General features: G+C 46.9%; 1 protein-coding gene, 4 non-coding genes and 1 pseudogene across 5 annotated transcripts; 1 reads left to right on the forward strand and 5 right to left on the reverse strand.

Annotated features, from left to right (window-relative positions):
• Positions 1 to 420: 420 nt before the first annotated feature.
• LOC131382602 (rootletin-like) lies at positions 421 to 7,993 on the reverse strand (the record flags this gene model as incomplete). The annotated part of the gene is made up of 5 exons (XM_058434975.1): positions 7,894 to 7,993; positions 2,673 to 2,889; positions 1,807 to 1,903; positions 1,062 to 1,145; positions 421 to 639 (listed from the first exon to the last, which is right to left on the reverse strand). Coding segments are annotated over exons 1-5 (717 nt in total), but the record flags the coding sequence as incomplete, so codon positions are not given.
• Positions 7,994 to 19,073: 11,080 nt separating this feature from the next.
• On the reverse strand, positions 19,074 to 19,237 carry LOC116464076 (U1 spliceosomal RNA). Its single transcript, XR_004246850.1, has one exon. It is a non-coding gene; the product is annotated as a U1 spliceosomal RNA (small nuclear RNA).
• Positions 19,238 to 25,521: 6,284 nt separating this feature from the next.
• Positions 25,522 to 25,595, reverse strand: TRNAN-GUU (transfer RNA asparagine (anticodon GUU)). The gene has a single exon. It is a non-coding gene; the product is annotated as a tRNA-Asn (tRNA).
• An 8,628-nt stretch (positions 25,596 to 34,223) lies between these two features.
• TRNAN-GUU (transfer RNA asparagine (anticodon GUU)) lies at positions 34,224 to 34,297 on the reverse strand. Its single transcript has one exon. It is a non-coding gene; the product is annotated as a tRNA-Asn (tRNA).
• A 2,826-nt stretch (positions 34,298 to 37,123) lies between these two features.
• On the reverse strand, positions 37,124 to 37,195 carry TRNAE-UUC (transfer RNA glutamic acid (anticodon UUC)). The gene has a single exon. It is a non-coding gene; the product is annotated as a tRNA-Glu (tRNA).
• A 3,690-nt stretch (positions 37,196 to 40,885) lies between these two features.
• On the forward strand, positions 40,886 to 41,502 carry LOC116464075 (FAM231A/C-like protein; annotated as a pseudogene).
• The last annotated feature ends 16,763 nt before the right edge of the window (positions 41,503 to 58,265 follow it).

Consider the following 58,265-nt stretch of genomic DNA (forward strand, 5'->3'; position numbering starts at 1 on the left):
GGTTCCACTCTCAGACTCCTCCCTACCCTGGCTCTGCCCCTAGCTCCCAAGCTCCTCTCATCCTAGGCTCTGATTCCCCTTGCTAGACTTTTTCCCAGGGTCTTGGCTTTGTATGACCAGGGACTTGTCTCTCTCTCTACCAGGACCCTAACACTGCCGCAGCCTCCTCCCTCCACCAGCTGCCCAAGCACCCGCCCCCAGCTGCCCAAGCACCCCCACTTCTGGGCTGACTTCACCGCAGAGCCCTCGGCCACCTCCTTGGGGGTTCTGACACCCTCAGACACTATTTCTCAGGGCTCTGGCAGCACCCCAGGGCGCCAGACACCCCCAGACACGCCCCCGCCCCCGCCCCACCTGGAGAGCGCGAGCCCCTCCCCCTGGGCCTCTGGCTGCGCCCAGAACGCTCAAGCCCCTTCCTACCTGGACCTTCAGCTGGCGCTTGTGCAGGGTGGAGAGAATCAGGGCAAGCGAGCGTGGAGGAGTCTGAGCAGGCCGGGGAGGGGCCCCGGCGGGGCGAACGGCCACTGCCCGGCGAGGAACGCTGCGGTGGAGACGGGGTCCGCTGGCCCGAGAGCCCCCGCAGGCTGCCCTCGGACGCTGTTGGACGCAGGCTGCCGCTCTCAGCGTCATACAGGCTGCCTGAGGGTAGGGGAGAGAGGCAGGAGGCCGCAGAGTTAGGAACCGCGGGGTTGGCTGGGCAAAGACGCCCAGGCGAGGCTGGGGGGCCACCTCATCCCAAATGCTGCCTCCTACAAGAAGCCTTCCTGATTTCACCTCCTCCACTAGCTCAGTCCTCAGCTCGCCGCTGAGGCCTCCCATTTATTGTGAAGAGATCATTTGGCATTGCTCACAGGTGGGCTCTGAAAGGGCCGTGCCTCCCCTCTGAGACTGGGAGCTCCCCAGGGCAGAGGCCGGTGAGCTAGCAGGGGTGCTGAGCAGCTACAGCCTGGGTCCCAGGCCCCCACCCATTTGCAGTTCAGTCCCAGGCCACCGAAAGGCGAGGTGGGGGAGCCCAGGACTGCCTGGCAAGGCCCTGTCTTCCCACCTCTCTGGGCTCACACCTGTGCCAGGTCCCTTAGGCTCAGCTGTAGGCCCTCTCCGTCCTCTGTCTGCAGGGCCGCCTGCTCCTGTAGCCGCAGGGATTCCTGGAGTGCGGTTAGGGAGACAAAGGGTGGTCGGGGCTCTGTCTTATCTGAAACCTCCCCTTTCCCTCCCTCCCTGGCCCACCACTGATCAGGTGGCCTCTGAAGCCATGTCCGTAGGCCAGCCACCTGGTAGACCCCACAGCAGGCCCGAGGCCCTCACTGAACAGACCAGGCCCAGGGAAGAGCTGTGTTCCGCCCCAGGTCACACAGTCGATTGGAGGAGAGCTGGACCTAGAACCCAGGCCAGGCCCCACACAGAGGGTGACCAAACCAGGCTGTACCGTGGGGGAGTGAGTGTCCCACTGGTGAGGGTGGGCAGCTGGGATTCCAGAGGCAGCATCTGGACCTGAAGAGCGTGGATGGGAGTTCAACTCCCAACTCTCCCGCTTACTGGCTCTGAGACTGGACAAGCATTTCCCCTCTTGGGCCTCAGTTTGCCCATCTGAGTCATGAGGATTACGCTACAGGGCTGCTGGGAGGATGAAATGGGATGGAGGAGGTGAGTGTGCTTCCCACGAAGCCTGCACACCTGTGAGGGCTGAACCTGAGTGTGAGTGGGACGCTGGGGGTGGCCCAGGCAGCCCAGCCCTAAGCCTGTGTCCATGGATCTGGCCGGTACCCCATCCCATCCTGCCCCATCTCAGGGGCAGCTGCAGCTCACCAGGGCCTGAATCTTCTCAGTGAGGTCCTTGTTGACCTGATCCTTCTCCAGATTCTGCTTCTGAAGATGCTCCACTGCCAGGCCCAGCTCTGTCACTCTGGAGTTGGGGGAGCAACAGAGATGAATAGGGGACCACCCCCGCCTCTCAAATCCACTAGCTCTGTGTCCACCACGCTTCTCCAAACCCGAGGCAGGGACCCTAACCTCCACCTCCCTGGCTGTGTGACCTTAAACAAGTCGCGGCTCCTCTCCAGGCCTCACACTTCCCATCTGTGAAATGGGAATGAGGTTCCCACCAGCTTTATCTCATGGGAAAGCACTTGAGGACTTGTCCAGGTGGCAGGAGTAAGGGGCACAAGTTCTTTTTTTGTTGTTTTCTTTTGAATCGGAGTTTCACTCTGTCATCCAGGCCAGAATACAGTGATGTGATCTTGGCTCACTGCAACCTCCACATCCTGGGTTCAAGTGATTCTCCTGTCTCGGCCTCCCTCATAGCTGGGATTACAGGCACACACCACCACACCCAGATAATTTTTGTATTTTTAGTAGAGACAGGGTTTCGCCTGTCGGACAGGCTGGTCTTGAGCTCCTGACCTCAGGTCATCCCCCACCTTGGCCTCCCAAAGTGCTGGGATTACAGGTGTGAGCCACCGCACCCGGCCACAAATTCTGTCACTGGACGCTAAGCTGTTTATGATATACACTGGGCAAGTGACTTCGGAACCTCAGTGGGGTGCCTGGGAAGACTGGCTGAGCTCACAGAGGAAGGCCCTCCTCCTAGTGAACAGATGCTCCCTTCTCCCCAGCTCTCCAGTTTTACCTTCTGCAGGGAAGCCTGCCTCGTGCAACACCCACCAGGTAACCACCTGGCACTGAGGTCAGTCTTGTCCAGGTCGCTTTGCATCTGCTGCTGGGCCAGGTCCTTCTCACGGAACACCTTGTCCTGCAGCTGCTCCTCCAGCTGGGCCTGCAGCAGGGCCTGCTTCTCCAGGGCTACCTCAGCCCAGCTCTCTGCCAGCCGCAGGCCGGTGCTCAGCCCCAGGCCGGCCTCCTGGACAGCTCCCCTCCCAGCTGCAGCAGGTCCTTTGGGAAGAGAGCACAGGATGGGGATGGGATGGGGCTCGCTCCCAACTACAAATTAAAACTACGCTGGGGCCGGGTGTGGAGGCTCACACCTATAATCCCAGCACTTTGGGAGGCCGAGGCGGGCAGATCACCTGAGGTCAGTAGTTCGAGACCAGCCTGGCCAACATGGTGAAACCCCATCTCTACTAAAAATACAAAAAATTAGCCAGGCGTGGTGGCGCACTCCTGTAGTCCCAGCTGCTTGGGAGGCTGAGGCAGGAGAATTGCTTGAACCTAGGAGGTGGAGGTTGCAGTAAGCTGAGATCATGCCACTGCACTCTAGTCTGGGCGGCACAGCCAGACTGCATCACAAAAAAATAAATAAATAAAATAAAAATAAAACTACACTGGGCTGGGTGCAGTGGTATGAACCTGCAGTCCCAGCTGTGCGGGAAGCTGAGGCAGGATTGCTTGAGGCCAGGAATTTGAGGCCAGCATGGGAAACATAGTGAGACTCCATCCAAAAACTAAAGAGGAAGAAAAAAAAAAAAAAACACTACACTGGGATGCCATTTGTCCACTATCAGATTGGGAAAAAAAAAAAAAGGGACACATAGTACACAAGGAGGGGCTCTGGGGTAACAGGCCCTCCCCTACACAGCTGGTGGGAGGGTGAGTACAACCACAACGGAGGGCACTGAGGGAGAGCTCCGAAAACTATGTATGCATAGGACCTTCCCCACTAGCTCCTCCTCTAAGAATGTATCCAAAGATATAACCCAGCACAGAGGAGATGGCCTGTGGAACAGCAGGTTCACTGCAGCATTGCTCATGTAAGAAATCCTGGTGACAACCTAAATGTCTATCAAAAGGGGACTGCTACTAAGTACATGATGGTACATCCCTTAAGTGGAAAACTGTGGCCAAGAAAAACCAGTGGAGAAGTTCTTCCTGGCCTGATCCAGAGCCATGTCCCAGTTATAACTAGTAGGTGAAGAAAGCATCTTCAAGAACTGTGAAGATGAAATTTTACCAGGCATATATACAAAAAAGTTGTGTGTGTGATCTGCTTTATTTGCTTATATAAAATAACCCTGGAAGGTCACTTAAGAAACTGATAGGCCAGGCACAGTGGCTCATGCCTGTAATCCCAGCACTTTGGTAGGCCGAGGTGGGAGGATCACCTGAGGTCAGGAGTTCAAGACCAGTCTGGCAAATATGGCGAAATCCCGCCTCTGTTAAAAATACAACACACCTCTATTAAAAATACAAAAATTAGCTGGGTGTGGTGGCTCACGTGTGTAATCCCAGCTACTTGGGAGGCGGAGGTGGGAGAATCGCTTGAACCCGGGGGGCAGAGGTTGCAGTGAGCCAAGATCGTGCCACTGCACTCCAGCCTGGGAGACAGAGCGAGATTCCATCTCAAAAAAAAAAAGAAAAAAGAAAAAGAAACTGACAATGCTTCTCATGGTAACTTGGTGGCCAACAAAAAAAAAAAAAGAAAGAAAGAAAAGAAAAAGAAAAAAGAAAGAAAGAAAGAAATTGTATATATAAAAAGAAAAAGAAGCTGATAATGCTGCTTGCCTCCAAGGAAGGAATAGGAATATCTGGGGTCAGAGGTGAGAGGGAGCCATTTTACTGTGTACCCTTTTGAAATGTGAGCATGTGACTTAATCAAAAGTAAAATATAAAAATTTTAAAGGTTACTTACAAAATTTGTTTTTGTTTTTGTTTTTGTTTTCAGACGGAGTCTTGCTCTGTTGCCCAGGCTGGAGTGCACTGGTGCGATCTCAGCTCACTGCAACCTCTGCCTCCCCGGTTCAAGTGATTCTCCTGCCTCAGCCTCCCGAGTAGCTTGAATTACAGATGTACGTCACAACACCCAGCTAATTTTTGTATTTTTAGAAGAGACGGGGTTTCACCATGCTGGCCATGTTGGTCTTGAACTCCTGACCTCAGGTGATCCACCCGCCTCAGCCTCCCAAAGTGCTGGGATTATAGGCGTGAGCCACCACGCCTGGCCTTAAAATACATTTTTAATGTATTTTAATGTATTTTTAATGTATTTTAAGGCCAGGTGTGGTGGCCCATTTCTGTAATTCCAGCACTTTAGGAGGCCAAGGCAGGTGGATTGCTTGAGCCCAGGAGTTCGAGACCAGCCTGGGCAACATAGCAAGACCCTATCTCAAAAAAAAAAGTTAGCTGGGTATAGTGGTGAACATTTATAGTCCCAGCTACTTGGAAGGCTGAGGTGGGAGGATCACTTGAGCCTGGGAGGTCAAGCCTAACATGAGTTGTGATTGTGCCACTGCACTCCAGCCTGGGTGACAGAGAGAGACTGTCTCAAAAAAAAAAAAAAAAAATGTATTTTAAGTCCATAATACAGGTTAAATCCTTTCCTTTCCTTTCCTTTCCTGAATGAACTGTACCACTGGTTATCCAATAGTAAGGAGGGAAAGTGCCTCATTATAGAATTCTAATTAATATACAAAGGAGTGACTAAATGAGAAACTCACAGTTTTGCAGCCTCTGATGAGTGGGTTGGATCTTGAAAAGAGAGACAGCAGGCATGGGGGCATCCTGCTGGAAGAATACATTCTACTTATGGAGTCTTGATCAAAAAAAAAAAAAAGCAAGCAGAAGAACCTGAATCTGACCTAGCTTTAGATCCGACATCCAATTTACAGGAACTACATGGGATAAAGAAACATGTTAATTGACACCATAAGGATGCAACCAGCAAAATCCAGACCATGAGAATCTCCAAGGACAATTGGCCCACCTTCCTGAACAAATATGTTAAAAGGGACTTAAAAGACAAAGCAGGAGCCAGGCACAGTGGCTTGGGCCTGTAATCCCAGCACTTTGGGACACCAAGGTAGGTGGGTCACCTGAGGTCAAGAACAGCCTGGCCAACATGGTGAAGCCCCCATCTCTACTAAAAATACAAAAGTTAGCTGGGCGTGGTGGTACATGCCTGTAATCCCAGCTACTCAGGAGGCTGAAGCCATAGAATTGCTGAACCCAGGAGGCAGAGGCTGTAGTGAGCCAAGATCCTGCCACTACACTCCAGCCTGAGCAACAAAGCGAGACTCCATCTCAAAAAACAAAAAAAAGACAAAGCAACCATTCACACTTTGTGAATGCCTATGGATCCGGATTCAAACAAATTGTAAAGAAAAAACTAAAGCAAGACTCTCTGTGACTTTTTATTTCCTTATTTATTTTGAGACAGAGTTTCACTCTGTCACCCAGGCTGGAGTGCAGTGGTGTGATCTCGACTCACTGAAACCTCTGCCTCCTGGGTTCAAGCGAGTCTGGTGCCTCAGCCTCCCCAATAGCTGGATTACAGGCATGTGTCACCACACCTGGATAATTTTTGTATTTTTAGTAGAGATGGGGTTTCACCATGTTGGCGAGGCTGCTCTCGAACTCCAGACCTCAGATGATCTGCCTGCCTTGGCCTCCCAGAGTACTGGGATTATAGGTGCACCTGGCCTATCTGTGACATTTATGAGACATACGGAAAATTTAGACACTGGCTATTTGATGATATTAAGAAAAGATTATTAAACCAGGTGTGGTTGCTCACGCCTGTAATCCCAGCACTTTGGGAGGCCAAGGCAGGAGGATCACGTGGGCTCAGGAGTTCAAGACCAGCCTGGGCAACAAAGTGAGACCTGGACTCTACAAGAAATAAAAAAATCAGCAAGCCTGGTGGCATGCATCTGTGGTCCCAACTGCACAGGACCTGAGATAGGAGGATTGCTTGAGACCAGGAGGCCGAGGCTGTAGTGAACCATAAAGAAAAAAAAAAAGATTACTAACTAAAATATTTTTAATGCACTAAATGAAACACCTTGGCCTCCTGCCTTGGGGCTCTCTCCACAGCCTCCCTGACACTACTGTTGAGCTGACTGCTCACACCCAGCAGACACCCCTGCTCAAAGATCAGGCAGGCCCAAGCTCCCCCGCTGAGGCAGGCTCTCCTTTCCCTGTACCAGCTCTTCCTTGCAACGCCCCTGGCTGTCATGGGCTCCCACCTCCATGCCTTTGCTCATGCCTTGCTCCTGCTTGAAGCGCCTGCTGCTGTGCTTCAACCCTCCCCATCCCTTAACGATCGGTGCAAATTCCATCTCCACAAAGTGGTTTTTCTGACCTCCCCACCCCTCCCATCCTTCTGAGCCTCCAGGACATTCCCTCTGTCCCACGTACATATCACTGACCACTCGCTTCCTCAGCCTAGAATTTTGGGGATCTACATCTTTTCATCACTGGAGGCTGTGAGGTCCTTGGTAGCAAAGCTGAATATTCTAGTGGATTAAAATCAGGAACTTCAGCCTGGCATGGTGGCTCATGCCTATGATCCCAGCACTTTGGGAGGCTAAGGCTCCGCCTCAGCTCAGGAGTTCGAGACCAGCCTGGGCAACATGGTGAAACCCTGTCTCTACTAAAATACAAAAAAAAAATTAGCCAGGCATGGCAGCATGAGCCTGTTATCCCAGCAACTTGGGAGGCTGAGCCAGGAGAATTGCTTGAACCCAGGAGGTGGAGGTTGCAGTGATCCAAGATTGTGTCACTGCATTCCAGCCTGGCAACAGAGCAAGACTCCGTCTCAAAAAAAAAAAAAAAAAGAAATCAGGAACTTCAAACTCTGACTCAACCACTTGTGTACTACTGTGTGACCTCAGGAAGATCACTCAACCTCTCTGCGCCTCAATGTCCTCATCTATAAAATGGGAATGAACACAGTTCCTACCTCACAGGGAAGCTATGAATATTAGTTGAAATATACAAAAAGCCTAGCCCAGAGTAAACATCTAATAAATGCTGACTGCCACGACTGTGGTAATGGTTATTACAAGTTGCCTCTGTGTCCTCACAGGCCCTTGTACACAGTAGGTGCATTGAGTTGAACTGAAATTCAACTGAGTTGAGCTGGATGTAAAGAGCAGGGCTGGCTCTCAGCTGCTGCCCCGCCCCCGGCCAGACTTCACCTCTCAGTGAACATCTTCACCTCACTGATCAGCCGCCGGAACCCCAACACCTGCCTCCAGAGCAGGAGCAGGCGACCGTGCTGGTTGCTGAAGTAGGCATTGAAGGACCGGAGGAGGGAAGACATGCCGAGGGAAGGGTTGGGGTGAGAGCGGCTTTACTCCCTCCCCTGCTTCCCGCATCTCCGACCATCCCGGGAGCACCGTCGTTCAGGGATTGGGTCTTCCTGTGGGCCTGTGCAGAGAGTTGTGTCCCAGCAGCCACACTCAGCCTCCCAAGCCTCATGGCTCCCTCCTGCACAGGGACCTGGGTTTCAAGTCCTCTTTTGGCTACAAGAGGCAGCAAGGAAGGGCAAAAATGCAAGGGACCTAGCTTTGCATCCCAGCTGCCAGTTGCATGACTGTGGGCAGGTTGCTTACCCTCTCTTTATTCATTTCTTCATTTCGAGAGAGTCTTGCTTTGTTGCCCACAATGGAGTGCAGTGGCATGATCTCTCAGCCTCTCGAATAGCTAGGATGACAGGTGTGTGCCACCACGCCTGGCTAGTTTTTGTATTTTTAGTAGAGATGGGGTTTCACCATGTTGGCCAGACTGGTCTCGAACTCCTGACCTCAGGTGATCCGCCTGCCTCAGCCCAAAGTGCTGGGATTACAGGCATGAGCCACCGCGACCGGCCTTAACCTCTCTTTAAAATGAGGAGGATGATAGCACCTACCACATGCAGTTATCACGAGGAATAAAGGTCAATTCACACGGTACACATGGTACATGCTACACATTGATAAAGACCAGCTATTGTGATGACGTCTATTTACTTCTGCTAACATGCTCCCTTGGACAGTGCTCCCTCTCCCTCTCCAGGCTTCTGAGTCCTCCCTCCTCTGCAGTGCCCCTTCCTCTTGAGTCAAGCTGGCCTCCCTGCACCCCCATGCCCACCTCCTCCTCGTGCCTCCATGCCGCCTCCCACTGCTCCAGCTCCATGTGGCTGCGAGTCCAGTCGCTGGTCACCTTTCGTATCTCCTCACTCAGAGCCTGGTTGGCCAAACCTGCCTGGTCCAGCTGTTCTCAGAGCATGGCATTTACCTGGGCCGGGCTGGCACTCCTGAATGGGGCACAGGGGATCAGTAGGCGCTCGCCCAGGGGGCCATCCTGCCAGCCCTGGCCCTCCCTGCTGCTCCTCCTCCAGCCAGATGAGGGCACTCTCCAGGTCTTGGCTGTGCTCTGTGTCCTGGGTGGGAGAGAGGTTAAAGCATCAGGCTGGGCAGGTGGAGGGCAAGGCCTGCCCCTGCTCCACCCTAGCACCCACCCTCAGCTGCTGCTGCTCCAGCTCTCCGGATCTCTCCAACAGTTGCTCCAGCTCTGAGAACCTTTTCTTGTACTGGAGAATCTGGGGATTGGGAGCTGATGGTGAGCCCCAGGGGTGGGGGCAGGGCAAAGTGAACACCTGGGAGGGCAAGAGCAGGAATGGGTGGCCCTGACCTTGCCCTGCAGCTGCTGCACAAGCTGGGCCTGCCGCTGCTGGCCCTCCTGGTAGGCCTGCAGCTTGCTCCGGTAGGAGGCCTGCTCCTCCTGCAGCTGCCTCCGCAACTCCACGCTCTACCATACCAGCCCCCTGGGCTCTTGTGTCTCCAGCTCACCAGATTCCAGCCACAGAGTCTGCTCCAGCTGCAGGGAAGGGCCATAGGTAAGAGTCCTGGGCCTCCTGGGAAGGCAGGCTCAGGCCTCTGTAGGGGGTGGCAGGCTGGGCCCAGACCCACAATGCCTTGTAGGCTGATAGCCTGGCACCCTGGGTAGCAGACATATGTGGGCAAGCCCGGGGGCAGTGCACGTGTGCATGAGGTGATGCAGCCATGCACGGACACGCAGATGGGGCAGGCATGGACACATGCAGGTGAGCCCACAAACCCAAACCATGCAGGCAAAGCTCAAAGCTGCACCTGGGGTCTACCTCAGGGGCCCCAGTACACCATGTGCCTCTCCTCCAGAACACTTAGCCCTGTCATGGTTTTTGTTTATTACATTGATGCCTGTGTCTTCCCACCATGCCCCCACCCCAATGTGAGCTCAGAAAGCCTCGATTTTTTCTTCCTCATTGTACCTTAGTACTAGAATGGTGGCTGTGGAATGGCATGGCTCACGCTCAGTAAATATTTCTTGCGATGGTGAATTAATGGCATGAGCTCATGGGAATACATTCAAACGGAGGTGCCAATCCGCCTATGCATATCTGAGCTTAAAGATACGCACACACATAACACATACAGGCAACCTCAAACATCCCCAGGGGGACACAAAGGAACCCCCTCAGATACACAGCATTAAGATTTGTAAGAGGTGCACACAGATGTTGCCCTATACAGAGCCTGCATATTAATGCCCCCTTCTGGCTGGGTGCAGTGGCTCATGCCTGTAATCCCAGCACTTTGGGAGATCAAGGCAGGTGGATCACTTGAAGTCAGGGGTTCGAGACCAGCCTGGCCAACATGATGAAATCCCATCTCTACTAAAAATCCAAAAATTAGCCAGGTGTGGTGGCATGCACCTGTAATCCCAGTTACTCAGGAGGCTGAGGCAGGAGAATCGCTTGAACCTGGGAGGCAGAGGTTGAAGTGAGCTGAGATTGCGCCACTGCACTCCACCGTGGGCGACAGAGCAAGACTCCATCTTTTATTTATTTATTTATTTATTTATCCATTTATTTGTCTCATGGGCTGAGCGAGGGGACCCCGGCCGGCGGAGGGACAGCTGTGCCCTGCAAGCCGCTGCGTCCGGGCAGGCCCCGGCCTCCTGTCGCACCCCCGGCCTGCGACAATCCGGGCAGGTTGGGTGGCAGGACGCAGCGGGGCATCCGCGGAGCCCGTCGGGAACGCTCTCTTGGCCTCCGGTGCCAGGCAGCGGTGGGTGCGGCACCCACAGTGCCCACAGCTCCCCCAGCCCCGGGACGTGGCTCCAGCCCGCCCCCAGGCAGGCGGCCTCCTTCGCCGGGAGCACGTCACCTGGGCAACATGGCAAAACTTCAACTCTTAAAAAAAAAAAACAACCACCACCACAACAAAAAGAAGAACAGAAATTAGCCGGCTGCGGTGACTCGTGCCTCTGCTACTCCAGAGGCTGAGGTGGGACGATCGCTTCAACCAAGATGCCACCAGATACAGTGAGACTGTCTCTCAGAGAAAAGGTCAAACAAACAAAAAAAGAGGCTGTGTAAGAGGTGACTCTGGGGACAGTGGAAAAACACTAAGGTTTTCAAGTGGTGTTAAAAGCCCGTAGGCCTTGGGGACTGTAGAGCAATCTACAAAGCAGGGAAGCCTAGATCCCTGAGCTCCGCCTGCCGAGTACCACCACAGCTGACATCAGAGACCTCCCCCACAGAGACTGAAATTTGCCTCCCGACGAAAGAAGTGACTACAGACATCCGTCCCAGGACAGCAAACAAAAAAAGAAGGTCTCACAGAAACAAAACCAGCTGACCACACCATACAATCACTGAGACTGAGCCTGCGAATATACCCAGAAAAAAAAAAAATGCTGTCTATTATTCATACCATGAAAGACCAGGGGAAAGTGCAAACGCAGTCCCCTACTACTGCTGTGGGAATCAGGAGAACAGAGAGACCAATGGGTGGAACAGGAGGATTTATTGACTGCACTCAGGCCCAGCGGATTAAAATCCAAAGTCTGAGCCCCGAACAAAGACAGGGCTTGACTTTATACACATTTCTGAAAGGGGGTTGGCTAGTTTCAATGGCACGGCGGGAATTTGATGGCGTGAAACTCATGGGGCAGGCAAGAGGGCTTACAGAAGCAGAACAAAGGCAGCTAATCAAACTGACGGGTCTTGCAATGCAAGTATAGCTGGTGACCTTGCAGCTGCACTGAAGGGAAATCAGGAACTTAACAAAACTTGAATAATTAGAAATGGAAAGGGGGAAAGAGAAGGTAGTAAAGGCATTTGTTGTTTTTTCCTCTTATCCTTGCTAGGGGCTGACTGTGTTGAGAGAGTCTCCGGAACTCATTCCTCGGGGCTCTGACTTTTCAGTTAGTGTTACCAAGGATCTGCTGGGGCTCTATCTATTGCAGGTCTTGGAGTCAGCCAAGTACGGGAAAACTTGTCTTTTCCTTTTAACTTCTGCCTTATTACTACAAGTTGTGCAGCACACCATGCCTGGTTTTCATCAGCAATGTTTCCTGAGGTTACAGAAAGATTTCTAATCCTGGGAGGAAACACTCCCTGGAAGCAAAAGTGTTCTCCCCCCAAAAATGCAAGGAACTATCTTCTTGATAGCCAGGAAGACAATTCTCAGGTTTTGCCCCACAGAATCTCTATCTAAAATAGAGCAGTGGTCATGCCTAGTGAAAAGTTTGAGGGAACTCGCCCAATGTTGGGTTTCTTCAGAGCCATATATATATATGTATGTAACCAAATATCCTAAAAGACACTGCCCTTCATCATTCCATGCTGTTAGACATATATAGGACCATGGATGGTGATCTCTTCCAGACAAAAATAAATGCTGGCGCAGAACAGGTAAGTGCATTATAATTTGAGTACATCAGCTTTTGGGCATTTTAAACCATGGGTCAGACATGTTAGAGCAAGAGTCCAGGTTGATAGCAAGAGGGAGTGTTTTTCTTTTAATTTTCCAATAGCAAAGTGATGTTTGCCACTGTCATTTCAGCGTGAGGTGACAATTTGTTGTTGTTTGGTTTTGTGGGGTTTTTTTGTTTGTTTGTTTTTGAGACAAGGTCTCACTCTCACCCAGGCTGGAGTGCAGTGGCGTGATCAAGGTTTACTTCTGCCTTGACCTCACGAATTCAAGCAAACCTCCTTACTAATCCTCCCCAGTAGCTGGGACTACAGGCGCGTGACCCCACACCCTGGGGGGTGAACTGGGATTTGATGTTTTCAGTTGGTTCCCTAATGGATTAGGCTCCCTTACTCTTCCAGAATACAGATTGTCTTCATGATTATCATCCTTGTGTGCATTATATTTCTACTACCCTGCTCAATTTTTTTCTTTTTTTCTTTTTGAGATGGAGTCTTGCTCTGTCTCCCAGGCTGTATTGCAGTGGCAGGATCTCAGCTCTCTGCAACCTCCGCCTCCCGGGTTCAAGCAATTCTTTTGCTTCAGCCTCTTGAGTAGCCACCTGGCTAATTTTTGTATTTTTAGTAGAGACAGGGTTTCACCATGTTGGCAGGCTGGTCTCGAACTCCTGACCTCAAGTGATCCACCCGCCTTGGCCTCCCAAATTGCTGGGATTACAGACATGAGCTACCACTCCTGGCTCTCAAACCATTTTAAGTAAGCAAAGACAGATTTGTCTGGCTTTTTAGTACACTGCTGAATTATCCTCCGATCTGTATTTTTAGGAAGGACCTGGGGAATGGCAACATGGAGATATCTGGCTAAAATGTGAACCTTTCATGTTCTGCTTCAGTCCCTTTTTGAAAATCCTTCCAATTTGCCTTTTGCAACCAGTTAGTGGCCTTGCCTTCTTCACCAGGATGTGAATTAATTCATAAAGATCAGAATATTTGGGCTCAAAGGTTTCAACAGTTAAGTCAAATTTTCTGCCAAAGCCTATAGGATCTTGGAGCCTGCTTTAGAAACAGAAGAGTGAAATGTATTTAAATTTAGATCGGGGAAGTCCTTTATAATTTTCTTAATTCACATTTTGTTGAAGTGGTATGCACAATGGTAGGCTCCCCTCTTCCTGTGGGTTTGGGTTTTACCTTGAAAAGCGCTGTCAGAACAGAAGTTTTGGGGAAGGGGCCAGAGCCCTGGGGACTTTCCCCAGGCAATGGTGATGGAAGAGGAGGCAAGGCAGGGCAGGAAGGCTCAGGTAAGAAAAACTATGCAGGTGCAGGGGCAGGAGGAGAAGGAGCAGCTGGAGGTGAAAGAGACAAAGCCTCCTCAGTATTTCTCAATTCAGAAAATGTGTCAGTTTACCTCCTTCAGCTTACTTCCTCAATGGAGGCAATTTTCTCAGTTCTTTTAGAAATTTTAGAAATTTAGACATTTCTAGTTCTCATTGGAAGTCTCCCATTTAATTTGTCTGGTTCTAAAACCAAATTTTTCTCTCTCTCTCTCTCTTTTTTTTTTTTTTTTTTGAGACAGGGTCACCCAGACTGGAGTGCAGTGGTGTGATCTCCGCTTACTGCACTCACCGCTTGCTGCATGACAGCCAGTAAGTCGAGGGTTGAGGTGTAGGGGCAGGGAAGGTGACTTTATTCCCGAAAGCCACCCAACTGAACAGATGGTGAACTAACGTCCTGAAGATCCATCTTAAATTAATACAATTTTCAGGCTCCTTGTACGTTAGGGAAGGGAGGAAGAAGGAGGTGGTTGAGGTGAAGAGGTCTGACAATGACAGACCTATGGGCTGCAGTGAGAGCCCAAGGGGATGGTGAAAATTCTTTGTCCTTTGTCAGGTCACACTGCTCTTATAAATCTTCAACATAACACTGTTACTTGTGTATAAACCTCTCTATCTTCTCAGGAGTTAGTTTGGGGAAGGGATTATTATCATCTGTGCTTTAAAGTTAAACTGTAAGCTAAATCCCTCCCATAGATAGCTTGGCCTATATGCAGAAATAAGAAAAAGCAGTTAGCCTGAAAGATATCACCACAGGGTAGGAAGGGTGAGGAGCAAAATGCAGTTAGTCATGCTAGGGCTCTTTTCATTGTTCTATATTTAATTTACTTGAGCACATAATTTTAATTGTTATACCTTTTTTTTTTTGAGACAGAGTCTGACTGTGTCCACCCAGGCTGGAGTGCAGTGGCACGATCTTGGCTCACTACAACCTCTGCCTCCAAGGTTCAAGCAATTCTCCTGCCTCAGCCTTCTGAGTAGCTGGGATTACAGGAGCCCACGACCATGCCTGGCTAATTTTTAGTAGAGACAGGGTTTCACCATGTTGGCCAGGCTGGTCTTGAACTCCTGCCCTTGGGCTTCCAAAATGCTGGGATTACAGGCATGAGCCACCGTGCCCAGCCTAACCAAGATTACTAAACCATTCTAATGTATCAAAAGAGTCACACTGATTTTTAAAAAATAACGTAATGGGCCGGGTGAGGTGGCTCACGCCTGTAATCCCAGCACTTTGGGAAGCCGTAGTGGGAGGATCATGAGGTCAGAAGTTCAAGACCAGCCTGACCAACATGGTGAAACCCCGTGTCTACTAAAAACACAAAAATTAGCTGGGCATGGTGATGTGCGCCTGTAATCCCAGCTACTCAGGAGGCTGAGGCAAGAGAATAGCTTGAACGCGGGAGGCAGAGGTTGCAGTGAGCTGAGATTGCACCAGTGCACTCCCGGCTAGGAGATAGAGTGAGACTCCATCTCAAAATAAATAAATAAATAAATAAATAAAAATGTAATGATTTTTTTCATGTCTTTATATATTAAATATTTACATTATTTAAATTGCTCAAAAGCATCAAAGATTCCTCTCTGCTATCAACTTTATTAATTTGTTTTCTTGTACCGGACTATCAAGACCATTACTTTAATCTACAGCTAAATCTATTATTCTTTCATGTACCAGACTATCAAGACCATTACTTTAATCTACAGCTAAATCTATTATTTTTTCATGTTAGAAATTCAACAAGAAAATTTTTCCCTAATGAAACTTCACATTTCAAGCATAAGTAGGCTGGGCGAGGTGGCTCACACCTGTAATCCCAGCACTTTGGGAGGCCGAGACAGGTGCATCACTTGAGGTCAGGAGTTTGAGACTAGCCTGGCAAACATGATGAAACCCTGTCTCTACTAAAAATATAAAAATTAGCTGGGAGTGGTGGCGTGTGCCTATAATCCCAGCTACTCTGGAGGCTGAGGAAGGGAAATAGCTTCAACCTGGGAGGCAGAGCTTACAGTGAGCGAGATGGCACCACTGCACTCTAGCCTGGGCTACAGAGCAAGACTTTGTCTCAAAAATAAATAAATAAATAAGCATAAGTAGTAAAAAAAAAATTATAAAATAAATAATAAGGCACAGGGTCTTGCTCTGTTATCCAGGCTAGAGTGCAGTGGGGCAATCATAGCTGAGCAACTTGGAACTTCTGGGCTCAGGCAATCCTCCTGGCTTAGCTTGCCTGGTATTTTTTTAGAGATGAGGTCTTGCCCTGTTGCCCAGGCTGGTCTCCAACTGCTGGCCTAAAGCAATCCTTCCGCCTCAGCCTGTTGAATTGCTGGGAGTACAGGTGCAAGACATGCAGCCTAGCAAATTCTTAAATTTCTTTTTTTTTCTTTCTTTTTTTTTGAGTTGGGAGTCTCACTCTGTCACCCAGGCTGGAGGGCAGTGGCACAGTGATAGTTCACTGGAGCCTGCCTCAGTATCCCTAGTAGCTAAGATTACAGTCATGCATTATCATGCTCTGCCAACTTTAAAAAATTAGCTAATACTTAAAAATTTGTAGAGACAGGGGTTTCGCTATGTTGCCCAGGCTGGTCTCCAACTCCTAACCTCAATTGATCCTCCCTCCTCAGCCTCCTAAAGTACTGGGATTGCAGATATGAGCCACCATACCTGGCTTAATTTTCTTATTTTAATTTTATATAAGTGATTATTATTGTTCCTAAGATAATTAGGGCGGTGACTCCATTACAATTTTACAGACCTAACTTGTCTATTCACTTCACTGAAAGAGTATGCCAATTTGTTTCATGAGAAAATATCCTATATTTATAAAGCAGGAATATTCCTTCCACCAAACTAGAGGGCATTCTAAAGAAATGAATTGTGATAAGTAACATCACTTAAGGTGAAAACAGAGGCAATGGTATCTATTAACAATGTTTATCAGTGAAGGAAATAAACTGAAAATATGAACATCATTAGATCCTTGGAGGGCCTTCCTTGCTGAAAATCTGAGTACTATTGTGATACCCTTTTGAGTCCGGCAGGACATTCTCTTTCCAGGGCATGTAACAGTGGGTGAATAATTTCTTTTCATTCATTTTCATTAAGGGCTGAACTTCCTTACCGTTCTGGAGATTATTAAATTTGATTTGTATAGTTGTGAAAAGTGCTCATATTGCTGATTCCATTGCTTATATGTGATCATATAAATCTTTTCTCTCCTTTCTGTAGTGTGGTTTAAACTTAATCCTTAAAGGACACGTATTTGAATTTTTCAGCTGGTTAGAAATCTGAATATATCAATCAAAGACAACTGCTCCTTACATGCTACAGATTTAGTTTTCTTCCTGTACTAAGATGTCTTTTAGATATAGTAAATTTGTTAAAGCCAAGAGCTCCTATGGAATGAAGTTTGGTGGGAGGGGGGACATTGAGTAGTAAGATCACTCTTGTAATAGAGATGCCACTCTTGCAGATATTGACAACTACTGGGCCAATAATATTTTTACCAAACATCTGAAAGGCAAGCTCTGAACAACTTATCATTGCTGCAGTCTCAAATATCAGGAAATACCATTATTCTCAGGACAATAAATAGACAATAAAAAAGACTCACAGACCAGGTTAGCTGTCATGTATCACCAAACAGGGACTGGATCCTTGTCAACACAACCCAACAGAGATTGTCCCCAGAAATTCACTTTATAAGATCAAAACCAAAAACCCACACTGATGGCAAAAAATAATGATGCAATAATGGGAGAGACAGAGAGAGAGAGAGAGAGAGAGAGAGAGAGAGACCTGTCCTATAGCCATACTTAGTGGGTAAAAGCCAAAGAGCTCAATTTCTGCTCGTGATACTTAATAGAACATAGGGAACATGAGCCAATAGCTCAATGGGTTCAGATCTGCACCAAGTGCCTGTTGGATGCAGGATTCTACCGTCTCCAATAATATGTCTGAGATGGACTACGTTTTTTGTTTGTTTGTTTTTGAGACAGAGTCTTGCTCTGTCACCCAGGCTGGGGTGGAATGGCGCAATCTTGGCTCACTGCAACCTCCACCTCCTGGGTTCAAGCGATTCTCCTGCCTCAGCCTCCGAGTAGTTGGGATTACAGACACACACCACCTGGCCCGGCTATTCTTTTTTTTTTTTTTTTTTTTGGTGTTTTCAGTAGAGATGGAGTTTCACCATGTTGGTCAGGCTGGTCTCGAACTCCTGACCTCAGCTGATCAGAAGTAGGTGAGGTCAGAAAACATACTGGGGAGAGGCTGGCACAATGCCCAGAACCGCCATCGCTAGGCCTGGGGTTTTCCTCTGTAGTGGAATACTAGTATTCATGTAGTTCAGGGACTAAACCAATTAGATACTTCTGGGAGTTAAAAAGAGATGCATTTACAGTGCCATTTGAGAAGGGGTATTAAGGAATTTGCCAGGGTACTGATGCGTGTCAGGTGTAAACCGCAGGTTGAAAGAGAGCTAAGTATTTTCTGTCCATGAAGGTGACAAGTGAGGGCCTGAAGAAAGAGGGACAGGGGAGGACACTGGCACCAGAAATAGGAAAGGGCTGCTTGGGGGGTGGGAAGGATGGGTCGGGGTGCTATCTAGAAAGTTGCCTGGCAATGGATGTAGGATGTGGAAGTGAGACATCAAACAAGAAGCTGTTGCTTAAATAAAGTCTGAAGAGACTAGATAAGTAAACAGCAGGAGATAGTAGGGAAACTGGACCGGCTCCTCATAAAACTTCCTGCCTTTTATCTCAGGGAGGATCGCAGCGCATTTCGGCCAACACAGGAGAGACTGCGGTTCTGACCTGCGGGCCTCGATGAATATGCCCTAGGGTACCTGGGCGCCGGCAGAGCCGTTCCCCTACGCAAAGTAAGCTTATTATGTCTACAACCCAACGGGGACACTGAAAGCCCCAAAGGCCCTACTTTCTTCTCAAAGAACAGCGCCCATCTGCGTAGTTTCTACCTGGCTCTAGAAGGTGAGAACACAGAAATCCCAGGGACTGTGGTTAGAAGCAGAGGCTGTGTAAAAGGTGACTGGGGGCTGGGAAAAACACGAAGACTTTGCACAGAGTGTGAGAACCCAAGAGACTGAAGACCACGGACCAATTCCTACAAAAAGCAGCCCTTTCTACAAAGGAAAGAGTTGCACGGCATCTGCGCTAGTTAGCTTATATTGCAACTGCCGCTTCTTGGAGAGACAACACGTTACTTACTACTATCAATCTTTTGACTTAAAATAACACCTACAACTGGGTGTCACCCAAAATGGAACCCAACAAACGTAACTCTTACTGCACAGCCTATTCTTTAAACCACAAAAAATCAGGGGAAAGCGCGAACGCAGTCCCCCACTACCACAAATTATGCAGTCGAGTTTCCCACATTTGGGGAAATCGCAGGGGTCAGCACATCCGGAGTGCAATGGATAAGCCTCGCCCTGGGAAAACCACCTTCGTGATCATGGTATCTCCCCTGCCAGGTAAGTATGAGATTTTATGTCTCTGCCCCGCCACAGCCTCACACGTCTCACTCTTTACACACACGGTCACTTGCCCCGGGCACTCCCGAGCCCTTTCCAGCCCTGACACACAGCTGGGACTCTCCGTTCCGATCAGCGGTCCTGAACCCGCTCCCACGGCACGGGAACTCCTTCGTGGCAAAGCATCAAGTGGCGAAGCAGCAGCCCTTGCGCTGCCTCATCTACATAGAAGTCGCCCTATCCGTGATGTCACCGACAGTGCCTTGCCCAGTCCTCGTCTCCCTTTTTGCCACTCAACCGACCAATCCGCTGCCAGGGCCGGCAAGGGGAAGTGACGTCTGTCTTTCGCTTTTTCTCTCCCACCCTTGCATCTGTTCTTTTCGAAAGAAGCTAGTCCTTATCCTGTGTTAAGGAGCAACCTTTCGGAGGCCAGATGGAGCCGGGGCACCGTTCTTCAAATAGTGGCTTTTAATTCTCAAACTAGAATGTTTCGGATTACAGAAGAAACCGGTTCTCTTCACATTTCTTATCCTTGTGATGCAGCATTCTGCTTGAAATTGGAAGCCATTTAATATCAGAGAAACCATATTTATGAAAGTAAAGAGGCTGCTCAGATGACTGCAAAGCAGCCTTCCTTACTGGTTTTATCACTGGTAATGTTATAAAGACAGTTATCCAGATTCATGAATCTTGTAGGGTTTTTTTTTTGATGTTGTTTTTTTTTTCCCAAATCAGTATTGTAGAAAAATATGCTGCCCCAGAAGAGATGATTGGACACTCTCAAGCGTGGTGCTGGACTTTGTCACCTCTTGCACAGCCATCTCCAGACCTTAGTGCTTACCTCATGTTAGTTTTTTATATTCTGCAAAGACAAAACCAAAATAATCCAAATTTGACACAAATACCTGGGATACATCTTATTTGAGATGTTTAACAAATGTCTGGATCATCTTTTCTTATATATTATGCAGGAAATACTGTGAAGTAAGCAAAGTTGGAATGCCCAAGTCAAAGACCATTTGAATATTTACAAGTAGATTTGAGACAGGAATACTACAGGGTGGTCACAGGATAACAAATTCTAGGCAGCAGATTTACATGACTTGAGGCTATGGGCTGTTAAGAGGCTGAAAAACCAGGGTGTGGACCAAGCTGGCTAAGACTGAGTGGATCCAATGTAGTGCTGGATTTGACGGAGGTTTTACCTAGGCCCTCATTATATGCTCATTAACATACTAAATGACACACCCGCCAGTGCCATGACAGTTCTGAGACCAATATTTGATGTAAAAATGGATGGCACCACAGTTCCAAGAAATCTCCAACTTTACCCAGGAATTTTCGTGAATATTCCACTCCTTGGTTAAAGGAACCCATCAAGATGAAACCCCAGAACCCATTGTTCTCTCCCAGGTATGCCCGAGCTCCCCTTTCTTGAATGTGTACTTTTTGCTTTGCAATAAATCTCTTCTTTCACTATTTGCTGACTCATCTTTGACTTTGTTCTTGAGATGGTGTCAAGAGCCTGGACACCACGGCTGGAGTCGAGATCCCACCAGTGTCCGAGGGCCTCCCCCAGCCCACCAGTATCAGATTCTATTCCATTGCTCAAATCACAAAACATCAAGTGGAGAGTTCTCCTTGGAGACCATAAAGTAGAGATTCTGTGGCATGGTGGCCAGTTAGGCCACTGGAAGGCATGGCAAAATATTGAAAATGAGGGATTAGGTGACAGTGTAGTAACTGCTGAATACTAAATACTTAATCCAGGCCCCATTCCCTGGAGATTGACAGGGAGACACATTGTCCAGGTGGTAGTGGAGAAATACTCTCTGGGTATCTGACCAGCCTTTGTGGAAAGAACTGGCACCATCCTGCAGATGTAACCACCTGATGGGTCCTTCCTGCCCAATGTACACAAAAAATCAATTCATGGAGACCATGGCACTGCAGGAAAGAGTTTCATTGACACAGGCCAGCCACGACATGTGGGAGACAGAGTTATTACTCAAATCAATCTCACTGAAAGCTTGGAGGTAAGGGGTTTTTCAAAGACAGTTTGGTGGGGAAGGGGCTAGGGCTTGGGCGGTACCGATTGTTGGGGACAGGGGTGTGGAAAATGGCCCTCCTGCATGGAGTCAGCTTCTGGGTGGGGGCTAAGGGACTGGTTGATTTTCGGGCCAGATGGTGCCATCCAGTAGTCAGAAATGCAAAAGCCTGAAAAGACATCTCAAGAGGCCAATCTTAGGTTCTACAATAGTGATGTTCTTCACAGCAGTAATTGGGGAAGCTGCCAATCTTGTGACTTCTGGAATAATGGCTGGTCATTATTTAACGAGGCATACATCTTAGTAGAATTCAGGCCCCTTTCATCCTTCTAACTTGGTGGCCTTTTATTCATTTTACAGGAGTAATTTAGTTTTGGGGAAGGTTATCATTTAAACCAACGTTTTTGGCTGTCCCCAACCTTTTTGGCACCAGGGACTGGTTTCATGGAAGATAATTTTTCCATGGAAGGGGGTGGTGGATGGTTTCCGGATGAAACTGTCCCACCTCAGCTCATCAGGCATTAGTTACAGTCTCATAAGGAGTGCACAATCTGGATCACTCACATGAGCAGTTCCCAATAGGGTCCGTGCTCCGATGAGAATCTAATGCCGATGCTGATCTGACAAGAGGCGGAGCTCAGGTGGTAATGCTTGAAAGCCTGCAGCTCACCTCCTTCTGTTCGGCTGGGTTCCTAACAGGCCATGGACCAGTACCTGTCTTGTGGCCCTGGAGGTTGGGGACCCCTGATTTAAACTATAAACTCAAATTTTCCCAAAAATAGCTTGGAAGAAATTGCACAGGAATGAGCAAAGACAGCTAGCCTGTGAGGCTAGAACCAAGATGGAGTCAGCCATGTCAGCTTTCTCTGATTGTCATAATTTTGCAAAGGTAGTTTCTGAAGGACTACACTGGACACATGTTAAAAACATGAGACAGATTTTATTGTATGTACTACAGTAGGCAAGAGAACTGGGCTCAAACTCAAATACAGCAGGAGGAGTTGAAGATTATAGCCAATTGGCAAGATAAGAAAGTCAGTGGATGGAAAATTACTAAGAGGAACTTGATTAGCTATCAAAGGTGGTTGCGAGGACTCTTGCTAAACTAGACTCAACAGGATTCTTTCCTAAAACTGGACTTGGCAGGCCAAGAAGTAACAGAGAAAAGGGCCCAGAGGAAACTACTAAGGTTTGGTCAAAGATTGGAGTCCTTGTCAACTCTACACTGAAGCTTCTGCAAGTAAACAAAGACCAACCAAATGAAAAAAAGCAAAGGCTTTTTACTGTGAGCTTGCTATAGCAGGGAGTCAGTCACTGTTACTTGTGTTTTGGCAGAGATTTGAAGGCAGTCATAAGGGTAGGGAAGCTTTTTAAAAAGAAAGGCTTCAGGGGCCGGGCATGGTGGCTCACACCTGTAATCTCAGCACTTTGGGAGGCCTCGGTGTGTGGTCACAAGGTCAGGAGATCAAGACCATCCTGACTAACATGGTGAAACCCCATCTCTACTAAAAAATTTACAAACAATTAGCTAGACGCGGTGGCAGGCACCTGTAGTCCCAGCTACTCCGGAGGCTGAGGCAGGAGAATGGCGTGAACCTGGGAGGCGAAGCTTGCAGTGAGCTGAGATCACGCCAGTGCACTCCAGCCTGGGTGACAGAGCGAGACTCTGTCTCAAACCAAAAAAAAAAAAAAAATAACAAAAAAAAAAAAAAGAGAAAGGTTTCAGGTATGCTTGGATTGGAGGCTGCCAGCATGGTGAAGCTGTAGACAGATGAAGAAAATCAAAATATTTTACCCCAGAATATATTTCTTCAGCATATTTTAAGATGGCTGTCAGAGAACCAGCAAACAGAAGTAACTCTGCAAAATTGGCTTCTGTAGGGGAAATTTACACCTGTAGAGAATCTGCATCAATCCAGCCTTACCTTGTCAGGATTGAGAAATAAAAATAAGCCCTAGGCCCTACAGTCAACTGAACGGACTCCCTCTTGGCTGACAGGACCGCAGAGAAACCTTGAAAGCTGTTTCTGGATGTGGTAGGCTAGGAGGTTGGACATGCCACCTTAAACACCACCCCCCTCACTAACTGCCATTATGAGGCAGGAGAACAGCAGAGGGAATTGGAAGTTGGATAAAATGCAGAAAGAGTAAAAGCAGAAACAGAAGCAAGGTGATGGGGTGGGAGAGCAAGAAGCAAGATAGAAGGCAGAAGTTGAGCAGCTAAAACAAAAAGTAAGATTTAAAAAAGCAAGCAAGGCTTGGCACGGTGGCTCACACCTGTAATCCCAGCACTTTGGGAGGCCAAGGTGGGCAGATCACCTGAGGTCAGGAGTTTAAGACCAGCCTGGCCAACATGGCGAAACCCCATCTCTACTAAAAATACAAAAAGTTAGCTGGGCGTGGTGGTGCACTCCTGTACTCCCAGCTACTTGGGAGGCTGAGACAAGAGCATCGCTTGAACCCGGGAGATGGAGGTTGCAGTGAGCCGAGATTGCACCGCTGCACTCCAGACTGGGCAACAGAACTAGACTCTGTCTCCAAAAAAAAAAAAAAAAGAAAAGAAAAGCAAGCAAGGACCCCATGGCCAGCGAGATCCAAACCAATAAAGGGGCAGCTCCTCAGAGATAGGCATGTGCATTAGAGAAAAAAAGTATCCTTAACATGACTCCAAATGATAATCAGCTCATTAAAACTCATGCATATGGACTGCATATCATGCATGTACTTAAAATTATGGGATGGAGCCAATGTGCAAGCACACAAGGGCCAAAGTAACTAAGCAACCCACCTATCAATCAAAAGGCAAACACTGGCTAACGATTAGACAGCCTTGTGAAGAGAAGAAAAAAAAACACACACACATAAAAAGACCCAAAGTACACCAAACTAATACTGATCTTACATCCCAGAGGTCAGCCCACTCTCCCCACTCCGAGAGTGTTCCTGTGCTTAATGAACTTTTGCTTTGCTTTGCTGCTTTGTGTGTGTCATGTACTTTGTTTGGGACACCAAGAGCCTGGAAATGCATGGCACCATCTGGCAAGAATTAGGATTTTTTTCTAAGGGTTAACAAACCAAGCCTTTGGAGAGACTTGCTTCACTACTGTTATCAGCCAACAGCCTGTTGCTTTCCCTCCCTTTTGTGGTTTTGACAAAACAAGCAAGCAGCATTCCCTCCTGATAAGAGACCACAGACCTAGGAATGATTCTGGCCAGACTACAGAGGATGTACAGTGAGGGTTTTCATGTCCTCTGCTTCAGCTTTTGACATCAGAGGGCCACAAACTCCACTCTCAGATGATTGCTAATGCCACCATTTTATGCACATGGGCCCCATGGAGAGGCACGAAGCTCATCTGTACATTTTTCCTCTTGTAAATATTCATATTGGAATATTATTTGGGACTGCTCCCACGAAAGATACATTTGCAGAATGGACTCAAATTGGAAGCATTATATAAGCACGATAAGGGAGCAATGGCGCATCCAGCTCTCTACACTATAGAAATGTCTGCAGTGTAGACGTTTCCACAATGACCAAAGATATGTGTACAAGAATGGTGACTGCAGCATTCTTTGTAATCCTAAAACCATGAAACCAACATCATCTCAAAAACATCTTGTTTTTTAGATGGTGTCTCACTCTGATGCCCAGCCTGGAGTGTAGTGGTGCGATCTCAGCTCACTGCAGCCTCCACCTCCCAAGTTCAAATGATTCTCCTGCCTCAGCCTCCCGAGTAGCTGCAATTACAGGTGCGTGCCACCACGCCTGGCTAACAAAAACATTTTGAAAAGGGTTAAATAAATCATGCACAGACTGAGGAAAAATACTGTTTTCAAAAATGATGGAGAGGATCACTATCACGATGAATGGTTCCACTGGTCACATTATTGACAGAGCAATCAGGAAACCCAGGCACATCCTGGAGGTAATACTGGACTCCTATTACTAAAATATGAAAAAATGGAGGCACGTCAATTACTCGTTTAAGCGTATAAGGGACTGAATTAGAATTTTATCACAACAGAAGTGGGTTCCTAGGTCTCTGTTTCAGGATTACTGAGTTACACAGGTGTAAACCCGGCATTTCCGGAGATACCCTGTTAAGAATCTGGTAGGGGAAGTGGGCTGGCCCTTGACATGGATCAGTCATAAATTAGCGGCTTGGGACTCCGGAAAGATAAAATCTTCTCCGTTTATCCAGCGATTGACAATGCGTGAATGCTTTAAAATTTCCAATAAACGCCCCCGGGTGGGCTCGAACCACCAACCTTTCGGTTAACAGCCGAACGCGCTAACCGATTGCGCCACAGAGACGTGCACTTTTAACTCTACTAGGCAGTATAGGAAGGGCGCACTCACTGAACTTCCTCCGTTCCGAATATTCTCAGGGCCCGCCCGGTAGGATGACGGAGCGAGGCCTTGGAAAACCAGAGAGATTAGACCGGTGAGTCGCGCTGGTCAGCCGAGACAAAAGTATGTTCAAATTGGCAAAAATGTTTCCAAACCTGCAAAATCTCTTCAGCCTATCCCTTAAACTCCAGACTTGGGATTTACTACGTTCTGCTGTGTACAATACCCACCTTAATATCCATTCTTACACGAGTTCAATTAGGTATAAGCCAAGATCACATGGGATTTTTTTTTTAACCCTCTCATGCCTGTGTTTGCTTTTGCTTCCAAAGACCCTTCTGAGTAAGGACTGTCCTCAGACTACTGGAGTCACTTAGTCACAAGCTTGCCTGAGGCTCAGAGCTGGCAATACCTGGGAGTTTATGTCAATCCCACAGCACCCAGCAACCCTGCCTGCAAAATATTTATCCATGATTGACAGGTGCAGGTGTATGAAAGCCCAGCTCCTTGACTTGAGGGGCGCCTTTGTGGTGAATTAGCTTTGGGAAAAGGGAATCCAGAGGCCAACTTTGTAAAAATGCAGATAGATAAATGGAAAGAAATCTTTGCCTCGGAAGTCCAGCTGAGAAAGAGAGTGATTTACTTGAGACTGTGAAAAGAGAGACTAAAATCTTTACTTTCTCATGGGAAAGAAGCCTATGGTGAAAGAGAAACAAAGAGAATGGTGGGAAATGGGGTGGGTCTACTCAGTAGCTTTAAACTGTTCTGTCATATTATAAAGCCTGGTGAGGTTTTAACTAACACAAGTGCCTGGACTCTACTCATAGAGATTCTGATTTAAATGCTTCCAGGTGGGTGGGAGCCACTAGTAGTCTTAAAAAGCTCCCAAGTCATTTTACCATGTGGCTAGCGATGAAAAGGACAACCTATCTACTAGAATCTCAAGTCCCCAGCATAGAAGAGTCCCAAATGTGCAGCTACCTCATAGAAAAGGCTTAACACCACCCATCGATGGAATTTGCCTTCCTCTCTCTGTGGTCTTGTTTGCATAGCATGGAAAAAAGAGAAGAGATAAAGAGATAGATGGAGAGATTGAACCTATAATTCACCTATGTAGAGCAGTTTCTCAAACTTTTCTGACCACAAGATGCAGTGAGAAATATACAATTCTTTGTGATCAGTTTCTTTTTCTTTTTTTTTTTTGAGATGGAGTCTCACTCTGTCGCCCAGGCTGGAGTGCATTGGCATGATCTCGGCTTACTGCAAGCTCCACCCTCCCAGGTTCACACCATTCTCCTGCCTTAGCCTCCTGAGTAGCTGGGACTACAGGTGCCCAACACCATGCCCGGCTAATTTTTTTTTTTTTTTTGTATTCTTAGTAGAGACAGGGTTTCACCGTGTTAGCCAGGATGGTCTCTATCTCCTGACCTCATGATCTGCCCACCTCAGCCTCCCAAAGTGCTGGGATTAGAGGCATGAGCCACCGCACCTGGCCTGTGATCAGTTTTTTAAAAATCTTTTACTACGTGTAATCCACCCTACCTAGTATTTAAATAAAGCCTATAGTAGTAAGCCGTCCACTATATTGATTTCACAACCCCTAAGTGGTTCAGAATTGCAATTAGAAAATTTTTACTTTTGGCCAGGTGTGGTGGCTGATGCCTGTAATCCCAGCACTTTGGGAGGATCACCTGAGGTCGGGAGTTTGACAGCAGCCTGACCAACACGGAGGAACCCCGTCTCTACTAAAAAAAAAAAAAAAAAAAATTAGCTGGGCGTGGTGGTGCATGCCTGTAATCACAGCTACTTGGGAGGCTGAGGCAGGAGAATTGCTTGAACCCAAGGGATGGAGGTTGTGGTGAGCCGAGATTGCACCATTGCACTCCAGCCTGGGAAACAAGAGTGAAACTGCCTAAAAAATAAAAAATAAAATAAACAAAAAATAAATAGATTTTTACTTTTGTTCAGCCTTTCTGTCAAGCAAAATCCCAAAACGACATATACTGTAAGAGAACATTTACTATAAACATCTTTCTGTGAATCCTTATTTCTGTCCCAGCCACCATGACCCAATAATCTCTAGAGCCTGTTAGTGTTCTCCAGATTGAAGCCTTCCCTCTAACTGGTCGTAAACTCTGCGATGTGGTGGAGAAGGTTTGAGGCCTCGATTCTCATCCCAGGTTTTTCACCTACAGATCATATGGCCTTAGCCTCTTGACACCATTGTCTCCTTACGGCCAAAGATGGAACTGTGCTTGGGTGGTATCTGAGCACCCTGTTGGCTTTGACGTTCTAGGGCTCTTCCCTTGGCACCACTCTCTTATTTAAAAGGAATAGGAAGTGGACTTAGGAGGGTTATTTCTCTGGAAACTATCCTCTCTTTCTTATGACAAGCTTTCTAAATGTGCACATTTGAGGCTAAGCAAATCCCTTCCTGGGAGGTGTGAAAGACTCTTATTTCTCTCCAGAGGAGTATTATGGAGAGTCAATTGATGCTGAGGAGGTGGTAGAGACCTAGCTAACTCATCGGCAGTGCCTTTGAGCAAGGCTTTTAGTAATCATAAGGTGGGTGGGGTCCTGTGTCCTCCACCACAGGCCAGCTAGTTCATTTCAGGAGACTTACTTTTCAATCTATTATTACTGTCCTCTTCTAGACTGTAGTTCACTACTGGAGATTATCCACTTGGCTGCATTCAGTTTGCCCCTGGCCTGTATCACCAGTCAGCTCTCACTCCAGCCTCAGGTATCAGCAAGACCTCACCAAAGATTATTGTTTAGTTGTATGTGTCTGTGTTTTTGTTTGTTTCAGGTAACAACTAATGTTGGAACTATGAAAAGCTCTTCTCTACTTTTAACAAAGCTTAGTCACAAACAGTTCCCCAGTTGACCAGAAAAACTAAAACAACAGAACAATTGAAAGTCCAAATGTGAAATCTCAACTCTGAGAACCAAATTTTACAGCCACTCCAGATTTCTACTCCCAACGGATAGTTTGATTGTAGAAATCACATCCCTTCAGCCTGCAAATGTAACTGCCCAAGAGACAGTGATGCCTAGATTCATAGATAATCCCCTTTCCCCCATCCTATATATAACTGGAGTCAACAGCAGCTGGAGGAAAATGGCAAGGACTTGGAATCAAGATTAAGTTAGAATAACACTGCTGTAGACAGATTATCAGCTCTTCAGCATATGTCCATTTTCCTTGAAGGATGAGCGTTTAGAAACCTCTGACAATAAAGTTTATTTTACACCCATTCCCTTGCCTATGATTTTTTCATACATATCACCATTATAAAACTTTCTTGCTCCAGCTAAAAGAAGGAAACTCAATAATGAATGTGTTCACTACATGTATACCAGAGAATGATAGCAACCAGTCTGAATGCATCGCTTGATTCCAAAATTAAATGTTAGCACTCAGGAGTGCAACTACATGTATCTCCAACTCTGGAAGCCACAGGCAAGATATTCCTGTTTCCTTGCAGGGAAACAGGTCTATAAGCAGGGCAGCAGTCTCACACATGTACATTCCCGGGAAACCCAAGGAAACAGTGATAGTGACACAGGGCAGGCAAGCCCCAAAGCTGGTTCATAGCCTGGGAAACTTCTCCCAGACTGTAGTTTCCTTGGCTTTGCCAATGAAAGAATTCAAAGGCAAGCCACTGATGGGGGAAAGCAACTTTTATTGAACTGGTGTTGCTTCTTGCAGAGCAGGGCTAACCCGTAGGCAGTGTGCACAGAGTTGGTGTCTGTGGGCTGCTAGCTAGTTGTATTTAGGCCCACTTTTAATTACGTGCCAGTTAAGAGGTAGGTTATTCAGAACTTTCTGGAAAAGGGGCAGGGAGTTTCCAGAACCATATAAAGTAACTTCCAGGCCATTGCCAAGGTGTGTGGCCATGACATTTGTAAACTGGCCATGGTCCCAGTGGTTGTGCCTTTATGCTCATAAGCAGTGAGGACACCATCATCTGCTGGTCTCAGCAGGCTTTTCACTGCACCCTGTTTTGACCAGACCCTGCTCTGCTCAGTGGGGTTGTGACTGGAAAATAAGTCCTGCTGTTCTCGCACCTCATTTCCCCATCAGAGATTATATACTCCTTCTTAATCTTAACGGGCTTGCAGAAAGGTGGAGGTTCATCTTCTGTAACTGCTTCCTGCTATTATGGGCATAGACCCTGCCTAGCTTTGGAGAAGTAAAATCTCTGGATACCTGTTCTAAAAAGCCCAAAGGCCAGATGTCTTTATTTTCTGGGGCAGAAGAGGGGATGGGTTGGAAGTCTTGTGGGCCAGCATCATCTTTACATGGAATTATTGTAATCTAGAAGACACAAACTTTACAAGGAGGTTAAACAAGCACGGACCAAAGATTAGTAATAACAAGATATCTGTTAAAGGTCCCAGGAAGAGTGAAAACCAAGTGTCTGCTGGTAGAGATTCCTTTATTGAATTCCATCAGCAGGCCAAAGCGGTAAGGTAGAAAACATTATAATTAGGAGTAAGAGAAACACTTTCGTGCTCATCCACAGCATCATGTTATTAATACTTATCTGTGCATTTGCAAAACAATAGTTTTAAGTCTTCTGGTAGTTTGCAAGTGTAGGTCAGTAGGTCAGGCATCTTCCTCTGGCATCTGTGAGGACTCATAGGAGACTTTGAGGCTGGGTACGGTGGCTCATGCCTGTAATCCCAGCACTTTGGGAGGCCGAGGCGGGCAGATCACAAGGTTAGGAGTTTGAGACCAGCCTGGCCAACATGATGAAACCTCGTCTCTACTAAAAATACAAAAAAAATTTAGCCAGGCATGGTGGCACATGCCTGTAATCCCAGCTACTCAGGAGGCTGAGGCAGGAGGATTGCTTGAACCCAGAAGGTGGAGGTTGCAGTGAGCCAAGATCGAGCCATTGCACTCCAGCCTGGGTGACAGAGCAAGACTCCATCTCCAAAAAAAAAAAAAAAATTAACTTTGAAGTTTAACAGCAGTGGGGGTACTTAATAATGCCTGATAGGGGCCCTTTCCATTTGGGTTGTAATTGATTCTTGGGGGATCCTTCTTTCTAAGTTCTTAGTAAGACTAAGTCTCCTGGTTGAATGGGGGAGTTAATCCTTTTCCTTGTGGGAGGAGGTTACATTTCATTTCCATATGCTTGAAGGGCCTTTTGAACCTGGCCTAAGTTGATAATCTATGTGTCTCTTCATCAAACAGAAGGTCTAAAGTTAAAAAGGGCCTTCCATAAGTCATTTCAAATGGACTAAGCTTTAAAGTTCCTTTTGGAGCCATCCTCACATGCAAAAGAGCTATGAGTAGGAGAAAAACTCAGGCCTCTGAGGTTCCCTGAAAGAATTTTGCTAATGTCACGATTGGCTTTCTGTGTTATCCAAAGACTGAGATCTCCATGAGGAGTGAAGATAGGTAATGCCTAAGGCTGAGGCACGACCTCACTGGGTCACCTTAGCTGTGAAGGGAGGTCAGTTGTCACCTTGCAAACCTTTTGGTAATCCAAATCTTGGAATGATTTCATTAAGAATTTGGACATTTCCAACACTTCTCCTGTCCTTGTGGGAAAAGCTTCTATCCACCTGGTGAAAGTGTCTCTAAATACTAGCAAATATTGTAGTCCCCTGTAAGGTGGCATCCGGGTTAAGTCTGTCTGCCAGTCTTCGCCATGGTATGTTCCTTGGTGTTGTACAGATTTAAGCAGGGATCGGGATATGGGGTGGCTTCCTGAGTGGTGGCCCTTTTTGTAGTTTGGAACAGTCCCTATCGCAAGAATATTTAGGAAACTAATTTGAATGGAAAATCCTGTCCCAAATGTGAGGAATCATGAAAATGTTTAATTATTTCCCATTTGTCAGCCTCAAGAATAGAGTTTGTTATTTTCTAGCAACCATCCAGAGGGGTCTCACTGGAAACCTTTTACTCTGTCCCTTTAATTTCCTTAGGGGTATAGTATGGTGTCACTGACACGGATGGAGTACCTGGTAGTAGCGCAGCAGCTTGAAATACCAGAGTTTCCTCCGCTGCGGCCTTAGCTGCTCTTTCCACCAGGGAATTTCCTCTAATAATCAAAGTGTGTCCCTTCTGGTGTACCCTGCGGTGAATAATTGTTATTTCTTTGGGAGTTGGACAGCATCGAAAAGTTCCAAGATCTGAGTAAAGTTGAATGGGGGATCCCTTGGCTCTTGAGAGTCCCCTTTCCTTCCCTATGGCTGCATGAGCGTGGAGCACCAGGAACCCGTATTTAGAGTCAGTCAACACATTGACTCTTGAGGTTTTTGTTTTTTTGCTTCTTTTTTTGAAATGGAGTCTTGCTCTGTCGCCCAGGCTGGAGTGCAGTGGCATGATCTCGGCTCACTGCAAACTCTGCCTCGCAGGTTCAAGCAATTCTCATGCCCCAGCCTCCTGAGTAGCTGGGATTACAGGCGCCCACCACCACACCCAGCTAATTTTTGTATTTTTAGTAGAGACGGGGTTTCACCATGTTGGCCAGGCCACTCTCGAACTCCCAACCTCAGGCGATCCACCCACCTCAGCCTCCCAAAGTGCTGGGATTACAGGCATGAGTCACCGCTCCCAGCCTTAAGACATTTCATAGTTGGAAGGCCCTAATTAGAGCAGCTAATTCTGCTTTTTGAGGAGAAGTCTGAGAAGGTAAACCCTTGGCCTCAATGACTTCTTGTTGGCTAAACTTCCTTTCTTCCTCCCTCATGAATAAAGCTATTTCCATCTCTAAACCACTCAACATTGGGGTTAGACAAGGGCTTGTCTTCAAGTTTGGGCCTTCTAGAGTAGAGCTCTTCCGTGGTTTCCACACAGGAGTCAATGAGTTAGGGATCTGTTTCCTGAGACGTGAGGTCCAGCAACAGAGTAGCAGGGTTTAAAAATCAACATGCTTTCAGGGTAACATCTGGGGTATCAAGCAGAAGGGTCTGATATTTAAGTAACTGGCCCCCTGTTAGCCATTGGTGTACTTTTGCCTCTAGGATCCTCTGTACTGTTCTTCATGGGGTGGCAAGGGGTGGGGGTGGGGTGGTATGGCATCTAATTGTTGTCCCAAGGTAAACTTACTGGTTTCTTCTAACAATAGAGTGATGGTAGCCACAGATCTCAAGCTTCCTGGTCAGCCAGCTGCCACCTGATCTAGCTGTTTAGAGAAATAAGCCACTGGTCCAAAGTAATTCCTCAGCCTTTGAGTTAGAATATCCAAAGCTGTCCCTTGTTATTCATCCACAAAGAGGGCGAAAGGTTTTTCTAAGTTCGAGAATCCTGAGGCAAGGGATATCCCTGGCTTTTCTTTTAAGGCTAAGAATGACTTTTGACAGGTTCCAAGCTCTGCCTCCTGGGTTCACACCATTCTCCTGCCTAAGCCTCCTGAGTAGCTGGGACTACAGGCGCCTGCCGCCACAGCCGGCTAATTTTTTGTATTTTTAGTAGAGACGGGGTTTCACCGTGTTAGCCAGGATGGTCTCGATCTCCTGACCTTATGATCCGCCTGCCTTGGCCTCCCAAAGTGCTGGGATTACAGGCGTGAGCCACCGTGTCCGGCCAACAATTTTTTTTCTTCTTTTTTAATGAACAGAGCATCAGTGAATGATACTGCAAGTTTAAGACACCTAATAGTCAAGTTAAAGGAGTCCTCCAGGCAGAAGGAAACTGACACCAGATGAAAATCTGGATAAAAAAAAAAAGACACTAGAAATGACATCTACATAGGCAAATATATAATTTTAACATCTGACTGTTTAGCCAGGCACGATGGCTCACGCCTGTAATCCCAGCACTTTGGGAGGCCGAGAAAAAAGGGTCACTTGAGGGTCAGGAGTTCGAGGCCAGCCTGGCCAATATGGTGACCCTTCCTCTCTACTAAAAATTCAAAAAGTAGTCAGATGTGGTGGCCCATGCCTGTAATCTCTGCTACTCAGGAGTCTGAGTGAGGAGAATCGCCCAAACCCGGAAAGCAGACGTTGCAGTTAGCCAAGACTGTGCCACTGCACTCCGGCCTGTCCGATAGAGTGAGACTCGTCTTAAAAATACCACCACCACCACCACCAACAAAAAAACAAAAACAAACAAACAAGCAAAAACACATCTGACTCTTGAAACAAAAGTAATAGAGATGGATTGTAAGGTTTATAACACTTGTAAAGTAAAATGCATGACAATAGCATAAAGGCAGGGAGAGGAGTTATGTGAAGAGGTAGATACCACTTGAAGGCAGACTGATGTGTTGATTTTTGTGGAAAGCAAGGCAGAATTTTTGAAGTTTGTTTCTTCAAATACTTAGTTTCCCGTACATACAACCTAGTTTGTTCTGCAGAGATCTTATTTTCTAGGAGGCTCGGAGGGGGGCCTTCTGCTGTATGTCCTCATGGGATGCACAAGACACAAGGGAACAGTTTTCCACTTTTAAATACAGTGATAGGCCTGAGGGGAAACAACTGCAATTTTTTTTTTTTTAATGAGATGGGAATCTCACTGATCTTGAGCTTCTGAGCTCAGTGGTGGCTTCCCCTAACGTCAGCCTCTCAAAGTGTTGGGATTAATACGCCTGAGGCACTGCGCCTGGCCACAACTACCAACATTTAAAATCACGTCCCTGGGTGGGCTCGAACCACCAACCTTCCGGTTAACAGCCGAACGCGCTAACCGATTGCGCCACAGAGACAACTTCGGTTGGTTGCTTTCATCTCAATATAGATTAAGCAATCGCTAAACTCTAGGGGTTGCCATTGGCTTTCTGCGGGACAACTGTGCAGACTACAAAGCTTCGGAAAACTAGAGAGGCTGAGTCGACTAATGGTGTTGTTGCAAGTTAGAAACGCGTGCATTGCGTGACTTTGAAGCCAGAAGGGCGGCCGAATGGCCTTCACCCTGCGTTGGCCCTCGCCTGCTTCAGAAGCCAGTGCCTCTGGAAATGCCTGGATCTGCGACCCCAGCATGAGCCCAGTAGGGCCCAAGGGAAGCTGAACGCCCCGACGGCTCTCATGGTAGCTCTTTCTGTTTTTTCGCGCTGCCTTCAGGCAATCATCTGCTCCGCTTGCTCTCCTCTCACTCAACTCAGCTTCAGTAGATGGGGTCGGTGGGGCGGGAGCAGGAAAGAGGCAGGGGAGTCAAAAGGGAAAAATGTGAAAAGGAGGAGGGAGAAGCAGGGGAGACCGGGACGAGACAATGGGACAACCCAGGATGCCCGTGCAGAGGGCACCGCCTGGATGCAGAGAAGATAGGACATGTACCAGAATGGAGAAGGGGGAAACGGGGAGAAGATGTGAGAGAAAATCACAAGAACCTGTAGCTGCCCAAGAATAAAGAAGTAAAAATCGCATAATGTTTTTCCATTAATAAAAAACAATCGGGGTACCAGGCGCGGTGGCTCACGCCTGTAATCCCAGCACTTTGCGAGGCCGAGGTGGGTGGATCACTCACTTGAAGTCAGGAGTTCGAGACCAGCTGGGCCAACATGGTGAAAGCCCTTCTCTACTAAAAATACAAAAATTAGCTGGGCGTGGTGGCGCACACTTGTAGTCTCAGCTACTCAGGAGGCTGAGGCAGGAGAATAGCTTGAACCTGAGAGGCGAAGGTAGCAGTGAGCCGAGATCGTGCCACTGCCCTCCAGCCTGGGCGACAAAGCGAAATTCTGTCTCTCAAAAAAATATATAAAAAATAAAAGAGGGGTGGGGAAGCAAAACGTTGGGATTTTATAGTGGTTAGTAGTCTGCGTTGTGCCTGCAGCAACCTCTGTTCTAATCCGAATCCTGGTACAGTCAGATTCTATCTTGGACCCACGGGGGCTAACCCACGTGTCTTTTGGTTTGCTTTTCACTCCTGCACCAGCTGCAGCCTTTATCTGCAGCCAGAAAGCCGGAAAGAATGGTTTACCTGGTTTACCGCTGGCCCCACAGCGCCATACTGTCTGGAGAAAAGAAGGAAACCCAAGAGTACACAGACAACGGCCCAAAGAGAAACCTTCGAAGTGCTCTATGCCTCACCGCTTAGCAGAAAATATCAAGCAACTCTCAACCTAGCTGGTCTGTAGCTTCCACGAAAGAAATAATGTATTTATTGCAGTCTTTCTGGTTGAGACACTTCAAATATTTGGTGGAGCTTTTAATGAGAGAGAGAGACACTCTCGAGTGTGGAAGAAAAAATGGGGATGCGAAGATGAGGCGACTTTAGGACAGAAAAAAAGAAGAGACAAGGAAGCCATGTAAACGTTTTCGGGTGGGCGTGAGGCGATGTCAGTCTTGAACCCCGTTATGTTAGGTAAAGAGCGCAGCCCTCTTCCAGCACAAACACCGTTTCCCACATTCAGGAAATCACAGGGATCAGCCACTCTAGAGTGCCATGAAGAAGCTTCACTCTGGGAGAACCCCCTTCGTGACCAAGGTCTCTCCCCTGCCAGGTAAGCGGAAATGTGCACATGCCCTGCAGGGACAGCACAGCCTCCTCGCCCTGGCCGGTCGCTCAGGGTCACCACCCTCCCAACTGCCCCCCTCGCCATTCTTCCAAACCACTCTCCGCCAAAGATTCCACCGACAGTCACCCCACAAGACAACCCAGGCCACCTCTCAGAAGCGGCTCCTGCCCCGCAGCCACCGCGCCCTCTCACCCCCGCGGTTCTGCCCGCCGCCTCTGCCCAGTCTGCACTTCACCTCCCTGGCTCACGCTGTTCCCTGAGCTTACAGTGCACGCGGGGTTCTTCCGAACCCCTCCTGGGAGTACTGAATGGAAAAGGGGAAGCGTGCGCAAGTGCGTGGTAGAGTGTAGACATCGTGGGATTTGACTGTGGTACCATCGCTTCCACGTCCCAGTGCTGATTTTCACACCTGCCTTCTGCTTAGGGTACCGGCAGCAGTTTTCCATCTGTGCCTACTCCACCTGCTGTCCTTGTTGGGTCAGCGAACATCGCCTCCCTCTACCGCTCAATCAGCAAACGGGACCGCTCTCCAGGACCTCACCCACCGCTCAGCCCCCTAGCAAATTCGCCGGCATCGCCTCCAGTCGCCTCTTCCGAAGGCCTAACGAGAGCGTTAGCTGCCAACGGAGGTGAGGAGGCTCCGCTGACTGGCTGGTGCCCGTGTCCGGGGCTGGCACAAAGGCCACGACTTGGCTTGGCCTCTCTCTTAGTTATTCGCAGCTGAGTTATTATTCTGAATAACTGAGAATAGCCTATAGTTATTCGATAGGCGCCTCTGGAGCGGCGACGGCAAAGAGGGTGGGCCTATTGGGTGCAGCTCTACGGGGCTGGCATCTCTCCACAGCTGTGTACACCTGAGCGAGACGCTCAGTCACTCTCTAAAGCCGCTTCCACGGATGACGGACACGGAGATAAATAGGACTGGTGTGTCCTGAGAGGTGGTCCACCAGGACTTGCCCTCCTTCGCCCGGGTTTGCCCCTCGCTGCGGAGACTGTTGTGCCTCTGGCCCTTGGAGCAGGCCGGCTGACAGCGTAGTGAAGGAAGATTCCTGCGGGAGGGCGGCCAGTGCAAAACAATTCCCCGACCGGGAATCGAACCCGGGCCGCGGCGGTGAAAGCGCCGAATCCTAGCCACTAGACCACCAGGGACACAGGGGGGGGGATCCTTCTCTTCCTTCTTCAGTCTGAAGCGACAGTTTCCCTGTGCTCTGGGAGGACTTGGGCTTTGTGAGGGTCGCTCTTTGCTCCTGGAGTCTCTCACAAGGCCATTCCCTCCCTGCTTTCTTCAAAAAAAGAGCCTGCAGGCAACACGCCGAGGGCTCCGCGAGGGACACCGAGGCCACCAGTCCTGAGTCCTGGAGCGAGTTGCAGCGACCCGGCCGCAGCTCACCACTGAACTACAGATGCGCCTTTGCCAGGCGGCAGCAAGTGACCAGCCGGTCGTGGGTCGCCAGGACCGGAGCCGCGCACCAGGTTGCCAGGAGGAGGCGGGAGCGGAGAGGCGGCCGGGGTGAGACGGGGGCACCCTCTGCATCACAAAGGACCCAGACGCCGGCACCCTCAACATCATAAGGAATCAGACGGATGCGGAAACCGAGACAGGCTGGATGCGAAACTCCTTCCAGGAAGTCTCCGGGGCCCTCAACTGGTCTCCGACCTTCCCCTGCAACCTGTGACACCTGCCATTTTCCCATCTTAGGCGATGGCAATGCCACCCTTCCGTTTGCTCCGGGCAAAACTTCGAGAGTTCCTTCTGACGCTGGTGTTCTTTCCTCAGATCCAAGAGCCAACTGGTCATCAATTGGTGATTTCCCATCGGCTAAGTGCGTGGTTATTGAGCTACACGCGAGTTTCTCCACCTCTGCGGAATGGCTACTTCGGGGTAGGGGAGGGGCCCTCCGGTGGATTGTAAGGTGTTTAGCAGCCTCCGTCGCCTCCGCTGACTAGATAGATGCCAGGGGGTTAACATTCTCCCTCCCCGCTTCCCCCAGTCGTGACCTAGTGTCCTAGCGGGGATAGGAGAGGCGTGTAAGGGCGAAGTTGCCCCCTCTTGAGAACCACTGATGCTCGTTGTCCTGCTCTGAGCTTGTGCAGTGGACTCTCCACATGAAGGCTCAGGGGTCGATCCAGCTTGAGACCCCCTCGCTCCCCCGCACAGTCGGACCTTACGATTGGAGGCTTTTAACATCTCCACATCAAGAGATTCGAAACCTTTAGGTCTTTTCTTCCGTTCTGTCCTCCAAATCGGCCTCTTCCGAGCCTGTTGACCAGCGCCAGCCAGGCAGAGGGCTGGGTTCGCTCACGAGGCTCCTCTCGGCCCTCCTGGAGCTTCAGGCATCTTTCGGTTGCAGAGAAGCTTTATGGGCCACTTCCTTCCGCATCCCCGGGGGTAGGTGCGTGGTGCCCGGGGAAGAAGAGGGTGTGACTGCGGTTCTCGACCCCGGCGCCCAACCTCCACCCCGGTGCGCGCGCTCTTCCAGGCTCCTGCTGGTCCCACTCGCCGGGAGTTAGGTCTCGGGTCAGCCTGAGCTCCCGAGACGCCCAGTCCCGGAAGGACACGTAGGGGAAACCAGCTGCTCACTTTGGTCCTTTCCGCAGCGGACCCCTTTCTGCCGGGAAAGAAAGGCGGCGAGTCCTGTCCGGTTGGGTAGGCGGAAGAGAGATCAAAGGGAAGACAAGAAAAAGCCTGGGAGGTTTCAGGATCTAAAGTTACCACGAAGTCGACCTCACCTCCTCTGAAGGTCCTCTCAGTCCTCCCGTGGCTGGCGATGGTGAATCGAGTTTCCGTCTCTAGTTTGCCAAGGCGGACAAAGCCGCCACAATGGGCCTGTCCACTGTCTTCTTTCACATACACAAAATGTCAGCTTTTCCTGTTTCTAACTTGCAACATGCCGCCTGATGACCAGCTTAGCAAATTACAGCCCCTCCATGGGACTCCATCTCTGTCTTAGTCCGGGCTTCTATAACAATGTACCATAAACTGGGTGGCTGATTCACAACAGAAATTGATTTCTCACAGTTCTGGAGGCTGGAAGTCCGAGATCAAGGTGCCGACATGGTAGGGTTATGGTGAGGGCCTTTTGTTCTGATCGCAGACTGCCACCTTCTCATTGTATCCTCAGGGGGCAGAAAGAGGGCGAGAGCTGCCCGGGGTCCTTTTTGAGGGCATTAGTCCCATTCGGACTAAAGGGACTAAATCCAGACTCTGTGCTGAGTGTTGTGGATTTTTTGCATGTTCATCCTCCCCGCAGACAACTGGAGATGTATCGTCCCCAGAGGGTACAATAGAGAATCTTCCATCACAAGTCAGCAACCAGCATATGTGAGTGAGAGCATGTGTCCCACTCAGAAATGAGTGTATTAGTCCATTTTCACGCTGCTGGCATAACAGAATCCGGGATGAAAAAGAGGTTTAATTGGACTTACATTTCCATATGACTGGGGAGGCCTCAGAATCATGGCAGGAGGCAAAAGGCACTTCTTACATGGCAGCAGCAAGAGAAAATGAGGAAGAAGCAAAAGCAGAAACCCCTGATAAACCCATCAGATAGTGAGACTTATTCACTATCAGGAGAATAGCACAGGAAAGACCCACCCCCATGATTCAATTACCTCCTCCTAGGTCCCTCCCACAACACATGGGAATTCTGGGAGATACAATTCAAGTTGAGATTTGGGTGAGGGCACGGCCAAACCATATCAGAAAGGAATGAAGTGACAGCATATCCTGATGTGTGTGATGGTTTTATGAGTTATTACCTATTTCAAAACTTATTGCAATGTGTAAAAAAGAACAAGGACTTGTACTATCTGACTTTAAGGCTTACTATAAGCTATTATGGACAAGGCATCAGGAGTGACAAATAGATAAACAGACTGAGTTAAGAGGCTTGAAACTGATCCACAGCTATGCAGTCAATAAATGGGTTTTCAATAAAAGCAGTTCAATAAGAGAAAATAAATCATTTCAATTAATGGGCTTTTATATGGATGTGGGGAGACCAACAATGTTATTCTCCCTCACACTACACACAAAAGCAATTTCAGGTGCATTATACACCAAAACTTAAAAGTTAAAGATATAAAGCATTTCAAGGATACTTTGTGACTTGTTGGTAGGCAAAGATTAACCTACCAACAAGCAGGACACAGAAAAAATATATATATAAGAAAGACATGATTAGACTTCAACAACATTATCCACACTCTCTCATCAAAAGATACCACTAAGAAAGTGAAAAGGCAAGCAAGCCACAGACAGAGAGAAAATAGTCATGAAACGTATCTGACCTCCACACCCTGCAATTATAATTATAGTGGTCTGGTACACTGCACCCAGTTTCTGCTGGAGTATTTTCTGGGTGTCTCTAATGAGTAAGAGAGGGCCCCATGGGATGTTCCTTCAGTTCCCAGATGAACAGTGTGAAAGACTCCACGTCGACCAACCTCGGGGGCCTAAAAATCCAGGTCCTATAGGATGGTAGAGGATACCTGGACCCTGACCCAGACCGCTGGATGGGCTGTGCCAAGAGACCCAGCGAGGGAAAGGATTTCCTCCTGCCTCAGGTTCTCTGTTCTTCTGTGGTTAGATGACCTGAACCCAACTCCCTCCCCAAGCACTGGAGATGGGGCTTTTCCAAGGGCTGGGGATCTTGCTGTCCTGAGGACAGCCGAGCAAGGGGGTCAAGGAGGAGCTTGGGTGGTGGAGGAGAAGGAACTGGGTAAGATGCATGAAGCAGTCGGCTACACCAGGCACAGAGAGGATCCTCTGGGACCCAAGAGCCTGTGTGTGAAGCCAGGCCTTGGGCCACCTTGTTCCTCAAAGCGGTGCCTACTTCCATGGGGTCTTCAAAGGGACTGTGGAAAGAGAGGCCTTCAGCCCACGCCTCTGAATGCTTTTCCACCAGAGCATGCCCTGTGGCCTTTATCCTGCTGGTGTGGAACAGTCAGACCCCTGCAGGGCTGCAGAGCCTCTGTACTGGGCGGCATCCCAGCCTGAGTGTCAGAGCTCAGAGGGCAGGCCCCCGAGCAAGCAGACAGGAGGGCACCTTTTGGACAGAACATGTGGGACAAGAGCAATGGCTCATCTGTTCAGGTTCCTCACAAAATGAGAGTCAGGAAGATCAGGGCGCAGACCTGATTTCCCATGCAGGGCTGAAAGCAGACAACCGGAGGGAGAGCAGCACCTGGGCCAGTTAGGTAGAAGACCACAGTGTACTCCTGCCCTCAACCTCGCCCCCTCCCACCCACATCCTCCACACCCCCTGATCACCTTCCTCAGAAGTGTAATAGGAATCCAGATTCCCCCTGGCCTGGTTGCTGCGGGAGACACAGTGGCCCGATGGAACCTGAGGCAGGTGTGGGAAGATGTGGATTGTCTAACTGGAGGTTGGGAGTTCAGGGTGCAGAAGGAGAAGCTTGGAGTGCAGGATTTGGTGGTATGTGTGTGGCAGTAGGCAAAAGAAAGAGACAACTAAGCCACTTGAAATACCATGAGAATTCAAATTTAGAAAATTCCCGGGGAAGTATGCATGCAGGCACTGACCAGATCCAAAAACAGCTGCTGCATAACTGCATGTTGCAAGCAAGCCCTACATTGCTGGTTTTGAAACAGCCTGATGGGTTCACAAAGACAATTTCTGAATAGTCGTAAGAGCAGAGGTGCACTAAAGGCACTGTGCCCTGCAGCTGAGGATTCCAGTAAGTTCTTTAAGGAGTAAGTCTTACTTCCATTTATGGAAGATTTTTGGAGTTGTCCTTGGTCACCCCCAAGAATGTTTTTGTTAGCAGTAGAATTTTAGATGTCATCAATTTAAAAATTAAAACTGAAACTCTGGAACTCATGGAGAGATAAAATTAAGAGAAAACATTCACTATCCTGAGTAGAAAGATTTTTATAGAACATAACCGGCTTTAAAAATAAAGAAAAAATATGGCAAAATTTCATCAAATTAAATGCTTTGAGAACTAAAATTAAAATCTGAAGCCACCCAACTAGCTGGACAGACGGCTTCTTGGCCAAGGAGACCCCAGAGAAGTCTTAAATACTGAGTTCCTGCCCAGTATTTGGAAGCTCAGACACCTCTCCTTATACTCTCTCCCTTTTGTGGTATAGACACAACTGACCAGCATTATTGTTAAAACAGAGATCACAAGACTGACAGAACAGACTCCTTACAGTAGTAAGATACCATATTATAAACAAGACCTAAGGCCATGCCAGGTGAGGTTAAGTCATGCACCCCTCAACTTAAAGAATAAACTATGTTCTAACTGCCACAGGATTTTTTCTTCTTCCTTTTTTTTCTCTAGCTAAACAAGCACTGGCCTTGAGAGAAGCAATGCTGAAGCACTTGCAGCTCACCCATTACCATAAACTGACTGAGCCCTCCCTACACAAGCCATAACTACAGCTTTGATTGGACAAGAGACTGATTGCAGTAACTTTCTCTTGATAAGAGATCACTGGCTGTGGACTGGTTCTGGATAGTTTACAGAGGCTGTGCACTTGATTGCCTTTGTGTCCCTGCTTCACCTTTTGAGGCATAGGACCTAATTATAATGTATTTAAATGTTGTCTGCACCCCAAAGTGAACATGGGTTGCATGTAACAGGCATGTTTACTCAGCATGCATGCAGCGGGATCCCTTCACGAATATTCAGAGCTCCCGCTATTCCCTGTTGAATATGTATATGTGGCCCCACCAGATCAACATAAATCCTTGTTCCCCCCTCCCCTCCCTGGAAACCTACTTTTCGGGTTTCAGCAGGAGGGTGTGCCTCCCAGTCTGTCGGAATGGCCACCTTGCAGGCTGTAACCATTTATAAAAAATAAAATCTCCTTTCTAAATTTATAAATTGTGTGATTTTTCAGTTGACAGCTTTCAGTTGTCAGTCGAGTCACTGACGGGGAAAAGTCATTTCCAATATATTTATTTAGAAAATGACTTAATTCCTGAATATATAAGAGAAATTTTGTAAATCAGTAATATAGAGCTAAGCCAAATAGAATCGGGCAAAATACTCGAATAGGCCTTTTCAAAGGAGAATTTCTTATACGCCGGAAACCATAAGAAAATATGCTTCATAGGATTGCTCATGAGGCAAGTACAAATTCATTCCACACTTAGATAGCACTAACCACTCACCAGTGTATGGCTTTTTTTTTTTTTTTTTCTGAGACAGGGTCTCATTCTGTCACCCAAGCTGGAGAGCAATGGTGCGACCTTGACTCACTGCAACCTCCCCCTCCTGAGTAGCTGGGACTACAGGTGCATGCCACCATGCCAGGCTAATTTTTGTATTTTGAGTAGACACAGGGTTTTGCCATGTTGGCCAGACTGGTCTGAGAGCATAGCTACATTTATCAAAGTTAGTACACCAAATGCTTACAAGAATTTGGTGCTACTTCAGCTGTCATCACTGGTGAAAAAAGCATTCTAGAAGACTTGCAATTTATACTAATGTTAAACTTATACTCAGGTCATGACCTAGCAATTGAAGGACTTCCATGAATCTCAAGTGCACACAAAGACTGTTATAAGAATATTCAGCACAAGAATTCGATAACCCCAAAATTGAGAATTGATCTATGAAACTACATGGATATATCTCATGAGTATAATGAACATAACTGCAGAAAAAAGGCCAGATACAAAAGATATGTACATTCACTCACGTGAACTTTAAGAACAGGCAATTGTAACCTATGGGAATAGACATCAGAATAGTGATTAACTAAGAGGACACAGGGTGGGAATCGCTTGGACGGGGTCTCTAACAGGCCTTTCTCAGATGATGGCAATTTTCTATAACTTAAGCTGGGTGGTGATTACATTGATCAAAATTAAACAAATTGCACTAAAGATTTGTGCACTTTATGTGAACTGTAGTTTATTTACTGTTCTCATTGCTTGAACCTGGGAGATGGAGGTTGCAGTGAGCTGAGATTGAGCCATGGCATTCCAGCCTAGGTGACAGAACAAGACTGCATCTCAAAAATAATAATAATAATAATAGTAATAATTCACTGTTCTCATAAATATTAGCGGATGGGGAATGGAGGTAAGCCGGTGCAGACCATGACAACTAGTTTAGATTTTATTGTAAACTCATTAAAAGCTAGTTCTCGCTTTGCGCTTTTAAAAAATCCCACTGCTACAGCCGTTTTGTCTACCAGAAAAGACTATAACCGCATTATTTCATCAGTGGAAGCTACAGACAAAGGGCCCTTGAGAGGCGGCATCTTCACCTATGGGAATTTTTTCTGCTTAATTGTGAGACAAAGAGCATGTTCAAGTTTTCCTTTTGGCCAGGCCGCCCCCTAGTTTCTGCACTGTGGGCTAAACTCCAGAAGCTGGCGCTCTTCCGGGCCGGAGGTTTACTCTGCTCTCTGGAGGCTGCTAGGTTTCAAGGCAAAGCAAAGGACAGATCTATTAGCCACAATCGCAGGATAGAAAACACTACTGTGACTCAGATTAGAACCGAGGTTGCGGCGAGCACAACTACAAGTATTAACCACTACACGACCACAAAGCCTGCTGACAACCATTGCACTTCCTATATTTTTTTAATGTAAAAACACTCACACTAACTATTTTATCTGCTTTATTCTTGGACATCTGCAGATGTTCGTGCTTTTCTCTCTTTCATGCGCTTCTCCGTTTCTCTCCCCATTCTGCTACATAATTAAAAAAAAATCTCATCTCTCAGGATCCAGCCACTGCCTCTACAGCAAGCCTCCTGGGAGGTCTAGTTGTCCCATTGACATCTCTGCCTTCTTTCGCTCCTGTTTTTTTTTTTTTTCTTTTCTTTTTGGCTGAATCTCCCTCTATCGCCCAGGCTGGAGTGCAGTAGTGCGATCTTGGCTTACTGCAACCTCCGCCTCCTGGGTTCAAGCGATTCTCCTGCCTCAGCCTCCCAAGTAGCTGGAACAGCAGGTGCATACCACCACATTCGGCTGATTTTTGTATTTTTAGTACAGACGGGATTTCTCCATGTTAGCCAGGCTGGTCTTGAACTCTTGACCTCAAGCGATCCATCCGCCTCGGCCTCACAAAGTGCTGGGATTACAGGCGTGAGCCACCGTGCCCGGCCAAATTTCAGGCCAACACCTGTTGACACACATTGCCAGACACACGGAATCCCTCGCGGAACACCAATGGGACCACAAAGCACGCGGAGGCCGCGGTGGCTGACGATGTTATCAAATTCCGTTCACGGTGTCTGGGGTACAGCCCTGAGGGTCCACTGGCCACCTCTGCACAAGGACCAGTCTCCGCCGCTCCCCTCATCTCCACGCAGATTCTTCCCCACACACCTCCCCTTTCTTTGGGCCGCTGACGCCTCTTGGGACCTCCTTCCAGGAGCGCCATTTCTTGATCCTCTCCATAGCGGCTCAGCGGTAAGCCCAAGGTCCAGCATGCAAATCAGGAACCTGATGGTTCTTCGGGTTTGCAGGGATCCGCCCCGTGAATAGATGAAAGTAACAGGTACCAGCATCAAAACTGGTGACTCACCAGAAACACTTCATGCTTGCCACCTTGCTAAGCTGTTTGAGTCCAACAACTGCATGGGTACTACTAGGCTAGTCTCCTGAATGTCTCTTGCCACTACTTTGGTGAGTGGTGTTGTCACTTTACCTTGTGGTGGCCAAGCCCCTAAATGCACTGTTAGGTTTTGCAGTATAATTTTGCAGGAAGACGTGTAAACAGCCATAGTGAAGTGAAAAATAACCTATTGCATTGGCCGGGAATTGAACCCAGGTCTCCCATGTGGGAGGCAAGAATTCTATCACTGAACCACCAATGCCTCCCCTTGCTGGTAACCTGGAGGATAACTGAAAAGAGTATCCAGAAAGATTTAGAAACCGTTCCAAGCGGTTTTTTCAAGTGTCGACTAAAAGCTAACGAAGACAGCCAAACCAAATGTTTTTATAGGAAACTTTTACTAGACAAAGTTATAAATATCAAAATAGCTCATTTGGCGGATCAAACTCTTAACTCTGAAAAAGGAGTTTCTACCTGCATTACAAACCCCTATAATAAAACATCAGAAATTCATTCATGTTTCTTTTTTCTAATCCTAAATCTTCCATTGTCAACCTCAAACTGCTGCCTTAGAGGTTCTGAGAAGGTAACCTAAGTGGTAGTTTAGGTAAGTAAAGTTCAAATCCAGGGAGGAAATAAGAAGCAAAGCAGAATTAGAAGAAAGAGGAAATAAAAGGACAGAACCAAGGTAGAGATAATGAAGAAACAAAGGTTGGTCCACTGAGTTAGTCTTTTGTCGCTGGTTTTTTTGGCAAAAGAGTAATGATCGGTCTCGTAATCATTATAATACTATTATTTGTCTGCTTGAAGACGTATAAAGCATTTGAAGGAAATGTGATATGAAAAGATGGAAAACGTTGACGGGCGCGGTGGCTCACGCCTGTAATCCCAGCACTTTGGGAGGCCGAGGCGGGCAGATCACGAGGTCAGGAGATCGAGACCATCCTGGCCAACATGGTGAACCCCTGTCTCTACTAAAAATACAAACAATTAGCCGGGCGTGGTGGCGGGCGCCTGTAGTCCCAGCTACTCGGAGAGGCTGAGGCAGGAGAATGGCGTGAACCCGGGAGGCGGAGCTTGCAGTGAGCCCAGATCGCGCCACTGCACTCCAGCCTGGGTGACAGAGCGAGACTCCGTCTAAAAAAAAATGCATAAAAGTATATGAAAAAGAAAATGAAATCTTCCCTGCCTCCCAATCCCACTTGCTTGGTGTCAGCTATTATTTATTACATGAAGGAAGGGGGCAAGGCACACAGGAAGTCCCAAGTCCCGTTCTGACAATCATCTGGCCTCCTTGGGCAAAGGGAAAAGACGGAAGGCAAAAAGAGTATAACATTACTGTTTGCAGAAATTTCCCCTTGGTACAGGAAACTCTGGTAAACTGAGAGGGTATGTTTTCCATGAGGGAGACCTCAAGGGCTCTTCTCCGGCCCTAAGCCCGAACTAGATTTTGCCTCATTTTCCAAGGTGCTAATGAAATCATCAAAGTTGATCAAAGGAGGGGGCAGAGAAAGAAAGAGGACGGCTCCTCCCTCACGGGTCCACCTTCCTTGGTGTTGCTTGAGGGATCAGAAGAAATGCATGAACATAGGTGCGTGGGAACTATGGCTGCTATATGAACTCAGTGACCTACAGTTATGAGCTATTGTGAGGTTCCATGATGTAATGATGAGTGCTTTCGACTCTGAATACAGTGATCAGTGTTCAAGTCTCAGTGGGACCTTTCTGTATAATGCCAGTGATGTTCCTATTGCTCCCTAAGCGGAATGGGGGAAATTGCCCCAGTCATGTTCAGGGACCCTCCAGGCCACTGGCTGTGTGCAATTGGAGTCCCGGACCCAGCGACCCAGCAAGACCCCTCCCCTCTCAGGGCGACCCTGGGCCTCCAGGCGACAGGTCTCCTCCACTGAAAAGGCTGCTTCCCCTCAATCCTAGACCCCGAGTTTTCTTTTATTCACGTCATTGGGCCATTGCCCTGTGTCTCTTTGGAAGAAATGAACTATATGAAAAACTTTACTTCCGGGATTCCCTAATTCCTTCATCCCTTAGGACGGTGCAGCTTTTCAGCTCCTGGTCTTGGCTCCAGTTCTAATGCGCACGTTTCATTTTGTTGTCGCGGGATCCCCTCCAACCGGCTACCAGTGGATTCCTGTCCTTGGGGTCTCTGTGGATGGCAACTAGATGCTGCTTTTGTCCCAAATCCTGACACCTCTCTCTAGGGAGTTGCCTCCCTTAGCCTCCTAAATCAGCCAATATTTAGATTTGGGCCTGGGATCCCAGCAACTGTGGAGAACAGAGGTTCCTGATCCCTGGCCAGCTCTCCCCCAGTGAAGGGGAGAGGAGCAGAGCAGCTGGGAGGGTCAAGTCTGGGGCCCTGGGCAACCCCCTTCTTCCTGCCCAGACTCTGCTCCAAGGAGCAGTTGCCTTAGGACCAAATCAGATGGAAACTCTTTTGTTCTATTCTCATCAACAGAAAAATTTAGGCAAGAGCTCTGGAGGACATTCCTAGCTCCTAAAAATGGTGTGGCCAAATCTCTCCAGTTTTGGAAATGCCCAAGGTTACCAAGTATTTTGAGGGCTCACTTTGGACCTCTGAAAAGGAGGGGTGAGGGCCCGTGGAAGGTACCCGAGGGATGCAGGGGAGAGAGGGAAAAGAGCAGACAGGAGGGAGGAGAGAAGGAGGGAGGGGGAGAAAGGGTGTGTGAGGGCCAGGAGCCAGGATTAACCCTGACAGTTCAGTGACTGCTCCCTGCTCCCAAGGTTCCCACTGTGGCACCTTCCAGCAGGTGGCTTCCATCTCTTATTGATGTCCTAAGAACTTGGCTCTATGGAACGGTCCCATTCTATATGTCTGGCATGAGTCCTGGCAAAGTTTCTTTGCATCGTTTGGGGGATGAGATGGGGGTATATAGGTTTGCAAGTGACTAGGACCTAAGCCAGGACCTTGTGGAGCCACTCAGTGTCAACTGTCAAGTAGCTTCCTTCCCCCATTCCCTTGCAGGATGATTGCCTGCAAGACAGGGCCTGGAGAAGGCCAGGGCACCCAAGGCCACAGAAATGCCCAGGGATGAGTCCCGGCTGGAGATGCCTTGGCTGAACTCACTGTGTACTTCCAGGGCACACAGGACAGGGACTCTGGGGGTCTGGCCAGGAGACTGAACAATGGGAGCAGGGAGGTTATGCAGAAGTCTTCTGCACAGCAGGGCAGACATTCTTCTTGGAGCCCCCAACCCAAATCAGGTCTTCCACCTCCTCTTCCTAAAGACCCTTTACTGCAGTCATTCTTTTACTAGAACTACAAGTTTATAGAACATAGATTTCAGTGCGCTCATCTGGCCAACCATCTTCAGTGGCCAATGCCCAAGGTAACCTCCCTCCCTACCAAGACCTGAACTCAGGACCTTACCTTAAGGAGAAGATGTCCTGTTCTTTCTTTCCCACCAGAACTGCCCTGGCCCAGACCCTATTTCTGTCTGGTGACCAAGGCAGTCCCCTCGCCAGTCTCCCAGGTTGGGGAGGGCAGATTCTCCTCAGCTTCCTGCCTCTGAGAGACCCCAAAAGTCTTGAGTGGCTCCAGCCCACAGAGGACTATCCATGGCCCATATCTCTCAGAACTCTCCCCTCCCACTCTGAATCCACCCTCTACTTCATGCTCCCCTCACAGAACAGGCATGGTTTTTTTTCATGTCCTCATTTTGCCTACCCATATCCCGGATTGACTTTTCCGTCTTAGAACTACCTGTCCTTCTTTGGACAGTGTCTTCTTGGTACTACACATGAAGATGTCCTGCTCTCCCCTGCTCAAGGAGAGAGTGCCTGACCTGATCTGGGCCCATCAGATCCAGTACTTACCCGGAATAGGAAAAAGATGGGGAGGGTGACCTAAGATTACAAAAATCTCTGAAGCTTATCCACTTGAGAAAGAGTCCCTGAAGATACTGGCCTTTCATTCCTGCTATGTATATCCAATGTGACTGAACTCTGAATAACACATACCAGTTATAATAATGTAGTAGTTGGCCCTCAAACTAGGACACAAACATGTTAGAGGGTAAGGTAGTGAGGGGCATGTTTGGGGGTGGTGGTGATGAGCAAGTATGTGAAGGAGAGATAGTGCCTACACTTGAAAATCAAAAAGTAATAATATCTATTTAGACATAAGGAAATAAATAACTAGATACTTGCTTCTATGTGATGAAACTCTGGGAGTACACAAGGGAACTGCTGTTTTACTAAACAAATTTTTAAGTCTATATAACTTTGATAAAGTATCCAAATAAAAATATTCCTTTCCCATATATGTATGTGTATATATATATTTGTATACACATATATATTTGCATTCTTTGTATTTTGAATATAAATTTTTATAGAGTCATGTTAATCCCTCTTTTCATTTAAGGATTTGAGTTTGATGTCATGCATGAATGTGATCCCACTGTATGGCTACAGAAATGTTGGCAAAAGTAAGTTCAGAGGAAATGGTAGGCAAGTACTTCCCAGTTTTGGCCAGAAGATGGAGACAAAAAGAATTCTCATAAAATATTAAAAGTATGACTTGTTATAGCTTCTTTTCACAGTAATTTAGATAGAAATATTAGCAAAATCAGAAATGTATAAATACTTTGGTCTGACAATTCCATCTCCAGGTATCTACGGAGAAATAGACAAGCGATGCACGACAGATACATGTGTCAGTCTGGTCCCTGCAGTTGTATTTGCAGTAATTCACATTGGAGCAATTTCATGGCCATCAATTAGAGAGTGTTTGAAGAATGACCAATTCATATCAAGAAGGACGTTTCAAAGATCAAAGCCTGATGGAAATGCTGGAGGCCGTGACGCTGATAGGAGCTCATGCATGTTGACCAATTACTATGTGACAGGCATTGGCTCCACGCTTTTCCTGCACTGCTCGTTTAAACATTGGACAAACTAAATGTTCTGATTAAGCCCATTGGACAGATAGAAATGGAAGCACAGAAAATTAATCTGTTTAACTTCAAATGCTAGCAGATTAGTTTTTCATCCACAGCCTGTGGCTTCACCCTAGGTGTGTGTGATTCAGGTTCTGTCATTCTCCACTTTAGGAATTTCCAGTATTCCAAATATGAGAAGCTGAGAAAACAAACAAACAAGCAAACAAACTCAAAACCGTAAAAACCGGGATAAGTAAGGGTAGATGTTTGCTGGGTGTGGATTAAAAATGGACTTTTTTTGCCCCAAGCAACAAAGAGGCACCTTGGAAAATAGACAAGAGACAAGAAGAAGAGAAGCTTTAAGATATATTTGGTCCAAGGAAGAGACTCTTCAGAGGGAAGGTCACATCAGCTAGAAACATTAATGCGACTGGATGGGCTCAAACCACTGACTTTTCAGTCAACTTCCGACAGCACTAACCTAGTGTTCCAGAGACACTGCTTGTTAAACAGTGAAAGCTGTTGCTCAATTGTGTCATCCATAATTGTCAAATATTGTCATTTAGTAGCACAAGGAAGTATTCTCTGTTGCCAAGCTAGAGTACCCAACACTCTTCTCTTTTGTTGAACATTCTTCCCCACCACAAACCCTCTTTAGAAGACTGGGGGCTCCTAAAACATTGAGGCCAAGAGTCCTGTCCTTGTGCATGTTTTGGCATTGACCCAGGGCCAAATCAGTGGGAGACTCCTCCACGCACATGCCAGGTCCCTAGGTGACAACTGCAGTCTCTGGATCTGAGGTCATCCACTTTCCCATTCCTAGCTCACCTAACCCATTGTGAAGCCTGGTCAGGATTGCCAGAGACCCGAGTGGGCAGGTGCCCGCACTAAAGACAGAACCTGCTGTGTGCCCAGCTTGCTGATCCCTCCATCCTTCTAGACAAGGCTTTGTGAGCCAAGGACCTTGGGTTTGCTCACAAGGCAGCCCCTCACCTAGTAGGCATTAGTTCATTATGTATATGTATATGTATGTGTATGTGTATGTGTATGTGTATATGTATGTGTATGTGTATATGTATATGTAGTCCTCAGGTTGTATTCCTTAAATATATATAATACATGTAATTCCTTAAATATATAATTTTAATACAAAATTTTTAAAATATTCCTTTCATAAACATTGACAATAACACCAAGAAATATAAACTACATAGCAAAGATGTGAAAGCCAGCCAGGCTCAGCTTCAAATCCTAGCACTTAGGAAGGCCATGGCAGGAGGGTCACTTGAGCTCAGAAGCTTGAAACTAGCCTAGGCAACATAGTGAGACCTCATCTCTACTGAAAATCAGAAAAATTATCCGGGTGTGGTGGTGTGAGCCTGTAGTCCCAGGTACTCAGTGGATGAGGCCCTAGGATGTCATTGGCCTGAGAATTCCATGCTGCAGTGAGCTGTGATCTTGCCACTGTACTCCAGCCTGAGTGAAAGAGTGAGATCGTGTCTAGAAACAAAAGAAGAAAAAAAAATAAAAGGTGTGAAAGCCTATCTATTGAAGACTACCAAGTATTGCTGAGAGCAGTTAAGGACCTTTGGAATAGAGAACGTTCCTTCTTGCATTTCAAGATTGCTTTTGTTTTGGGGGGACACTTGCTATTTTTTAGAAATACGAAGTTCTTCTTAGGCATTCCTGTAAAAAAGGCCACTTTTTGATAGGATTGTATTGAGTCTGTGGATTGCTTTGAGTTGTATTTTTATCTTAACCATGTTACAACTTCCAACCCCTGGACACAAGATATCTTTCCATTGATTTAGGACTTCCTTAGTCTCCTCGAGCAATGTTCTGTAGTTGTCTGTGTACAAGTACTGCACCTTCTTGAACAAATGTATTCCCAGGCATATTATTCTTACAGGTACTATTATAAATGAAATCATTGTGTCAGTTTTCTTCTCAGATAGTTCATTGCCATCACAACGGATTGTTTGCTGAAAGTTTGCTGAATTCGCTTATTAACTCTGATAGTGTGTGTGTGTGTCTGTGTGTCTGTGTGTGTCTGGTGTCTGTGTGCATGTATGTGTGTTTGCAATTGTATGTATTATTTGGGATTTTCTATACATAGGATCACACCATCTGCAAATTGAGATCATTTTGTTTTCTGTTCAAAAATATTTTTTCTCATGTTTATTTTTGAAAGATAATTTGGCCAGGTGTAGAATTGTAGGTGACAGCTTTTCTTTTTTTAAGTACTTTATTGCAAACTTCTTGTTTGTAAAGTTTTCTATGAGAAATCTTATGCCATCCTTATATTTAGTGCTCTGTATGGAACATGTTCTTTTCCCTTTTATTACTTTTAGGATTTCCTTTTTATCACTGGTTTTGATGGATTTGATTAAGGTGTTCCTTGGTGAAGTTTTCTGCATGTTTCTTGTTCTTAGGATAATCATATTTCTGTAATATTTGAAGTTTATGGTTTCCATGGAGCTTCTAAATCTTTCGTCCGGTATGTTTTAAATATCTTTGTCTCTCTTCTCCACTACCTGCCCTTCGGGGATTCCATTTAGCCCTATACTAGGGTGTTTAAAGTTTTTATGCTGATGGTCTTTTTATGTTTTCAAGTCATTTGTTAATGTGTGTTTCATTTATGTTAGTTTCGACTTCTATTCCTTCTAGTTCAATAATCTTCTCTTCTGCAATGTTTAATCCAGTGCCTTCTTCCATTTCAGACTGTAAATCATAGTTTTTTATCTACAGAATTTGATATTTAAAAAATCTTCAATCTCTCCATTTAATTAAAATACAATTATACTAATTGCTCTAATGTCGTTTTCTTCTATTTCCAACGTGTGTGTCAATTTCAACTAGGTTATTAGATTCTTCATTACGTGTCATGTTTTCCTGCTTCTTCGGCTGCTTGATATTCTTTTATTTTCATTTATTTATTTTTTGGGGGATGGAGTTTCACTCTCGTTGCCCAGGCTGGAGTGCAATTGTGTGATCTCAGCTCACTGCAACCTCCGCCTCCCAGGTACAAAAGCGATTGTCCTGTCTCAGCCTCCCAAGTAGCTCAGATTACAGGCATGCACCACCAAGCCCGGCTAATTTTTTTGTGTTTAGTAGAGACGGGGCTTCACCATGCTAGTCAGGCTGGTCGTGAACTCCTGACCTCAGGTGATCCACCCGGCTGCTTGATATTCTAAGATTTGATGCTGGAGCTTTGGTGTCAATGCTCAAAAGTGCCCAAAGACACCACTCGACCTCAGTGTCTATGCACACACAAGCTTTTGCAACAGGAGAGGTAGAGACAGCAGAGATGAGTGTGCTACAACATGCTGGTAGAGGGTACCCCAATTGTGCCTGGGGCTTCCTATGCCTCATAGAAAAATGTGCCTTCCTTAATTTTTCCCATAAGAACCACCCTACTTCATGCCCTGTCTCTCTGTTCAAACACCAGGACAGCCCTCGGACCAGTCTCAACCACCCAATGGATTGACAAAGGTCCAAATATGATTCAGTGGAGAAGGCATTCTCTTGTCAACAAATTATGTAGAAACAACTGGACATGCATATCCCCAAAGGAAAAAGATTCACCTGAACCTCAATACTGACTCAAAAACTAACTCAAAATGGATGATGCAACTAAATATAAACTATAAAACTAGAAAAGGTATAGCAGGAAATATAAGACAAAATCTTCACGACACAGTTAGGCAAAGTGTTGTTATCAATAAACACAAACCATTAAAGAAAACATTGATAAATTCAACTTTATAAAAATTAAAAGTTTTTGCTCAACACAAGACAGTATTAAGAGAACAAATATAAGACGCAGATTGGGAGAAAAACAGGAGAAATGACAAATGTGACAAAGGGCAAGTGTGATAGTTACTTGCACGTCACTGTGACCGAGCACCAGGGTGCCGGGACATTTGGCCAAATGTGATTCTGGTTGTGTTCCAGAGAGTGTTTTGCACATGATTAACATTGGGATGGGCAGACTAAGTGAAGCAGATTGCCCCCTTTAATGGGGGGGGGGACTCATGTAATCAATCAAAGGCCAGGAGAGAATTAAGAGGCCTAATGGGAAACAAATGCTTTCCTGGGTATCCAGCTTTCCTTCCATCTTGGGAATTTCAGCCTCCATAATCTCAGAAGCAAATTCACATATGTGTATACACACATATGCATTTCATAGGTATGTGGCTAAGAGTGTATTTTTAAAAGTTCAGCCATGAGATGATTGGTGAAGCCAGTCAATGAATAAGGGTGTGTTCTATTATATGACTTGGTCTTCTTTTGTACACGATTGAAGTTCTGCATTTGAAGTAGGGGGAGAGGAGACAGCAAGTCCACCTAGGATGATAACAGCTGAATTTCTCAACAGACGCTTCAAAGCCCTAGGGGTTAACTTAGAGAGTCAAAAATCCCACCCATAACCCTGCCCCCAAACACCAGGGCGAGGGAACACTGTGGCCCTCAGGTGATTTTCTTTAACTGGGTCTGGAAGCCACACAAGGGCAGAGGGAGCAGGAAACACTATGCAAATCGAGGTCAGGACAGCAGGGGGGCCCTGTTCATGACAGAACACAGGTAAAACTATCCTCAGAAAGAGCGTGTGGAGAAACACAGATCATACCTGAGACCTGGTGTATTAGAGCACTGGCTACTGGGGAATTGAAAGGAAGGGGCTTCATCGTGCAGAGGACCAGAGGTGCCAGTCTATGAAACACAGAACTGCTGGGAGATGGGGAGGCATGGACAAAGGAAGCATCCTCTGGAGACTCTGGTGAAGAGAACAAACGAATGAAGTAACTGGCAGAAATTATAGGTCCTGGTAGAACAAAATAGAATCCCACAATGAGAACATACACCATGTATGTCCCCCAAGGAAGAAAATATCTCCCAAAAACTCAAGAAAAATCATTTTGGGCAAGCACCTTATATCCAGTAATACGATCCACGTATCAAGACCGTGAGAAAGATTATTAAACATGCTAAACTCAGTGAGACCTGATTCCCTCATGAGGACTCTGTTAAGGATGAGTACCACTCAGCAAGTCATGACTGTGACATTCACTTTTGAATAGCTCATGAGCATTAATATATTTAATTGTGGATCTAAACCAAAAACCAAGGTGCGGGCAAGAAGACAACCACAGAATGTCACTGGCATATGTTTAGGTTCAAATACTATTATGAGAAGTGGCAGGTAAAGGAGGTAGGAAAAAAAAACACATCATGTAATTGACTGTCATATGGAAATATTTGACGTTGAAAGTCATAATTTAAAACGTATAAACCAAATATTAGAAGTGTGTCTAGTTCAAAGGGGGGAAAACTATGAAACATTTTTAGTCAATATCAAATATGAGCTACACAACCCTTATGAAATGCCAAAGGCACACACAGACAGACACACACACACACACACACACACACACACACTCTCACAAAGAATACAAATAACTGGAACCAAGAAATGGAGTAAATACATTCTGCTACGTACGGTAAACATAGCCTACAATGTGGAAGAGATTAGAAAATAAACAGGGAAATGAAAATGTTTTTATTAATTCGCATCAGTACCCACCGAAACCAATCAGCATAACAAAAGATTATAACACTGAATGTAAAAAACAATCCAACAGTCCAGAGTGATAGGCAAAAGTTTTTAATTGTATAGATTCAAATAACTTTGGGCAAAAATTAAAACTCAGGCAGAGAATGTTTTTTTTTTTTCAACAACAGACACTAGCGAAAACAAAGGCACAGTAAAAATTGAGACAGAAAATTTCCAGTGTAGAGATATGAATATAATAATAGACACAGGCAGGGATGATTAATAAATGATAAAATGTTTAGAGGATGATCATTGGAATACAAGACATTGATACTTTTAAAAACCACTTTCCCAAATACTTCATTATAAGTAAGGTGTCTCTAAAAGGGATAGATCTCCTAGACCCCTCCTTAACCAAGCAACCAGTCCTGATAGCATGATAATGCTGATGGACAAACTAGACCTTCTCTGCCCACAGATGGGCTGAGGTTGGAAACTCACAGTATTGACTCTGCAGTGTTCCTGACAAAACGTTTAGTCTGAATTTAATCATGAAGACATTTTCAGACAACTTCAGAATGTAGACCATTGAGCCAGACAGCTGACCTGTCCTCTACAAACAAGTCTACGTCACCACAATCAATGACAACAACAAAAAGATGAGGAAATATTTGGGGTTCAAAATAACTAAAGAAATGTAGCTACATTATCTTTTTACTTTTTTTGAACCCAAAATATCTCTCCTCCTTTTTGTTGTGTGATTCGTGGTGACGTGGACTGAGTGAAGGAGACAGGTCAGTTGTCCTGCTCAGTGTTCTACATTCTGCAGTTGTCTGGTGATTACCTCCTATGAAACTCAGGCTAAGCGTTTTCTGCAAGAACATGGCATTGTTCATATTCTGCACCGGCAGAGTCCCGGGTGACATGCTGTCCCCTGCCAGCGGCTCCTGACTCCTGTTTCTTACAGGATGGAATTGAAAGGAGTAGGGCTAAGGCCTCTCAATGCTGTTTGTCCATCTAGCTGTGGTCTTCCTAAGTATTGATATCAATTGGAGGCTGAAGGACCATGGCTTCTCTAATCAAAGGAGGCTAGTGGGTTAACAATTGTCAAGAGCAGTCAGTGGCTCTGAAATATAATCCTCAGCCAAGGATCCCTCCTGTGTTACAGATGGATCAGCTAAAACAAACCAACACTGAAGATACAAAGAATGGGGTTAGGTTCATTGAAACCAGGGTGACACCTTTGGATGAGCTAAACACAAAGATGACACTGACCTTGAGCAGATATAGAAGCTGAGACATGCCTGCAAAATGAAATCCCTGAGGAACTTTGTAGCTACCCAGAGATAGCTGGTTCAAATTAGAATGTCTCGCAGATCACTCCCGGCATGTGCTACAGTCATGTGAACGTGTCACACCTAATTTGGGTCCAATGTCTTCAGACTGAGCACAGGTGGCCACTGGCATGGTCTGAGAATAGGAATAGAGCCATGCCCACTTTCCCATCCTATTGAGTTTTAATTTTTGTCCAAAATTATTTTAAGCTATACAATTAAAAACTTTTGTCTGGGCTTCCAAAGGGAACTACAGTTTCATTCAAACCTACATGTGCCTACAGGTCCTGCCTGCAGCAATGACATCTCTCAGCTTAGTAAGGGCTGCTTAGTGTGGGAATATGCCTCCCATCTGGAAGACCAGGTGGTGCCTTATCACCGTCAAAGTAAAAAACCTATTGTCCATGTAAAGGGCCAAGCTGACGTGCTCTTCCTCAAATGAGTAAAAGTCACTTCCGTAGTGATGGAATGAGGCAGGTAGTTCAAAGTAAGTTGAAGGAGTTGAATAAAATGTATCCAGTGAGTCCTGCAAGACTTCAGGCTCTTCTGCTTCCATCGGCACCCCATTGAGCCTGGAAAAGGAGACAAAACTAAAGAAGCAGCCAGGGAAAATCAGACACCACAGAGCCCCAACTAGATTTCAGGGGTAACATAAGGAAGTGGTTAAAAAAGGAAAAGGATAGATCCATTAATGAGGTAAAAAAAAATTGCCTTTATGTTGGGATAGAACAGGGCCAGGTAGAAAACCATGAAAGAGAAAGACAGACAGAGAGAGAGAGAGAGAGGCAGAGACAGAGACAGAGAGAGAGATTGAGAGACAGAGAGAGAGATTGAGAGACAGAGAGAGAGAGTGAGAGAGATAGT

Source organism: Hylobates moloch, unplaced genomic scaffold, assembly GCF_009828535.3.
Source record: "Hylobates moloch isolate HMO894 unplaced genomic scaffold, HMol_V3 SCAFFOLD_161, whole genome shotgun sequence".
Classification (NCBI taxonomy): domain Eukaryota; kingdom Metazoa; phylum Chordata; class Mammalia; order Primates; family Hylobatidae; genus Hylobates; species Hylobates moloch.